The sequence below is a fragment of the Salmo salar genome, unplaced genomic scaffold (assembly GCF_965601325.2).
Source record: "Salmo salar unplaced genomic scaffold, fSalSal1 ptg000519l, whole genome shotgun sequence".
Classification (NCBI taxonomy): domain Eukaryota; kingdom Metazoa; phylum Chordata; class Actinopteri; order Salmoniformes; family Salmonidae; genus Salmo; species Salmo salar.
The window spans coordinates 205599-261869 of NW_027675407.1; the positions used below are offsets into that span (position 1 = coordinate 205599).

General features: G+C 40.2%; 3 protein-coding genes across 3 annotated transcripts; 2 read left to right on the forward strand and 1 right to left on the reverse strand.

Annotated features, from left to right (window-relative positions):
* Nucleotides 1-8400: 8400 nt before the first annotated feature.
* Nucleotides 8401-14032, reverse strand: LOC145876228 (uncharacterized). The gene is made up of 2 exons (XM_082972016.1): nt 14017-14032; nt 8401-9191 (listed from the first exon to the last, which is right to left on the reverse strand). The coding sequence occupies exons 1-2, from the start codon at nt 14030-14032 to the stop codon at nt 8401-8403; spliced, it is 807 nt and encodes a 268-aa protein (XP_082828142.1).
* Nucleotides 14033-20722: 6690 nt separating this feature from the next.
* On the forward strand, nt 20723-26773 carry LOC145876229 (uncharacterized). The gene is made up of 2 exons (XM_082972017.1): nt 20723-20729; nt 25887-26773. The coding sequence occupies exons 1-2, from the start codon at nt 20723-20725 to the stop codon at nt 26771-26773; spliced, it is 894 nt and encodes a 297-aa protein (XP_082828143.1).
* A 13118-nt stretch (nt 26774-39891) lies between these two features.
* Nucleotides 39892-41110, forward strand: LOC145876230 (uncharacterized). The gene has a single exon (XM_082972018.1). The coding sequence runs from the start codon at nt 39892-39894 to the stop codon at nt 41002-41004; it is 1113 nt and encodes a 370-aa protein (XP_082828144.1). The 3' UTR covers nt 41005-41110.
* The last annotated feature ends 15161 nt before the right edge of the window (nt 41111-56271 follow it).

Sequence of the window (56271 nt, forward strand, 5' to 3'; positions counted from 1 at the left end):
AGTTAAAGGGTAGGAATAAGGGACATCGCTGGTCATAAAATATTCATTACTTTCTTCAGCAATACTAGGAGAGAGGGGTACCCCTACACAGAACTGAACTGGATCTAAGATGGCGGACAGAAATACTAGGAGAGAGGCGTACCCCTACACAGAACTGAACTGGATCAAAGATGGCGGACAGAAATACTAGGAGAGAGGGATACCCCTACACAGAACTGAACTGGATCAAAGATGGAGGACAGAAATACTAGGAGAGAGGCGTAACCCTACACAGAACTGAACTGGACCAAAGATGGCGGACAGAAACACTAGGAGAGAGGGGTACCCCTACACAGAACTGAACTGGATCAAAGATGGCGGACAGAAATACTAGGATGGAAGCAAATGTAAGGGATTATAACGTCATAACGAATCATGCAGAAACATGTACAGTTGACAGAAATGTTAGTTAATGTAGAGACAAACGATTATGCTTTTTCTTATCATAAAGTTTATTTACGAAAATCGCGATTTAGCCAGCTAGCTGAATAGCTAACATTAGCCAGCTAACGGACTAGCTAACATTAAACAGCTAGCTGACTAGCTAACATTAACCAGCTAGCTGACTAGCTAACATTAACCAGCTAGCTGACTAGCTAACATTAGCCAGCTAGCTGACTAGCTAACATTAACCAGCTAGCTGACTAGCTAACAATAACCAGCTAGCTGACTAGCTAACATTAACCAACTAGCTGACTAGCTAACATTAGCCAGCTAGCTGACTAGCATTATGGGTGTTGTGACATGAGTATGAAATTGTCTTTCTGGCTGTTTTAGGGACTCCTGAAACAACCAGCAAACCAGGCTGTCGTTTTGTGAAACAGTGGATGTATAGAATCTAGCCAGCTGAAGAATTTACTGTAAATTGAATGTACAATTTCGTAAGCTTGCCTTGCTGATATTTGCCATGCAGATAGATGAAATAACGTAGCTAGCTATGTTCTTGCTTATTGTGCAGTGGATGATTAAAATACCTGTATGCCTATGGATGTGTAGCTAGCTATCTAGCCGATCTGTGTATGGACCCAAACGTTTGGTATACATATTAGTTCAGAACCTATGAACCTCAGCTATCATAGCCAGTTGTATCAACTTCAAAACAGCCTGAATGACATTAATGAAGCCTATGGATTGAGTAGAATATAATATCATGTTGTGCCAAGGATGCAAGTCGTATATACATGTAGTTATTACCATGCATGAGATCCCCACATTGTAGCCTGTACATTTAATATATTCACTGATCATGTACTCTACCTTGGCAAATAAAGGTGCAGTTTAGGTATGAATGTCTTTGAGATTATTTTTCAGTCATATCCAATACCAGGAGTATCAAATTCCAGTCTTTGAATGACGCTGTGTCTGCATGCATGTATTACAATTATACTCTTCAACAGTGTTTACCAATCTTGGTCCTGGGACATCAATGGTTACGCATTGTAACTAATAGACTAGAAACAGGATTTAACTAGTTAATTCATATATACAGAAATATAATGTTAAAAAACAGTACACTACACTTCCTATGCATCATGTAAATACTCTAACACTGGTTCATCTCAACATCTAATGTCCTTCATCTGCATTGATCTGATAAACACAGGATAGGTGGAGTATTTCATCACATTACACTTCATTTCAACCAGTAGAGAATGTGAAACGCTTTATTGAAAAGCTCATTATCCAAGTGTTATAAATACAAGTTTAATCTGTACTTCAATGCACATCTGTTGTGCATTATAAAAACAGAGGAAGAAAGAGGAGGTGGTGAGAGAGGTGTAAAAGACAGAAAGGGAAAGAGGTAAGCACATAGGAGCAGGGAAGGCAGCACATGATTAATGAATCACAGTGCTACATAAATATTCTCTCAGTTCATCACAATTACATAATAGTGTCTCTCGTCGGTCCAAAGGTTCTTAAAAGCAGGTGAGGTGGCGATGATGGGACTGGGGGTTGGCATCCTCTCACATCAAAACATACCTGCAGACAAGAGACAGATGGAGAGAGAGCATGTTTAAACCTTGTGTTATTATTTTTTATTCTAACATTGTTAGTCATCAATCAGGAGGTGAAATGCAAAACTGACCTTGGATCATTAACTCTGGGACTACTGCATCTATATCTGTATTTCAATGTAAAGCATCTCTTTAATAATACTTCCTGTATAATATAAACTGACCTGGGATCATTAACTCTGGGACTACTGCATCTCTGTCTGTATTTCAATGTAAAGCATCTCTTTAATAATACTTCCTGTTGACCTGACCAAGTGACCTCTCACCTCTGTTCATGCTGTGCCCTCTATGTAGCCAGTTCAGATGCAGGAGGAGTTCACCGACACAGCTGATATAACCTAGAGGATTTAGGGAGAAGAGGAGAGAGGGATGAAGTGAAGGAGAGAGACTGTTATTGAGAAAATAAGGTAGTTAAAGCGACAGTGTTCAACAGGAATCTCTGTGTGTGGCCTCACCTGGTGTCCACACCAAACTAAGTGACTGCAGAGTACTTTATGCTGAAAAACATGAACGGACACACGAGGACAAACAATACAGCGTAGTTATAGAAATAATTAAGTGTCTTACTATTCTCCATGGTTGGCCCTCTTGCCTATTCTTTGAAGGTGGAAGGAGCCACAGTTATATACGCCTGAACCTGCTTACTGCACAACACAATCCATCAATCCGATTGATACATGAGTGTGTAGGTGTGGGTTATAGGGTGTCTAATTGTTCTACATTTTTTCAATATGGGTGATTTAAAATAGCCTGTTTTGTTTTTGCACAGACATCACACCCTTACCTAAACAGCACCCTCACCTGAGAAGTAGAAATCAAAGGGAGAGAAACTGTGAATTGAATAACTGCAGTTGACATAGCTCAGTAAATGGAAGAATACTCTTATTGCAATGTGAATGGCTCTTAAAAGAGCCTTTGGTTGTGCATAGTGACATCTATGGTGTTGCCAGGGAACAGCACCCTCTTTGAAGAAGTAGGAGGTGAAGATCTCCTGCACACGGATTGCCTCTCTTGCTGCGTTGTTGGACCCCATCCTTGAAACATCCTGCAGAGCAGCAGACTCCTCCTCTGGCACACGGCGGCGAGCTGCAGATCCCCTCCTGGTCCTCGTGTCCATCCTCATGAAGTTACGCAGGACACAGGTAGCCTTCACACACCTGAATTCCTCCAGGAGGCAGTCCCAGATGACCCTGGTCACCCAACCTTGCAGTGCCCTACACGGTAACTGTAGGCAACCGTTATGAAGGAATCTCCAGTTACAAGGTATCTGTAGGAATATGGGAGACAATGTAATTATTAGACTGTTACATCACCAGGTCTTTGTGGATTACTAAAGTATAATATCCCTGATAACAAATCATGATAACATTGGATTGATAGATGCATGGGCACACATATGTACATGTGTAGCATGTGACAATAACAGAATCATATCAAGGATGGCATCACAAATGAATACATAAATACCACTTGAAGCTTGATGATGAGTTTGAATCATTTGAATCAGCTGTGCAGTGTGAAGGCAAAAACCAAAATGTGCCCCTCTTTGAGTCCCCAGGACTGAGAACCACTGCTCTTCATTGGGACCTCTTCATATGTAGACTGGCTTTCATAGAGCTCTTTATCTGAGGACAGAAAACCTCACAAGAAACAGATTTCATTATAGTCAAATTACACCACACTGAATATTATGTTACTATTATCTCCATCCTCACTTCTAGGGACAGGAACTACACAAAAGTACCTGCCCTATCCAGAATAGCCTCCTCTCTCACTGACAGTTGGGGCTGCTATCCTTTCACCCTCTTCCATGGCTGTTAGCTAGCTACCTACAAATGCATGTGGAGTTTGTTTTTTACAGTGATAAATACATCAAGATAGCTAGCTAAAATGAAGTTAGGTAGCTGGCGATATTTAATTATATCTATACAGAATGTGATATTTAATTCTATCTACCTATCTATCTATACAGAATGTGTAGTTGGCTAGATAGCTAGCTCATTTAGCAGCTCATTTGAGTTAGCCTGCACTGTAGCTAGTTAGCTAATAATACATCGTTTTTTTTTCATTTTCAAAATCTATTTACTTACTTACTTGAATAGGTTCTTCCAGCCATGTGGACAACTGGAAACAGGGCAGTAAAGTTTGTCACCAGAGCGTTTTAGAGGATATTACTATTGAACTATGTACCCATTTAATAACCAGACCTTCATACAAACTTGCTCTGCTGAATTCTTGACGGAGTCACAATGGGCGGCCTAAGAGGCATCTAGTCCATCTGCTGACTGGACGCAGTTCAGTAAAATGTACATTTTATCTTCAGACAACAAGTTAAAGGGGTCAAATACTTATTTCACTCATTAAAATGCAAATCAATTATTAACATTTTTGACATGCGTTTTTCAGGATTTTTTGTTGTTGTTATTCTGTCTCTCACTGTTCAAATAAACCATTAAAATGATAGACTGATCATTTCTTTGTCAGTGGGCAAACGTACAAAATCAGCAGGGGATCAAATACTTTTTTCCTCCACTGTATCTCAGTCTATGCTGCTCTGACATTGTTTATCCATATATTTATATATTCCTAATTCCATTCCTTTACTTAGATTTGTGTGTATTAGGTATTTGTTCTGAAATTGTTAGATATTAATTGTTAGATATTAATTGTTAGATATTGCTGCACTGTGGGAACTAGAAGGACAAGCATTTCACTACACCTGCAATAACATCTGCTGAACACCTGTATGTGACCAACAACATTTGATTTATTACGAAGGTAATTTGTGTCAAATTTACTTTTCCCCTCATTCACCCCACCTCTTTACATTGCTGATGCATATTCAGCGGCCTGACTGTGTGAAAGGCCCATCCTGGTAGATCTGAACCTAATGCAGCTTGGAGTGATCAGATGACAGAAGTCACATTTAGGTGCCAGGTGTAAATGAGGCCATAGATGCTCCATATACATTACTTTGAGTGTTTTATATAATATGACTAAATGTGTTTCTGTGTTGCAGGGACAGTCAAGAAATGGAACAGCAAGGCCACAGAACATGACATAAGCAGAGCTGTGGGAGACCACCTCAAGCCCCTGGTAGAGCCGGGGGTGGTGTTTACCACTCCACCACGCCTTCAGCAGGCTGGAAAAGTGGGATTGATACAGTTTTTCATACTAAGGTGGACCAATAGTTTGTTGATTGGTCAGTCATTGGGTTAATTTGTTTTACAATGTGTTCAAATCAAGCTTTATTTATACAGCACATGTCAGACATGGATGCAACACAATGGCTTCACAGGAAAAAACTATGAAAATAATCAGAAATATTTAGTACACAAATATGAGGATAAAAAACAATAATAACAACTGAAAGACTAATGAGCATTGTAAGGAAACGCCATTGATTAAAATAACAATATGATGCAATATCCAACCCAAAATATAACTTGTTTTTTAGGAGGGGCTCTGAAAGACACTATGGGGGTGTCCACTGGAAGTTGACTAGTAACAACAACTGGGACCTAAAAGACACCCACCATGAGACCCACTAAATCTGCCCAAGAAGAGGCAAACAAAAGAAAATCCCCCACCAAACTTAAAGACAGGAAGTAAACCAAAAAGGTGGAGCAACTAAAGGTGTTGACTCTCCACATGTATCAAGACAACTGGAGCACTGGGCCAGACACTCTTAAATAGAACCTGGACCAGCTCAGGTGAAACACCTTCCCACTAACGAGATGGACAAGCCAGCACAGGTGTAACACATACTGACTAACGAGGTGACACCAATCAGTGCGTCCTACGTGCTAACGAGCTAGACGTGCTAACGGGCTGGACCTGCTAACGAGCTAGACGAGCTAGACGGGCTAGACGGGCTAACGAGCTAGACGTGCTAACGAGCTAGACGTGCTAACGAGCTAGACGGGCTAACGAGCTAGACGTGCTAACGGGCTAGACGTGCTAACGAGCTAGACGGGCTAACGAGCTAAAGTCCAACCTCAAAACATAAATGGAAAAACCAAAGCCTGTAACACCTTCCCCCTTAAGACAACAAATATATCCTACATTTCTTTTGGACAAGTTTGCTCACCACCAACAGAAAAAAACTTATATTTCACATTATAATCAACTACAATGCTTCACCTTCACCAATATAAACATGGTGTCTACTGGCTGTCAACATTTAAAAACAAGAAAAAAACACGTATTTCTAAATAATAATATACTATCTTATTAGTTCTCCTTTTTCTTTCTAGAATCAAAAAACTAATTTTGAAATTATAATCAACAACAATGCTTCACCTTCACTAATATGAACATGGTGTCTACTGGCTGTCAACAATTAAAAACAAGAAAAAAAATGTTTTCCCCCACTAGCTTCTAGAACTCTCGTCTTCCTAAAACTCACTAGCTTCTAGAACTCTCGTCTTCCTAAAACTCACTAGCTTCTAGAACTCTCGTCTTCCTAAAACTCACTAGCTTCTAGAACTCTCGTCTTCCTAAAACTCACTAGCTTCTAGAACTCTCGTCTTCCTAAAACTCACTAGCTTCTAGAACTCTCGTCTTCCTAAAACTCACTAGCTTCTAGAACTCTCGTCCCCTTGGAACCCAAACAAAACTCATCTCCAATACGGAAAAACGTGCAGTCAAAATAAATTGTAATGCACTGACAAAACACAAATCTTTTTGACTGCCCACCTTTGAGACAATCAGAAACCAAGTTGTCCTTACCACGGACATGTCTGATTTCAAGAGGAAACTCCGGCAATATCCGTAGTAACTTTCCACCTCACTGCAGAGCTTCTCTCTCTTCTCAGGGTTCACTAGATAGGCATGTTGTTGGAACGGGGCCCAGTCCCCAATGTCATGCTCTAGTACATTTGGGTTGGCACATCTGAGAATGAACCCTGATATTATAAAAGCAGGGCAACAATGTCAATATAATTGTACCAAAAAATGGTCAGTTGGTTACATTAATAATAATCATTACTAAATGTTACATGAAATGTAAATATGAAATATTTGGTTGCATAGTCTACTTTCAACAGCTTTTCAATGTCATGTTGCTAGGTGGGATATCCCCAATGTCAAAACAAAGTTTTAACGTGTCCAAATCAATAACCAATATGCTGAAACAGTTTGTGATAAATTGAAAACCTAAACATAAAATGTGCTATATACACAAACATCTGCCACAATAATCATATTACTTGTATTATTTAAAACAAGCACCTTATAAACTGCACAAGCACCAAAAACGCTGTTGTTTTGACAAGTAGCAATAAATCACTGATATCCATTAGGGGGGAAATCAGGTTGTTTGTGCTGTTGAAACTAGCACAACTAAAAAAACACATGGAAATGGGAGATATATTTTACCTCACTGGTTAGAGGACAACCTGCAGAAGACAGTCAGCTACATTTTGGAGTGATGCATTTAAATGTAGGGGTCGCTAAACAAAGGAACACAACACTTATTTGTCATCACTCATCGATATCATGTGGATTTTTTTTCTACCGTTGTTTTACCAGTTAAGTTGACTGAGAACACATTCTCATTTACAGCAACAACCTGGGGAATAGTTACAGGGGAGAGGAGGGGGATGAATGAGCCAATTGTAAGCTGGGGATGATTAGATATCCGTGATGGTATGAGGGCCAGATTGGGAATTTAGCCAGGACACCGGGGTTAACACTCCTACTCTTACGATAAGTGCAATGGGATCTTTAATGACCTCAGAGAGTTTAACGTCCCATCCGAAAAACGGCACCCTACACTGGGGCATTGGGATATTGTTTAGACCAGAGGAAAGAGTGCCTCCAACGCCACTTCCAGCAGCATCTGGTCTCCCATCTAGGGACTGACCAGGACCAACCCTGCTTAGCTTCAGAAGCAAGCAAGCAGTGGGATGCAGGGTGGTATGCTGCTGGCAATCAATTGTGCGAAAGGAGGAAGATGAGATTACACATCCTGTTAAAACGAACAGCTCAAAAACCACACGGAATCTGGGAATAATGTGTACATCCCTGGTTAGAGGACAATTTGTAGAAAACAGCTCGCTACATTTTGAAGTGTTGCATTTTGATTCAAGTGGGTCACCAACATGGTAAGTGTAACAACTCTTTTTGTGTTAGTCACTTTTTGTTAAATCACATAAATAGTAACTCTTCCATTTCAGAGCCTGGATTTTCCCCCTGAGGCTAATATCCATATCATGTTGAAATCAATAGAACAGGGGACAAACGTTTAGGGTTCTACATTGTGACATCATTAAAATACTCCTTCTACAATGTTAAAACATTCTACATTGTGACATCATTTCATTGATATCATGAAACAATTCCTTCATGTATGTATTTTCTGATGTTTGATCAGAGATCTTTTATCAGAGTATCTCTTGTCACACTGACCACAGCTATAAGGTTTCTCTCCTGTGTGTGTTCTCTGGTGTAGAGTCAGAGAGCCAGATCCTGTAAAACTCTTCCCACATTGATCACACCTATAAGGTTTCTCTCCTGTGTGTATTCTCTGGTGTAGAGTCAGACTGCGAGATGCAGCAAAACTCTTCCCACATTGACCACAGATATAAGATTTATCTCCTGTGTGTGTTCTCTGGTGCACTGTCAGCCCTCCAGATACACCAAAACTCTTCCCACATTGATCACAGCTATAAGGTTTCTCTCCTGTGTGTATTCTCTGGTGCACTGTCAGCCCTCCAGATACACCAAAACTCTTCCCACATTGATCACAGCTATAAGATTTCTCTCCTGTGTGTATTCTCTGGTGTGATACCAGATGGCCAGATTGACCAAAACACTTCCCACATTGATCACAGCTATAAGGTTTCTCTCCTGTGTGTATTCTCTGGTGTGATATCAGGCTGCATGGCTGAGTAAAACTCCTCCCACATTGACCACAGTTATAAGGTCTCTCTCCTGTGTGTGTTCTCTGATGAATTTTAATGCCTGATGAGGTGAATCTCTTCCCACAGTCAGAGCAGCAGTGAGTTCTCTTCCCTGTGGATGTCTGCAGGTGTTTATTGAGGTGTTCTGATGTGGAGAGACTCTTCTCTGCCTCTTCAGCATCATGATGTTGTTGAGGCTCCCCAGAGGATCCACGATAGTTAAGTATCTCTCCTGTGTGAACAACAAAGTCAGACAGATGGTTAAAGGCCCACAACAGCGGAAATCCACTGTATAAGGTGATGCCAACAGCGTAGCCATGATGTTGGACAACAATTGACGTCTGTAATGAATGTTACAATTATTTGATATTTGCCTTAAAATGAGCAAGAATAGTCATATTTTGTCTTGTTTTCACATTCGTAGTAACATCAATGATTGTAGGCTAGAAATAAGTTATTCATGTTGTTGAACCTCTAAGCAGTGTGCCAGACGACTTTTGGTCTCCAATATAGGCCCCTTTCTGTATTTGCTAAAATTGCGGCACGAGGGCAATTTGATTGCAGAAACTCCTCCCTGCTAATGAGGAAACCACTAGTTATGGATGTAGTATATCTGGTAATGAGGAAACCACTAGTTATGGATGTAGTATATCTGGTAATGAGGAGACCACTAGTTATGGATGTAGTATATCTGCTAATGAGGAAACCGATAGTTATGGATGTACTATATCTGCCTGGAGCAAAAATGGTGAGCAAAGATTTTAGTTTTTCACAATGTATTCTGAATGTGAATGGGGAAAACTCAGGGGAGTAACCTCCATTTCCAGGTTGATGATGAGTTCATTTCACACTACTTTGGATTATAATTGTAAGGCTCATTTGAATGTCCTGTTTAATAAAATGTTTGCTAAAGCATTAATAATTATGTGTAATTATTGAAGAACTGCGTTAATGACAGTATCCATTTGGGTGTTGTCAATAAAGTTCAGATTTTATTGATTTATTTAACCAGGTAGGCCAGTTGAGAACAAGTTCTCATTTACAACTGTGACCTGGCCAAGATAAAGCAAAGCAGTGCGACACAAACAACACAGAGTTACACATGGGATAAACAAGCATACAGTCAATAACACAATAGAAAAATCTATATACAGTTGTGCAAATGGAGTAAGGAGGTAAGGCAATAAATAGGCCATAGTAGCAGAGTAATTACAATTTAGCAAATTAACACTGGAGTGACAGATGTGCAGATGATGATGTGCAAGTAGAAATACTGGGGTGCAAAAGAGCAAAAAAGTAAATAAAAACATGGGGATGAGGTAGGCAGTTGGATGGGCTATTTACAGATGGGCTGTGTACAGCTGCAGCGATCGGTAAGCTGCTCAGATAGCTGATGCTTAAAGTTAGTGAGGAAGATATATGTCTCCAACTTCAGCGATTTTTGCAATTCGTTCAAGTCATTGGCAGCAGAGAACTGGAAAGAAATGTGTCCAAAGTAGGTGTTGGCTTTGGTGATGACCAGTGAGATATACCTCTTTGAGTGCGTGCTATGGGTGGGTGTTGCTATGGTGACCTGTGAGCTGAGTGAAGGCGGCCTAGCAAAGACCTATAGATGACCTGGAGCCAGTGGGTTTGGCGACGAATATGTAGAGAAGGCCAGCCAACGAGAGCATACAGGTCGCAGTGGTGGGTGGTATATGGGGATTTGGTGACAAAACGGATGGCACTGTGATAGACTGCATCCAGTTTGCTGAGTAGAGTGTTGGAGGCTATTTTGAAAATGACATCGCCGAAGTCAAGGATCGGCAGGAAAGTCAGTTTAACAAGGGTATGTTTGGCAGCGTGAGTGAAGGAGGCTTTGTTGCGAAATATGAAGCTGATTCTAGATTTCATTTTGGATTGGAAATGCTTAACCTGTTGGGGCTAGGGGGCAGTATTTGCACGGCTGGATAAAAAAATTTACCCGATTTAATCTGGTTACTAATCCTACCCAGTAACTAGAATATGCATATACTTATTATATATGGACAGACAACACCCTAAAGTTTCTAAAACTGTTTGAATGGTGTCTGAGTATAACAGAACTCATTTGGCAGGCAAAACCCTGAGACATTTTCTGACAGGAAGTGGATACCTGATGTGTTGTATTACCTTTAAACCTATGCCATTGAAAAACACAGGGGCTGAGGAATATTTTGGCACTTCCTATTGCTTCCACTAGATGTCACCAGCCTTTACAAAGTGTTTTGAGTCTTCTGGAGGGAGATCTGACCGAACAAGAGCCATGGAACGATGATGGCCCATTAGACACCTGGCGCGCGAGTTCATGTTGGGTACCCTCGTTCCAATACGTTATAAAAGAGAATGCATTCGTCCACCTTGAATATTATTCATGTTCTGGTTAAAAAAGGCCCTAATGATTTATGCTATACAACGTTTGACATGTTTGAACGAACGTAAATATATTTTTTCCCCTCGTTCATGAAGTGAAGTCCGGCGGGCTTAGATCATGTGCTAACAAGACGGAGATTTTTGGACATAAATGATGAGCTTTTTTGAACAAAAATACATTCGTTATGGACGTGTGATACCTGGAAGTGACATCTGATGAAGAGAATCAAAGGTAATGGATTATTTACATAGTATTTTTGATTTTAGATCTCCCCAACATGACGGCTAGTCTGTATCGCAACGCGTATTTTTCTGGGCGCAGTGCTCAGATTATTGCAAAGTGTGATTTCCCAGTAAGGTTATTTTTAAATCTGGCAAGTTGATTGCGTTCAACAGATGTAAATCTATAATTCTTTAAATGACAATATAATATTTTACCAATGTTTTCTAATTTTAATTATTTAATTTGTGGTGCTGACTTGACTGCCGGTTATTGGAGGGAAACGATTTCCTCAACATCAATGCCATAGTAAAACGCTGTTTTTGGATATAAATATGAACTTGATAGAACTAAAAATGCATGCATTGTCTAACATAATGTCCTAGGAGTGTCATCTGATGGAGATTGTAAAAGGTTAGTGCATCATTTTAGCTGGTTTTATGGTTTTGGTGACCCTGTCTTTGAATTGACAAAACATTACACACAACTCTTGTAAATGTACTGTCCTAACATACTCTAAATTTATGCTTTCGCCGTAAAACCTTTTTGAAATCGTAAAACGTGGTTAGATTAAGGAGATGTTTATCTTTCAAAGGGTGTAAAATAGTTGTATGTTTGAAAAATTTGAATTTTGACATTTATTTGGATTCAAATTTGCCGCTCTTGAAATACACCTGCAGTTGATGGAGTGCACCACGGGTGGGACGCTTGCGTCCCACCTAGCCCATAGAGGTTAACTTCATCGGGGTAGGGGGCAGTATTTTCACGTCCGGATGAAAAGCGTGCCCAGAGTAAACTGCCTGCTACTCAGGCCCAAAAGCTAGAATATGCATATAATTAGTAGATTTGGATAGAAAACACTGAAGTGTCTAAAACGGTTTGAATAATGTCTGTGAGTATAACAGAACTCATATGGCAGGCAAACCTTAGAAAAATCCAACCAGGAAGTGTGGAAATCTGAGGTTTGTAGTTTTTCAAGTGATTGCCTATCTAACACCCAATATACAGTGTCTATGGGGTCATATTGCACTTCCTAAGGCTTCCACTAGATGTCAACAGTCTTTAGAATGTTGTTTCAGGCTTCTACTGTGAATGGGGAAAGAATAAGAGCTGATTGAGTCAGGTGTCTGGCCGTCAGCCATTATTTTAGTTACGCACGCAGCCATGAGCACAAGCTCAGTTCTCTTTCCTTTATGAAGACAAAGGAATTATCCGGTTGGAATATTTTTGAAGATTTATGATAAAAACATCCTAAAGATTGATTCTACACATCGTTTGACGTGTTTCTACAAACTGTAATATAACTTTTTTGACTTTTCGTCTGGACTTTAGTGCGCGCGCCTTCTGCATTTGGAATAGTGAACCTAACGCGCGAACAAAATGGAGGTATTTGGACATAAACATGAACTTTATCGAACAAAACGTACATGTATTGTGGAACTGGGATTCCTGGGAGTGCATTCCGATGAAAATCATCAAAGGTAAGTGAATATTTATAATGGTATTTCTGACTTCTGTTGACTCCACAACATGGCGGGTATCTGTATGGCTTGTTTTGGTGTCTGAGCGCTGTACTCAGATTATTGCAAAGTGTGCTTTCGCCGTAAAGCTTTTTTGAAATCTGACACAGCGGTTGCATTAAGGAGAAGTATATCTTTAATTCTATGCATAACAGTTGTATATTTTATCAACGTTTATGATGAGTATTTCTGTAAATTGATGTGCTCATTCATCGGGGGTTTTGGAGGCAAAACATTTCTGAACATTACATGCCAATGTAAAATGGGTTTTTTGGATATAAATATGAACTTTATCGAGCAAAACATACATATATTGTGTAACATGAAGTCCTATGAGTGCCATCTGATGAAGATCATCAAAGGTTAGTGATTAATTTTAGCTGTATTTCTGGTTTTTGTGACGCCTCTCCTTGCTTGGAAAATGGCTGTGTGGTTTTTCTTGTCTAGTTGGTGTCCTAACATAATCTTTCGCCGTAAAGTGTTTTTGAAATCGGACACTGTGGTTGGATTAATGAGAAGTGTACCTTTACAATGGTGTATAATACTTGTATGTGTGAGAAATTTGAATTATGAGATTTTTGTTGTTTTGAATTTGGCGCCCTGCTATTTCAATGGCTGTTGGCGAGGTGTGACGGTAGCGTCCCACCTACCCCAGAGAGGTTTTAACATGCCGGTACATACTGCTGTAATAACATGCAAGCAAATTGTCAGCCAAAATATCGTGTACGGTAACTTACTTGAAAAGAAATGTCTTTATTACATTGCTTAACATGTTCTTAACATTTGTCATAATTAGTTAAAGCAATGAATTTGTTTCGGCTCTCGTTGGACTTCGGCTGCATATTTTCCGCCATTTTCTTCAAATCTGAAAATGATGTGAAGCTACGTCCATTTCCTGAAGAATTGCATTATGGGCCCTAAAGTACTGCGTGTATACGTCATATTTTGGCGAATTTAGTACGACATCCGGGAACTTTTGGCATACTAACTACATCAACGACATCATAACCGCCATCGATAAGAGACATTACTGTGCAGCCATATTCATCGACCTGGCCAAGGCTTTCGACTCTGTCAATCACCACATTCTTATTGGCAAACTCGACAACCTTGGTTTCTCAAATGATTGCCTCGCCTGGTTTACCTACTACTTCTCTGATAGAGTTCAGTGTGTCAAATCGGAGGGCCTGTTGTCCGGGCCTCTGGCAGTCTATGGGGGTGCCACAGGGTTCAATTCTCAGGCCGACTCTCTTCTCTGTATACATCAATGATGTCGCTCTTGCTGCTGGTGAGTCTCTGATCCACCTCTACGCAGATGACACCATTCTGTATACTTCTGGCCCCTCTTTGGACACTGTGTTAACCTGTTAGTGCTAGGGGGCAGTATTTACACGGCCGGATAAAAAACGTACCCGATTTAATCTGGTTATTACTACTGCCCAGAAACTAGAATATGCATATAATTATTGGCTTTGGATAGAAAACACCCTACAGTTTCTAAAACTGTTTGAATGGTGTCTGTGAGTATAACAGAACTCATATGGCAGGCAAAAACCTGAGAAGATTGGAAACAGGAAGTACCCTCTCTGACCATTCCTTGGGCTTCTTGGCTCTGTTTAAAGAAAATGTAGGATATTTGCTGTAACGTGACACTTCCTACGGCTCCCATAGGCTCTCAGAACCCGGGAAAAAGCTGAATGATGTAATTCCAGCCGCTGGCTGAAAAACTTTAGCGCGTTTGGATGGAAGTCGATCAGAGGGCCATCAGACTGAGGCTCGTGCACGAGGGGATCCCATGCTTTTACTTTCTCTCTCTTTGAACGTAAACACGCTTTCCCTGTCGGAATATTATCGCTTTTTTACGAGAAAAATTACATAAAAATTGATTTTAAACAGCGGTTGACATGCTTCGAAGTACGGTAATGGAATATTTAGAATTTTTTTGTCACAAAACGCGTCGGGCGCGTAACCCTTATTTACCCTTTCAGATAGTGTCTTGAACGCACGAACAAAACGCCGCTATTTGGATATAACTATGGATTATTTGGGACCAAACCAACATTTGTTATTGAAGTAGAAGTCCTGGGAGTGCATTCTGACGAAGAACAGCAAAGGTAATAACATTTTTCTTATAGTAAATCTGAGTTTGGTGAGTGCTAAACTTGCTGGGTGTCTAAATAGCTAGCCCTGTGATGCCGGGCTATCTACTTAGAATATTGCAAAATGTGCTTTCACCGAAAAGCTATTTTAAAATCGGACATATCGAGTGCATAGAGGAGTTCTGTATCTATAATTCTTAAAATAATTGTTATGCTTTTTGTGAACGTTTATCGTGAGTAATTTAGTACATTTTTAGTAAATTCACCGGAAGTTTGCGGGGGGTATGCTAGTTCTGAACGTCACATGCTAATGTAAAAAGCTGTTTTTTGATATAAATATGAACTTGATTGAACAAAACATGCATGTATTGTATAACATAATGTCCTAGGGTTGTCATCTGATGAAGATCATCAAAGGTTAGTGCTGCATTTAGCTGTCTTTTGGGTTTATGTGACATTATATGCTAGCTTGAAAAATGGGTGTCTGATTATTTCTGGCTGGGTACTCTGCTGACATAATCTAATGTTTTGCTTTCGTTGTAAAGCCTTTTTGAAATCGGACAGTGTGGTTAGATTAACGAGAGTCTTGTCTTTAAAATGGTGTAAAATAGTCATATGTTTGAGAAATTGAAGTAATAGCATTTCTAAGGTATTTGAATAACGCGCCACTGGCTGTTACGTAGGTGGGACGAAATCGTCCCACTGGCCCTAGAGAAGTTAACTAACCTCCAAACGAGCTTCAATGCCATACAACTCTCCTTCCGTGGCCTCCAACTGCTCTTAAACGCAGGTAAAACTAAATGCATGCTATTCAATCGATCACTGCCCGCACCTGCTCGCCCATCCAGTATCACTACTCTGGACGGCTCTGACTTAGAATATGTGGACAACTACAAATACCTGGGTGTCTGGTTAGACTGTAAACTCTCCTTCCAGACTCACATTAAGCATCTCCAATCCAAAATTAAATCTAGAATCGGCTTCCTATATCTCAACAAAGCATCCTTCATACCCTCGTAAAACTGACCATCCTACCGATCCTCGACTTCGGTGATGTCATCTATAAAATAGCCTCCAAAACTCTACTCAACAAACTGGATGCAGTCTATCACAGTGCCATCCGTTTTGTCACCAAAGTCCCATATACCACCCACCATTGCGACCTGTACGCTCTCGTTGGTTGGCCCTCGTTTCATACTCGTCGCCAAACCCACTGGCTACAGGTTATCTACAAGTCTCTGCTAGGTAAAGCCCCGTCTTATCTCAACTCACTGGTCACCATAGCACCACCCACTCGTAGCATGCGCTCCAGCAGGTATATCTCACTGGTCACCCCCAAAGCCAACACCTCCTTTGGTCGTCTTTCCTTACAGTTCTCTGCTGCCAATGACTGGAACGAACTGCAAAAATCTCTGAAGCTGGAGACTCATATCTCCCTCACTAGCTTTAAGCACCAGCTGTCAGAGCAGCTCACAGATCACTGCACCTGTACATAGCCCATCTGTAAACACCCATTTACTATATAACCATTGATTCTTGAAGAATATAACTTATAAATGCCTCAAACTGTATTACCCCACCAGAAACCAAAACATAAGCTTGTATAACGCCACTGTTTGTAAACAAGCCTTATATCTTCTGTATAGCTGTGAAATCTGGTTAAAACTATAATTTTGACCTTATGGATGGCCAGTGCTTGTATTTATAGTGTAGTCAATTCAGGGGGTTGTCCTGAGCTAGACTCAAACCTGGGTCCAGCAACTGTCAAGACAACACCTTATAACTGTTATGTCAAGATGTCTGAACTTCTTGAACAGGTCGCTAGGTGTTGGGTTACGGTTGCTACAATAGCTTTCTCTATGAATTTGAGAGTGGTTACATTTCTCCTTCCCCCATCCCTCAGCTGTTTACCAAACCAAGACTCAGGGCGGATAATTTTTTGCTATTTAAATCCTAGGTTATCCCTATAAAATAGCCACACATCTATCAACCAATCTGCAGTTGAAACAATAACAAAGCTGTCATTCCACCACTAGTTTGGTTATAAGATGATGATGGGGCTGGAGAAATGTAACTAATCTCAAATTCATAGACAGACCTGTGGATGCAAGGACTGACCATCCATGATATCAACATTATAGTTTTAACCATGTTGAGGCTATACAGTGTTGGTTTACATTGTTTCTAAACATTGGAGTAAAAAAAGCTTATTTGGGGTTCTGATGGGGTACAACAGTTGAACTAAGCTCATGAGACGTGTGTTATATTCTTCAAGAATACATGGCTATAAAAAAATCATTAAAAAGTCTAAATATGGATGTAGCTATTGCATATTTCCCCTTTAACACCAAACATCAGTTCAACAACTGCAGAGTTTGTGCCTCTGTTTTTAAGACAGTACTTACTAGTGTTAATCAGGGAACGGTTTCTCAAAACCATCTTATGGCTAAGTTCACCGTTAGAACCATTGGACGCCTTAAGATGCGTTTGGGAAACCGGGCCCAGATGTCCAGTTTCCTCCTCTTCATCTTCTTCCAATGTGACAGTCATCTCCCCCTCCTCCTCCTCTTTCACCCCATAAACTGCATCCTCCTCTTCCTCTTCCTCCTCTTCTTTTACTGTAACATCCTCCTCCTCTTTCACTCTGAACGGGTCTTCCTCTTCTTTCACTGAAACGTCTTTCTCTTCTTCTTTCACAGTTACAGCCTCACCCTCTACTTGTTTTTGTATTGAAACAGCCTCCTCTTCCTTCTCCACTTTCACGAAAACGTTCAGCCAAAGTCCCTCTTTCTCCGTCCAGCAGACCTCTTCTTTAGCAGGAGGAGAGTAGCTTGGTGAGCTCATGGTCGGGGATGTTAGCTAGCTAAGCTAATGCTAACTTAACCAGCCCGCTAGCTGATCAATAACAAAAACACCGTAAATATGAAATTAAAACGGATAACTAACTAGACGACAGAAGTGGGTTTAAAACACAGTGGCTAATATACACTAAAGCATCTAAAGAGCTTTATTGTTCGGCTATTTTGTCTAGCAAGCTACTGAGGTGGCTGAATAACTGTTGTTGCTGTTGAAAAAAGCGTTCCGTCCACTAGATTATACGTCACACCAACAGCATTACCTTAAATTCCCAGACCGCCATCTGCTGACTGGAGTGGGTAACGCAGTTGAGTAAAATGTCTATTTTATTTTCAGACAAGTTTGATTGTAGGAAGATTTTTTTACTCACCAGTGTAACAACACAGTGTGGTTAAAGACTTAGTAAGCTAGTTGTAGTCACGATCTGGTTCCCTATAAGGACAAACAGTTATGTTTTTTGCGTTATTACAAATGTATTGTAATGAAACAGCAGGGAGCAGGTCTCGAACCCTCGACCTTCAAGCCCGAAGTCCAGCGCGCTATCGACTGTGCCGCAAAAGCTCGAACGGCAGAGTCAATATCCGTGCTTATAAACCCAGGGTCGTTACAGTATTAACTTATTTAGGGAAATCTTCTAAACTACCCACAATGCACTATTTTCCAACGTCATATGTATTATCAACTCTATGCTACCGGGTTTGTATGCCAGTGTAACGGTGTAATGAAGTTACATTTAAAACATTTATTTAACCTTTATTTAACAAGGCAAACCAGCTAAGGACAAATTCTTATTTACAATAACGGACCCGTGTCTGTAGTTTTGATCCCGGGTCTGTAGTGATGCCTCTACCACTGAGATGCAGGACCTTAGACTGCTGCTCGTGTGTTTACATTACTTTCAGTGATAAAGGTATGGGATTCTGGGTAATCCACAGCAGATTTATGGAGAATTTGAAAATTGGGTGGTCCTGGGATAGAAATGTATAAAGTTGACATTAGATCATAAAATCCACCTTTTAAATCATAAATTAGCAATTTATGTTTTAGTAACTTCTGTTGTTGGTTTGGCCTCTCTTTATATGTTATTTGCCGAATCTCAGTTTTCCATGTGGGTTTTATGCTAAAGTTCCCTCTATCAAGTTGGTAGCAAACTGGAAAATGCATCTTCTTTAGGAGTGCTATTTATATCCTGTCACTACTGATCATTCATCCACACTGCATCTTCTTTAGGAGTGCTATTTATATCCTGATCATTCATCCACACTGCATCTTCTTTAGGAGTGCTATATATATCCTGATCATTCATCCACACTGCATCTTCTTTAGGAGTGCTATTTATATCCTGATCATTCATCCACACTGCATCTTCTTTAGGAGTGCTATTTATATCCTGATCATTCATCCACACTGCATCTTCTTTAGGAGTGCTATTTATATCCTGATCATTCATCCACACTGCATCTTCTTTAGGAGTGCTATTTATATCCTGATCATTCATCCACACTGCATCTTCTTTAGGAGTGCTATTTATATCCTGATCATTCATCCACACTGTGTGTCTCATCAATGCAGGTAATTTATGACATGTATAAAGTATGTGTTTTATAAACTCATGAACACCAGCCAGTTTATCAGCCCGGTTCTGTTAGTTTAGGTGGATTATACTTCTTCACCACCAGAGGGGGACGTTGAGTAATATTTCAGGTTAATTTGATATATTTTGATACTAAATTGGATGAGTTTATTCTGATGTTGTATTTATTTTATTAGAGTACATTAGGAATTAGTAGGAATTGTTAAATCCACCATGCGATCACAAAAACTTTGATAGACATTTCAACAACAACAAAGTTAGTATATTATACGGCAGATTTGTGGAGAATTACTATCGGAGTGCTATTTATATCCCGTCACTACTGATCATTCATCCATACTGTGTGTGTCCCATCATTGCAGCTTTGGAAATAAATGAACTGTCCATCCATTGCTCCTTCCTGTGTTGACTCACTGACTTGAGGGATGGGAACAGGAAGGTCACACTAGGTTGATATCTAGCTCAAGCTTGCAAACGTTAACCACACCTTTCCATGTACTGTGTGATTGGGTTATCTAGAGGGAACCCGTTAGCACGGTAGGCTCTGGTGCCTTCTTGCTGTGGGCTCAAATCGACAGAGGAAATCAACCTGCTTGCTACTTTTTGTTTTGTCAACTTTTCATTAGGGATGTTATGTTTGATACCGGAGCTACGAGGCCTGCGTCCAAATCGCTAAGCAGTAAACTTCAAAGCAGTGTACCGATGCCTGTATCACTTTATCAGCAGCACGTCATCAATGGCGTCTGAAGCTTCATTTGATCAAACAACCACCTGATTGGTTTGGTATTGGGCTTGTTCGACACTGCAGGCGACTGCCAACTGACTGATCTAGAAATCACCTTACATCATAAATAACTACTCATTATTATTTATAAATCAGTCAGCCAGTCACCATTTACCCACAATGCAGCATGGATTTGATGCTCTCGAACACGGCCAGTGGTTTAGTAGATGACAAAAAGGCCACACTGCGCATGCGATTCGGTGCTCAAACCTGTTGAACCTACATTGCCGTTCAAAAGTTTGGAGTCAATTAGAAATGTCCTTGTTTTCCATGAAAACATTCATGAAATGAGTTGCATAATGAATAGTAAATATAGTCAAGACCTTGACAAGGTTTTAAATAATGATTTTTAATTGGAATAATAATTGTGTCCTTCAGACTTTGAATCCTCCATTTGTAGCGATTACAGCCTTGCAGATCTTTGGCATTCTAGTTGTCAATTTGTTGAGGTAATCTAAAGAGATTTCACCCCATGTTTCCTGAAGCACCTCCCACAAATTGGATTGGATTGATGGGCACTTCTTACGTATCATACGGTCAAGCTGCTCCCACAACAGCTCAATAGGGTTGAGATCCAGTGACTGTGCTGACCACTCCATTATAGACAGAATACCAGCTGAATGCTTCTTCCCTAAATGGAGCTGTGCTTTGGGTCATTGTCCTGGTGTAGGAGGAAGTTGGCTCCAATTAAGCGCCGTCCACAGGGTATGGCATGGCTTTGCAAAATGGAGTGATAGCCTTCCTTCTTCAAGATCCCTTTTACCCTGTATAAATCTCCCACTTTACCACCACCAAAGCACCCCAGACCATCACATTGCCTCCACCATGCTTGACAGAAGGAGTCAAGCACTCCTCCAGCATCTTTTCATTTTTTCTGGAACTCACGAATGTTCTTGTTTGTGATCCGAACACCTCAAACTTAGATTCGTCTGTCCATAATACTTTTTTCCAATCTTCCTCTGCCCAATGTCTGTGTTAGTTTGCCCATCTTAATCTTTTGCTTTTTTTAAACGGTCTGAGATATGGATTTTTCTTTGCAACTCTGCCTAGAAGGCCAGCATCCCAGAGTCGCCTCTTCACTGTTGACGTTTAGACTGGTGTTTTGTGGGTACAATTTGAATAAGCACCTAGTTGAAAACTTGTGAGGCGTCTGTTTCTCAAATTAGACACTAATGTACTTGTCCTCTTGCTCAGTTGTGCACTGGGGCCTCCTTCCATTCTGGTTAGGCCAGTTTGCGCTGTTCTGTGTAGGGAGTAGTACACAGCATTGTACGAGATCTTCAGTTTCTTTGCAATTTCTCGCATGGAATAGCCTTCATTTCTCAGAAAAAGAATAGACTAACGTTTTTCAAAAGAAAGTTATTTGTTTCTGGCCATTTTGAGCCTGTAACCGAACCCACAAATGCTGATGCTCCAGATACTCAACTAGTTTAAAGAAGGACAGTTGTATTGCTTCTTTAATCAGAACAACAGTTTTCAGCTGTGCTAACATAATTGCAAAAGGGTTTTCTAATGATCAATTAGCCTTTTAAAATGATAAACTTGGAGAATATAAAATATAGAATATAATTTGATTTGTTTAACACTTTTTTTTGGTTACTACATGATTCCATATGAGTTATTTCATAGTTTTGATGTCTTCACTATTATTCTACAATGTAGACAACAGTTAAAATAAAGAAAAAACATTGAATTTGGAGGTGTGTCCAAACAATTGAATGGTACTGAATATGCATTGTGGAGGAGAACTGATCCTAGATCTGTACAAAGGCATAACATCTACAGCAGGAACAACTGTCTGTGTTAAAAAGGCCCAGCTGGATTGAATTGAGCTATTTAAAATGACATATTTGAATGTGAAATGATTTTCGGCTAAAATATCCTGGTAGTGGGTAAAGTTTATTTATTTTATACAGTCATTTTTTCTCATCTTTATCAAGGGTATCAATAACTAGGTGCTTATTTTGATATCTAGTTATTTGACTGAATCAGAAATACAGATGTGGAGTAGATGTAGAGTTTGTTTAAAATTCTCATAAAAAAATCTGAACTAATCAAACAACACTTGTTGCTCTTTGTACGTGTTGATATAATATTAATATTTAATGGAGAGGAAAAACGTTTCCCTAAACTGCTTTATAATATTATAATTCAATGAAGAATAAAAATAGTTTTACCTCCTCAACTGCGTTTCCTCCCTCCAGACAGCAGATGGCGATATGTGTCTTTCAGGCGATGTTTCTAGTGTGACGTATAATCTAGTGGACGGAACGCTTCTTCAACAACTGCAGCCACCTCGGTAGCTCGCTAGCCGACAAAGTCGGAACATTCAAGTTCTTTGGACAATTTCGTGGTTTAATTGCCACTGTGATTTAAACATGCTTATGTGGAAACAACTAGCTACCCCATTAAATTTAATATTTACGTTGTAAGTCAACTAGCTGGCTGGTTAAATTAGCACTATGCTAATGCTAACTAGCTATTATCTCCGACCATGAGTTCACTAAGCTACTCTCCTCCTGTTAAAGAAGAGGTCTGCTGGACGGAGAAAGAAGCTCTGGTGAAAGAGGAGGCTGTTACAATACAAAAACAAGTAGAGGGTGAGGCTGTTACCGTGAAAGAAGAAGAGAAAGACGTTACAGAGAAAGAAGAGGAAGACGCCTTCAGAGTGAAAGAGGAGGAGGATGTTACTGTGAAAGAAGAGGAGGAAGATGCCGTTTTTGGAGTGGAGGATGAAGTGAAAGAAGATGAAGACGTTTTTGGAATTAAGGCTGAAGAGGGGTCAATTACTGTCAATGATGAAGAGAAGACTGGAGAACTGATTAACACCAGTAAATACAGTGAGTACTATCTAATAAAACAGGGACATTGATCTGATTAACACCAGTAAATACAGTGAGTACTATCTAATAAAACAGGAACATTGATCTGGTTAACACCAGTAAATACAGTGAGTACTATCTAATAAAACAGGGACATTGATCTGATTAACACCAGTAAATACAGTGAGTACTATCTAATAAAACAGGGACATTGATCTGATTAACACCAGTAAATACAGTGAGTACTATCTAATAAAACAGGGACATTGATCTGATTAACACCAGTAAATACAGTGAGTACTATCTAATAAAACAGGGACATTGATCTGATTAACACCAGTAAATACAGTGAGTACTATCTAATAAAACAGGGACATTGATCTGATTAACACCAGTAAATACATTGAGTACTATCTTATAAAACAGGGACATTGATCTGATTAACACCAGTAAATACAGTGAGTACTATCTAATAAAACAGGGACACAAACTCTGCAGTTGTTGAACTAATGTGTGATTTTTAAAAGGGCATTCTACACTCAAATATGTTTTTGTACGGTATGAATTGTTCATGACGTCCTCCAGGGATTTTTAAACTTTTCCTGTTGAAAAGTGATATATAAATACAGTAAATTATAAACACACTAAAGGGAAACAAATAAATGTTTTGAGCAAAATAGTGTTTTTTTAACAACTGCAAACTAGAAGGAGTGAGTGATGTCATAGTAAGGCCTTCAAGGAGTTGGCTTGATGGGAAGTCATGATGTCATCCAATAGGAGACTGATCTTCATGTGAATATTCATTATTCTTTTTAAAATCCTTCATGTTCTGTCAAGTTGGTTGTTGATCATTGCTAGAAAGCCGTTTTCAAGTCTTGCCATAGACTTTCAAGATGATTTAAGTCCAAACTGTAACTAGGCCACTCAGGAACATTCAATGTCATCTTGGTAAGCTCCTCCAGTGTAGATTTGGCCTTGTGGTTTAGGTTATTGTCCTGTTAGGACAGTCTTTTGTATTCAGATTTCTGAAATGCTCTCTAACTACGTAACACTTAGTGTCTCCTTATATGACACTGGGAAAATAGTTTTCATGGGCACAGAAATCCTAAATCATTTCAGAGTTTGCTAAATCCAATGGTTCTAACCAAGAGTCACCTTAACTTTATTGACAACACCCAAATGGTTACTGTCATTAACGCGGTTCTTCAATAATTACACATAATACTGTAGCTGTTTAGTTACAGTCACATGTTCAACTATCATCAGCTGATCCAGGAAATCATTTTCTGAATGACAGTCACATGACAAACATCACGACATGCAACAACAACCAAAGTGCTTCTTCATTCATTACTCTGGTAAAGACAGTTTTGCTGTGCTCCATGTTGGATCCAACATCCCTAACAAATTCATGTTTATAATGTGTTATTGTCTACTTGATTTACTGTAGGGTCTCGTTAGTCTGTTTGGAAACAGAGATACTTAGCTCATCATGTGTAGAGAACTGTTCCTTGATGGATAGGCTATTGTACAACACACAGAGATATTTTCCTATATTTGTTGTTATGGGTCCTACAGTAGGTCTATGTTGTTGTTAGGTGACATTATGGGTCCTACAGTAGGTCTATGTTGTTATTAGGTGAAGTTATGGGTCCTACAGTAGGTCTATGTTATTGTTAGGTGAAGTTATGGGTCCTACAGTAGGTCTATGTTGTTGTTAGGTGAAGTTATGGGTCCTACAGTAGGTCTATGTTGTTGTTAGGTGAAGTTATGGGTCCTACAGTAGGTCTATGTTATTGTTAGGTGAAGTTATGGGTCCTACAGTAGGTCTATGTTGTTGTTATGGGTCCTACAGTAGGTCTATGTTGTTGTTATGGGTCCTAGAGGACACTATGTATGTCATGCAACAACAACCAAAGTGCTTCGTTCATTACATAGGTATGTTTGTTGTTAGGTGAAGTTATGGGCCAATTTGGCAAACAGTGTACAAACCCTCATTGTCAGGCTGATGGAAAAGCCAAAGAGCATTTTACTGGTTGAAGTGTTTTTTTACGTACAAAGTGGTTGATTTGCGATGACGACACAAACATTATATTAAGCAGGACATTCAAACAAGCCTTACAATTATAATCCAAAGTAGTGTGAAATGAACTCATAAGCAACCTGGAAATGGAGGTTACTCCCCTGAATTTCCCCCATTCACATTCAGAATACATTGTGAAAAACTAAAATCTTTGCTCACCATTTTTGCTCCAGGCAGATATACTACATCCATAACTATCGGTTTCCTCATTAGCAGGGAGGAGTTTCTGCAATCAAATTGCCCTCGTGCCACAATTTTAGCAAACACAGAAAGGGGCCTATATTGGAGACCAAAAGTCATCTGGCACACTGCTTAGAGGTTCAACAACATGAATAACTTATTTCTAGCCTACAATCATCGATGTTACTACTAATGTGAAAACAAGACAAAATATGACTATTCTTGCTCATTTTAAGGCAAATATCAAATAATTCTAACATTCATTACAGACGTCAATTGTTGTCCAACATCATGGCTCCGCTGTTGGCATCACCTTTTACAGTGGATTACCGCTGTTGTGGGCCTTTAATCATCTGTCTGACTTTGTTGTTCACACAGGAGAGAGGCGGGACTATCGTGGATCCTCTGGGGAGCCTCAACAACATCATGATGCTGACAAGGCAGAGAAGAGTCTCTCCACATCAGAACACCTCAAGAAACGCCAGCGGAGAACCACAGGGAAAAGATCTCACCGCTGCTTTGACTGTGGCAAAAGATGCACCTCATCAGGCATTATATCACACCGGAGAATTCACACAAGGGATCATTCTCACTGCTGCTCTGATTGTGGGAAATTTTTTAAATCTTCATCAGAACTCAAAATACACCTGAGAAATCACACAAAAGAGAAACCTTACTTCTGCTCTGACTGTGGGAAGAGTTTTCCTCTGTCAACCAGCCTGATATCACACCAGAGAACACACACAGGAGAGAAACCTTATAGCTGTGATCAATGTGGGAAGAGTTTTTATAAATCTAGTTATGTTATTATACACCAGAGAACACACACAAGAGAGAGAACTTACAGTTGTGATCAATGTGGGAGGAGTTTTCCTATTTTAATCGCTCTGATATCACACCAGAGAACACACACAGGAAAGAAACCATGTAGCTGTGATGAATGTGGGAAGAGTTTTGCTTCACCTGGCGGCCTGACAGCACACCAGAGAACACACACAGGAGAGAAACCTTTTGGCTGTAATCAATGTGGGAAGAGTTTTACTCTGCTAAGCAGCCTGATATACCACCAGAAAACACACACAGGAGAGAAACCTTATAGCTGTGCTCAATGTGGGAAGAGTTTTACTTGTTCTAGCATGCTGACTAGACACCATAGAACACACACAGGAGAGAAACCTTATAGCTGTAATCAATGTGAGAAGAGATACTCTAGTAAAAGATCTCTGATTAAACATCAGAAAATACATGAAGGAGTTGTTTCATGATATCAATGAATTAATGTCTCAATGTAGAATGTTTTAACATTGTAGTAGGTGTATATTAATGATGTCACAATGTAGAACCCTAAACGTTTGTCCCCTGTTCTATTGATTTCAACATGATATGGATATTAGCCTCAGGGGGGAAATCCAGGCTCTGAATTGGAAGAGTTACTATTTATGTGATTTAACAAAAAGTGACGAACAAAAAGAGTTGTGTTACACTTACCATGTTGGTGACGCACTTCAATCAAAATGTATCTGGCTGTTTTCTACAAATTGTCCTCTAACCAGGGATGTACACATTATTCCCAGATTCTGTGTGGTTTTTGAGCTGTTAGTTTTAACAGGACGTGCAACCTCATCTCCCTCCTCTCGCACAAATGATTTCAACATGATATCGATGAGTTATGACAAATAAGTGTTGTGTTCCTTTGTTTAGCGACCCCTAAATTTAAATGCATCACTCCAAAATGTAGCTGACTGTCTTCTGCAGGTTGTCCTCTAACCAGTGAGGTAAAATATATCTCCATTTCCATGTGTTTTTTGTTTTGTTGTGTTAGTTTCAAGAGCAGATTCAACCTGATTTCCCCCCAAATGGATATAAGATTTGTGTTTTGCGTTTAGCCAGTGCGTTGCTATGGATCTTTATTTATTTTGACTGCACGTTTTTCCGTATTGGAGATGAGTTTTGTTTGGGCTCGTTCCAAGGGGACAAGAGTTCTAGAAGCTAGTGAGTTTTAGGAAGACGAGAGTTCTAGAAGCTAGTGAGTTTTAGGAAGACGAGTGTTCTAGAAGCTAGTGAGTTTTAGGAAGACGAGAGTTCTAGAAGCTAGTGGGATTTAGGAAGACGAGAGTTCTAGAAGCTAGTGAGTTTTAGGAAGACGAGAGTTCTAGAAGCTAGTGGGATTTAGGAAGATGAGAGTTCTAGAAGCTAGTGAGTTTTAGGAAGACGAGAGTTCTAGAAGCTAGTGAGTTTTAGGATTCTATAGAAAGAAAAAGGAGAAATAACTAATCCTATTGTATATTATTATTTAGAAATACGTGTTTTTTTCTTGTTTTTAATTGTTGACAGCCAGTAGACACCATGTTTATATTGTAGAAGGGAATCATTTTAGTTGATTATAATGTGAAATGGAAGTTGTTTTCTGTTGGTGGTGAGCAAACTTTTCCAACAAAAATATAGGATATATTTGTTGTCTTAAGGTGTTATAGGCTTTGATTTTTCCATTTATGTTTTAAGGTTGGACTTTAGCACGTCTTGCTCGTTAGCCCGTCTAGCTCGTTAGCCCGTCTAGCTCCGTTAGCCCGTCTAGCTCGTTAGCACGTCTAGCTCGTTAGCCCGTCTAGCTCGTTAGCCCGTCTAGCTCGTTAGCCCGTCTAGCTCGTTAGCCCGTCTAGCTCGTTAGCACGTAGGACGCACTGATTGGTGTCACCTCGTTAGTCAGTATGTGTTACACCTGTGCTGGCTTGTCCATCTCGTTAGTGGGAAGGTGTTTCACCTGAGCTGGTCCAGGTTCTATTTAAGAGTGTCTGGCCCAGTGCTCCAGTTGTCTTGATACATGTGGAGAGTCAACACCTTTAGTTGCTCCACCTTTTTGGTTTGCTTCCTGTCTTTAAGTTTGGTGTGGGTTTGTCTTTTGTTTGCCTCTTCTTGGGCAGATTTAGTGGGTCTCATGGTGGGTGTCTTTTAGGTCCCAGTTGTTGTTACTAGTCAACTTCCAGTGGACACCCCCATAGTGTCTTTCAGAGCCCCTCCTAAAAACAAGTTCTATTTTGGGTTGGATATTGCATCATATTGTTATTTTAATCAATGGCATTTCCTTACAATGCTCATTAGTCTTTCAGTTGTTATTATTGTTTTTTATCCTCATATTTGTGTACTAAATATTTCTGATTATTTTCATAGTTTTTTCCTGTGAAGCCATTGTGTTGCATCCATGTCTGACATGTGCTGTATAAATAAAGCTTGATTTGATTTGAACATATTGTAAAACAAATGAACCCAATGACTGACCAATCAACAGACTCTTGGTCCCTCTTAGTATCCCCCTTGTCCCTTTCCCAATGTCATGAACTAGACCAGGTACTGTTACAGCTGCTCTCTCCTCCTCAATGTCATGAACTAGACCAGGTACTGTGTTACAGCTGCTCTCTCCTCCTCAATGTCATGAACTAGACCAGGTACTGTGTTACAGCTGCTCTCTCCTCCTCAATGTCATGAACTAGACCAGGTACTGTTACAGCTGCTCTCTCCTCCTCAATGTCATGAACTAGACCAGGTACTGTGTTACAGCTGCTCTCTCTCCTCAATGCCATGAACTAGACCAGGTACTATGTTACAGCTGCTCTCTCCTCCTCAATGTCATGAACTAGACCAGGTACTGTTACAGCTGCTCTCTCCTCCTCAATGTCATGAACTAGACCAGGTACTGTGTTACAGCTGCTCTCTCCTCCTCAATGTCATGAACTAGACCAGGTACTGTGTTACAGCTGCTCTCTCCTCCTCAATGTCATGAACTAGACCAGGTACTGTTACAGCTGCTCTCTCCTCCTCAATGTCATGAACTAGACCAGGTACTGTGTTACAGCTGCTCTCTCCTCCTCAATGTCATGAACTAGACCAGGTACTGTGTTACAGCTGCTCTCTCCTCCTCAACGTCATGAACTAGACCAGGTACTGTGTTACAGCTGCTCTCTCCTCCTCATCGTCATGAACTAGACCAGGTACTGTGTTACAGCTGCTCTCTCCTCCTCAATGTCATGAACTAGACCAGGTACTGTGTTACAGCTGCTCTCCTCCTCAATGTCATGAACTAGACCAGGTACTGTGTTACAGCTGCTCTCTCCTCCTCATCGTCATGAACTAGACCAGGTACTGTGTTACAGCTGCTCTCTCCTCCTCAATGTCATGAACTAGACCAGGTACTGTGTTACAGCTGCTCTCCTCCTCATCGTCATGAACTAGACCAGGTACTGTGTTACAGCTGCTCTCTCCTCCTCAATGTCATGAACTAGACCAGGTACTGTGTTACAGCTGCTCTCTCTCCTCAATGCCATGAACTAGACTAGGTACTGTGTTACAGCTGCTCTCTCCTCCTCAATGTCATGAACTAGACCAGGTACTGTGTTACAGCTGCTCTCCTCCTCAATGTCATGAACTAGACTAGGTACTGTGTTACAGCTGCTCTCTCCTCCTCAATGTCATGAACTAGACCAGGTACTGTGTTACAGCTGCTCTCCTCCTCAATGTCATGAACTAGACCAGGTACTGTGTTACAGCTGCTCTCTCTCCTCAATGTCATGAACTAGACCAGGTACCGTGTTACAGCTGCTCTCTCCTCCAAAGTGAAGGGGTCTGAATACTTAACGAATGCATTGTAAACCGCTGGCAGAGTTTTCTACCATTGGCAGTTTTGTACACAGTCATGTGATACGTGGTATAGAAAAGTCCAATCTTAGGAGAGTACATGGGAGGCACTATATCTGCAGGTGTCTATCTGGTCAAAACCACTGTTACAGGTGCCCCTCTACCCTCTGGTGGGATGGATCATGTCTACAGAGAAACCTAGATTCAAATACTTAGATTTGTGTGTATTGGGTCTATGTTGTGAAATTGTTAGATATTACTTGTTAGATATTACTGCACCGTCTGAGATAGAAACACAAGCATTTCACTACACCTGCAATAACATCTGCTAAACACGTGTATGTGACCAATAAAATGTGATTTTGATTTGAAATAAACGTCCTATTTATCAAAGGTGCTTTTGTCTGGGGTCAAAATGACTCCAAAGGATTTGAATTTGTTAAAAGTCCATATTGATACAGAAACACTAAACCATGATTTAGATTTATTAAGAACAAGTTGATTGACAAAGTCGTGAAAAATTGGAAGAATTGAATAAACTACATTTTGGCTATGATACAAGATATGCCTCTGGGGTAAAAATGATCCATGTCAGAAGTATGGTTCAATGCAAATATGTAGTGGGTGTAAAGTTTGTATTAAATTCTAACTCATTAAACACGAATCAATCAACACATGCTTCTCTTTGAACGACTTAATATAATATTAAACTTTTCGGAAATAAATGAAAAATAAACGTTTGGTTCCTCAACTGCGTTGCCCACTCCAGTCAGCAGATGGCGATGTGCGTCTTTTAGGTTCAGGCGATGCTGCCAGTGTGACGTATAATCTAGTGGACGGGACGCTCTTTCAACAACAACAGCTAGTCAGACACCTCGGTAGCTTTCTAGCAAACATAGCTACAACATTCACGCTCTTTACACTGGTTTGGTGTATATTAGTCGCTGTATATTAAACACACTTCTGTCGTATGTACTTGTTGGCCCATTTAATTATATATTTACGTTGTTTGTCAGCTAGCTGGTTTGCTAAGTTAGCTTAGAACTAGGCTAGTCGCTAATGCTAGCTAGCTAACATCTCCGACCATGAGTTCACTAAGCTACTCTCCTCCTGCTAAAGAAGAGGAGGTCTGCTGGACGGAGAAAGAAACTCTAGTGAAAGAGGAGGAGGAAGAGAAAGATGTTACAATACAAAAACAAGTAGAGGGTGAGGCTGTTACCGTGAAAGAAGAAGAGAAAGACGTTACAGTGAAAGAAGAGGAAGCCGCATTCAGAGTGAAAGAGGAGGAGGATGTTACAGTAAAAGAAGAGGCGGAAGAGAAAGAGGTGGATGTCGTTTTTGGAGTAAAAGAGGAGGAGCGGGAGATGACTGTCACATTGGAGGAAGAAGAGGAGGTTGGAGATCTGTTTAACACCAGTAAGTACCGTCTCTGCAGTCGTTGAACCAATATGCAGTAAAGGGGTTCTACACTTTAATGTTGTTCTGTAGGAATGGCTGAAGCTACACTGTAACGTGTAGAACATCAAGAGTGGACCATCAACAAAACGTTAACAATTGATCAAATGCATCCAATGACAATGCCTGAAATACTGTAGTCCTCAATATCTCCTATTAGATTAGCCCAAGATGTTCTCTTAAAGGGGCAATCAGCAGTTGTTACATCCATTTTGGGACTTATACATTAATGATATGTACCCATTGTTTCTTGAAGAAATCACTTATAAATGCCTCATGAGCTTAGTTCAACTGTCATACCCCATCAGAACCCAAAATATAAGCTTTTATTCACTCCAATGTTTGTCAGTAAATATAAACAAACACTGTATATCCTCAAAACATGGTTAAAACTATAATGTTGATATCATGGATGGTTACATTTCTCCAGCCCCATCCCTCAGCTTTTTACTGAAACGGGCAGGGAGTACGCTTTGTTATTGTTTCTACTGCTGATTGCTGCCCCCGTTACTCCTCAAGGTCCAAGGACTGTATGTTATTTTCAGAGGTAGACTGGCTCTGGTAGCTAAAATAGTCAACTATTCCATCTAAATGTGAATCGATTCTCAATTAAGATACATTTCTAGAAGCATAAATTGATGTACTTTCATATCAATTCAGAATAATTTCACACAATATTTAAATATCACATCAAAATAATTTCACATAATACTTTCCGGACTAGTCTCCCAGTCCCTGCTGCTGAAAAACATCCCCACAGCATGATGCTGCCACCACCATGCTTCACCATAAGGATAGTGCCAGGTTTCCTCTAGACGTGACTCTTGGCAGTCAGGCCAATGAGTTCAATCTTGGTTTCATCAAGCCAGAGACTCTTGTTTCTCATGGTCTTAGAGTCTTAACCTCTCTAGTGTAGGGGGCAGTATTTGCATGGCCGGATAAAAAAAACGTACCTGATTTAATCTGGTTATTACTACTGCCCAGAAACTAGAATATGCATATAATTGTTTGATTTGGATAGAAAACACCCTAAAGTTTCTAAAACTGTTTGAATGGTGTCTGTGAGTATAACACAACTCATATGGCAGGCAAAAACCTGAGAAGATTCCAAACAGGAAGTACCCTCTCTGACCATTCCTTGGACTTCTTGGCTCTGTTTATTGAACATTTAGGATCTTTGCTGTAACGTGACACTTCCTACGGCTCCCATAGGCTCTCGGAAGGTGGCAGAACATTGAATGATGACTTTGCAGGCCATGGCTGAAAAACACTAGCGCATTTGGATAGTGGTCGATCTGAGAACAATGAGACTGTGCACGAGCCGACACCATGTTTTTATTTTTTCGTCTTTAGGTGCCTTTTGTCAAACTCCAAGCAGGCTGTCATATGCTTTATACTGAGGAGTGGCTTCTGTCTGGCCACTGTACCATAAAGGTCTGATTGGTGGAGTGCTGCAGAGATGGTTGTCCTTCTGGAAGGTTCTCCCATCTCCACAGAGGAACTCTGGAGCTCTGTCAGAGTGACCATCAGGTTTTTGGTCACCTCCCTGACCAAGGCCCTTCTCCCCCAATTGCTCAGTTTGGCCGGGTGACCAGCTCTAGGAAGAGTATTCCATTTAAGAATGATGGAGGCCACTGTGTTCTTGGGGACCCATCCCCAGATCTGTGCCTCGACACAATCCTGTCTCGGAGCTCTACAGACAATTCCTTCGACCTCATGGCTTGGTTTTTGCTCTGACATGCACTGTCAACTCTGGGACCTTATATAGACAGGTGTGTGCCTTTCCAAATCATATCCAATCAATTGAATTTCCCACAGGTGGACTCCGAACAAGTTGTAGATACATCTCAAGGATGATTCATGGAAACAAGATGCAGCTGAAAGCAATTTTGAGTCTCATAGCAAAGGGTTTGAATACTTAAGTAAATAAGGTCTTTTGGTTTTTTACCTGTTTTCACTTTGTCATTATGGGCTATTGATGACACCCCTCTGAAATAAGAGCCTAACCATCAGAAAAAAACCTCTTCCTTAGCCTACTCCTCCCGCTGCTGCTTGCCTTCGTAAATTTTGATGTTATGCTCCTAACGTTTCTGGTGATGGTGATGCGTTGTGCAGACCTCACTACCCTCTGGAGAGCCTTTCGGTTATGGGCGGAGCAGCTGCCATACCAGGCGGTGATACAGCCCGACAGGATGCTCTCGATTGTGCATCTGTAAAAGTTTGTGAGTGTTTTTGGTGACAAGCCGACCATTACACTGGATAATCGCAGCTAGCTAGCTGCTACCTAGTGGCCCAGCCTCGAAGCTAGCCTTGAGCCAGGCCCATCTCCCGGCCTGCTCAGTGGACCCTATGATCACTCGGCTACACAGCTGATTCCTCCCAGACTCTTCACTAAGACGACTAGAAGCCAATACATCACCGGATTCCTGCCGTAAGCTCTGGAACTTTGCACCAGATTGGCTATAGTGGCTAACGCCCTTGTCCCGAAGCTAGCACCAGTTAGCCTCGAGCCAGGTGCTTCTCCCGGCTAGCAAACAAAATTACTCCAGCTACAATAGCTATTTTGCCACTTGGCCTGTACCCTTTGTCAACACGGAGCTCCACCGATCCATCACGACTGGTCTGCCGACGTAATTCCGTCCGATGTGCCCTCAACCGGCCTTTGCAGGACGTCGGTGACGCCCTTGTCCCGAAGTTAGCACCAGTTAGCCTCGAGCCAGGCGCATCTCCCGGCTAGCATAGTAACGACTACTTACCGGCTTCCCTGTTTCGTATATTCCCATCACTGGACCCTATGATCACTTGACTACATAGCTGATGCCTGCTGGACTGTTCATTAATCACGGTACTCCATTTTGTTTGTTTTGTTTATCTGTCGGCCCCAGCCTCGAACTCAGGCCCTGTGTGTAGTTAATCGACCCTCTCTGCCCATTCATCACCATTTTACCTGTTGTTGTTGTCTTAGCTGATTAACTGTTGTCTTACCCGTTGTTGTCTTAGCTAGCTCTCCCAATCAACACTTGTGATTGCTTTTTGCCTCTCTTTATGTCTCTCTAATGTCAATATGCCTTGTATACTGTTGTTTAGGGTAGTTATCATTGTTTTATTTTACTGCGGAGCCCCTCGTCCCACTCAACATGCCTCAGAGAGCTCTTTTGTCCCACCTCCCACACATGCGGTGACCTCTGTGGTGGTTAATTTCTTTACTATCAAATGAGGAGAGACAAACTTCACACAAGTTAGAGTTATACTTAAACTAAATCTTTAATAATAAGATCTTTACAATAGCAATGACTTATCAACGATTCACCATTTTCTAATGATCCGTTGAGAGTGGCAAAACAAAAGTACAAATATCTTTTATAGCCAAGATACACCCCTTTCAACCTACATGACGAACAACAGATACATAGAATGGTCACAAGGTTAACATTTGTATGAAAGATATCTATAATACATATAATACATAGCAGACAGCATCTGCTGTTTCAGCAGTTTTCATTGTAAAGACCAGTGTCTGGTCCTCCTACTCCAAACTGGAACCGTCTCTTCCTGGTACGGTATAGAATAGAACCATTAACTCATGTTCTCTGGAATGCTCTTTAGGTTTTATTACCCAAAGACATCGTAAATCTTCTGTCCGTGTTATCTCATAGAGGCCCATCCTCAGTAAAACACACACAATAGTTAACAAAATACTCTATTCTGTCAAATAAAACAACCATTATAATGCAATACAAGCATTATAACATAATCTTGCAATTTCCCTGACACCTCACCTAGCATAACTGGTGCCTCCAGAAATGCAACCTCTCTTATCGTCACTCAATGCCTAGGTTTACCTCCACTGTACTCGCACCCTACTATACCCGTCTGTACGTTATCCCTTGAATCTATCCTACCACGCCCAGAAATCTGCTCCTTTTATTCTCTGTTCAAAACGCACTAGATGACCAGTTCTGATAGCCTTTAGCCGTACCCTCATCCTACTTCTCTGTTCCTCGGGTGATGTAGAGGTTAACCCAGGCCCTGTGTGTCCCCAGGCGCTCTCATTTGTTGACTTCTGTAACCGTAAAAGCCTTGGTTTCATGCATGTTAACATCAGAAGCCTCCTCCCTAAGTTTGTTTTACTCACTGCTTTAGCACACTCCGCCAACCTTGATGTCCTTGCCGTGTCTGAATCCTGGCTTTGGAAGGCCACCAAAAATTCTGAAATTTCCATCCCCAACTACAACATTTTCCGTCAAGATAGAACTGCCAAAGGGGGAGGAATTGCAATCTACTGCAGAGATGGCCTGCAATGTTCTATCATACTTTCCAGGTCTAAGCCCAAACAGTTCGAGCTTCTAATTAAAAAAATGATTCTCTCCAGAAATAAGTCTCTCACTGTTGCCGCCTGTTACAGACCCCACTCAGCTCCCAGCTGTGTCCTGGACACCATATGTGAATTGATTGCCCCCCATCTATCTTCAGAGTTCATTCTGTTAGGTGACCTAAACTGGGATACCTGGTTGTTCTTTAAAAGTAATTTCCTCACCAGCTTAAATAAGCACGGCCCTTTCAAAAATGGTAAAACTAACAACAGATATAGCCCTTGGTTCACTCCAGACCTGACTGCCCTCGACCAGCACAAAAACATCCTGTTGCGTACTGCACTAGCATCGAATAGTCCCCGCGATATGCAACTTTTCAGAGAAGTCGGGAACCAATACACAGTCAGTTAGGAAAGCAAAAGCTAGCTTTTTCAAACAGAAATTTGCATCCTGTAGCTTTAACTCCAAAAATTTTGGGACACTGTAAAGTCCATGGAGAATAAGAGCACCTCATCCCAGCTGCCCACTGCACTGAGGCTAGGAAACACTGTCACCACCGATAAATCCACGATAATCGAGAATTTCAATAAGCATTTCTCTACGGCTGGCCATGCTTTCCTCCTGGCTACCCCAACCCCGGCCAACAGCTCCCCACCCCCCGAAGCTACTTGCCCAAGCCTCCCCAGCTTCTCCTTCACCCAAATCCAGATAGCAGATGTTCTGAAAGAGCTGCAAAACCTGGTCCCGTAAAAATCAGCTGAGATAGACAATCTGGACCCTCTCTTTCTAAAATGTTCCACTGCCATTGTGGCAACCCCTATTACTAGTCTGTTCAACCTCTCTTTCGTATCGTCCGAGATTCCTAAAGATTGTAACGCTTCCACGGTCATCCCCCTCTTCAAAGGGGGTGACACTCTAGACCCAAACTGTTACAGACCTATATCCATCCTGCCCTGCCTTTCTAAAGTCTTCAACATCCAAGTTAACAAACAGATCATTGACCATTTTGAATCTCACCGTACCTTCTCCGCTGTGCAATCCGGTTTCCGAGCTGGACACGGGTGCACCTCAGCCACACTCAAGGTACTAAACGATATCATAACCGCCATCGATAAAAGACAGTACTGTGCAGCCGTCTTCATCGACCTGGCCAAGGCTTTCGACTCTGTCAATCACTGTATTCTTATCGGCAGACTCAACAGCCTTGGTTTCTCAAATGACTGACTCGCCTGGTTCACCAACTACTTCTTAGATAGAGTTCAGTGTGTCAAATCAGAGGGCCTGTTGTCCAGACCTCTGGCAGTTTCTGTGGGGGTACCACAGGGTTCAATTCTCACACCGACTCTTTTCTCTGTATATACCAACGATGTTGCTCTTGCTGCGGGTGATTCCTTGATCCACCTCTACTCAGACGACACCATTCTGTATACATCTGGCCCTTCTTTGGACACTGTGTTAACCTCTTACATCTAGACGTTCCGCTAGCGGAACACCTGCTCCAATATCCAATGATAGGCGTGGCGCGAATTACAAATTCCTCAAAAATACAAAAACTTCAATTTTTCAAACATATGACTATTTTACACCATTTTAAAGACAAGACTCTCCTTTATCTAACCACACTGTCCGATTTCAAAAAGGCTTTACAGCGAAAGCAAAACATTAGATTATGTCAGCAGAGTACCCAGCCAGAAATAATCAGACACCCATTTTTCAAGCTAGCATATAAGGTCACAAAAAATAAAACCACAGCTAAATGCAGCACTAACCTTTGAAGATCTTCATCAGATGACACTCCTAGGACATTATGTTAAACAATACATGCATGTTTTGTTCAATCAAGTTCATATTTATATCAAAAACCAGCTTTTTACATTAGCATGTGACGTTCAGAACTAGCATTCCCACCGAAAACTTCCGGTGAATTTACTAAATTACTCACGATAAACGTTCACAAAAAACATAACAATTATTTTAAGAATTATATATACAGAACTCCTCTATGAACTCGCTATGTCCGATTTTAAAATAGCTTTTCGGTGAAAGCACATTTTGCAATATTCTAAGTTGATAGCCCGGCATCACAGGGCTAGCTATTTAGACACCCACCAAGTTTAGCCCTCACCAAAGTCAGATTTACTATAAGAAAAATGTTATTACCTTTGCTGTTCTTCGTCAGAATGCACTCCCAGGACTTCTACTTCAATAACAAATGTTGGTTTGGTTCAAAATAATCCATAGTTATATCCAAATAGCAGCGTTTTGTTTGTGCGTTCAAGACACTATCCAAGGGTGACGAAGGGTTACGCGCCCGACGCGTTTCGTGACAAAAAAAATGTAATATTCCATTACCGTACTTCGAAGCATGTCAACCGCTGTTTAAAATCAATTTTTATGCCATTTTTCTCGTAAAAAAGCGATAATATTCTGACCGGGAGTGGTTGTTTTCGTTCAAAGAGAGAGAAAGTAAACATGGAGTCGACTCGTGCATGCGCCTCAGTCTCATAGTATTCTGACCGACCACTATCCAAACGCGCTAATGTTTTTCAGCCATGGCCTGCAAAGCCACCATTCAGCTTTTTGCCGCCTTCTGAGAGCCCATGGGAGCCGTAGGAAGTGTCACGTAACAGCAGAGATCCCCTGTTTTGGATAGAGATGATCAAGAAGGCCAAGAAATGGTCAGACAGGGTACTTCCTGTACAGAATCTTCTCAGGTTTTGGCCTGCCAAATGAGTTCTGTTATACTCACAGACACCATTCAAACAGTTTTAGAAACTTTGGAGTGTTTTCTATCCAAAGCTAATAATTATATGCATATTCTAGTTTCTATAAATAAATAAAATCTTAACTTTATTGACAACACCCAAATGGATACTGTCATTAACGCAGTTCTTCAATAATTACACATAATTCTTAATGCTTTAGCAAACATTATATTAAACAGGACATTCAAATATCCTTACAATTTTTTATTTTTTTATTTATTTTTATTTCACCTTTATTTAACCAGGTAGGCAAGTTGAGAACAAGTTCTCATTTACAATTGCGACCTGGCCAAGATAAAGCAAAGCAGTTCGACAACATACAAAAACACAGAGTTACACTAGGAGTAAAACAACATACAATCAATGATACAGTACAAAAAAATAAGACTATATACAATGTGAGCAAATGATGTGAGATAAGGGAGGTAAAGGCAAAAAAGGCCATGGTGGCAAAGTAAATACAATATATCAAGTAAAACACTGGAATGGTAGATATGTTATTTGAAGAAAGTTCAAAGTTAAAATATAAATAATATGGTGCAAAGGAGCAAAATAAATAAATACAGTAGGGGAAGAGGTAGTAGTTTGGGCTAAATTATAGATGGGCTATGTACAGGTGCAGTGATCTGGGAGCTGCTCTGATAGCTGGTGCTTAAAGCTAGTGAGGGAGATAAGTGTTTCCAGTTTCAGAGATTTTTATAGTTCGTTCCAGTCATTGGCAGCAGAGAACTGGAAGGAGAGACGACCAAAGGAGGAGTTGGCTTTAGGGGTGACCAGAGAGATATACCTGCTTATAATCCAAGGTAGTGTGAAATGTACTCATAAGCAACCTAGAAATGGATGTTACTCCCCTGAGTCTCCCCCATTCACATTCAGAATACATTGTGAAAAACTAAAATCTTTGCTCACCATTTTTGCTCCAGGCAGATATAGTACATCCATAACTATCGGTTTCTTCATTAGCAGGGAGGAGTTTCTGCAATCAAATTGCCCTCGTGCTGCAATTTTAGCAAATACAGAAAGGGGCCTATATTGGAGACCAAAAGTCGCCTGGCACACTGCTTAGAGTTTCAACAACATGAATAACTTATTTCTAGCCTACAATCATCGATGTTACTACTAATGTGAAAACAAGACAAAATATGACTATTCTTGCTCAATTTAAGGCAAATATCAAATAATTTTAACATTCATTACAGATGTCAATTGTTGTCCAACATCATGGCTCCGCTGTTGGCATCACCTTTATATCATCTGTCTGACTTTGTTGTTCACACAGGGGAGATATGGGACTATCGTGGATCCTCTGGGGAGCCTCAACAACCTCATGATGCTGAAGAGGCAGAGAAGAGTCTCTCCAGATTAGAACACCTCAATAAACACCTGCAGACATCCACAGGGAAGAGAACTCACTGCTGCTCTGACTGTGGGAAGAGATTCACCTCATCAGGCATTAAAATTCATCAGAGAACACACACAGGAGAGAAATCTTATTGCTGTGGTGAATGTGGGAAGAGTTTTACTACATCTGGCCATCTGACTTCACACCAGAGAATACACACAGGAGAGAAACCTTATAGCTGTGGTCAATGTGGGAAGAGGTTTGCTGCATCTAGCAGTCTGACTCTACACCAGAGAACACACACAGGAGAGAAACCTTATAGCTGTGATCAATGTGGGAAGAGTTTTGCTCGATCTGGAGAGCTGACAGCTCACCAGAGAATACACACAGGAGAGAAATCTTATAGCTGTGATCAATGTGGGAAGAGTTTTGCTCGATCTGGAGAGCTAACAGCTCACCAGAGAATACACACAGGAGATAAACCTTATAGCTGTGGTCAATGTGGGAAGAATTTTGCTGCATCTAGAACTTTGACACTACACCAGAGAACACACACAGGAGAGAAATCTTATAGCTGTGATCAATGTGGGAAGAGTTTTTGTCGATCTGGAGTGCTGACAGTGCACCAGAGAAGACACACAGGAGAGAAATCTTATAGCTGTGATCAATGTGGGAAGAGTTTTACTACATCTTTCTATCTGACTTTACACCAGAGAATACACACAGGAGAGAAACCTTATAGCTGTAATCAATGTGGGAAGACTTTTACTCAGTCAACCAACCTGGTATCACATCAGAGAACACACACAGGAGAGAAACCTTATAGCTGTGGTGAATGTGGGAAGAGTTTTACTCAGTCAAACAGCCTGGTATCACATCAGAGAACACACACAGGAGAGAAATCTCATAGCTGTAATCAATGTGGGAAGAGATACTCTGATAAAAGATCTCTGATTAAACATCAGAAAATTCATGAAGGAGTTGTTTCATGATATCAATGAATTAATGTCACAATGTATAATGTTTAAACATTGTAGAAGGAGTATTTAAATGATGTCACAATGTAGAACCTAAACGTTTGTCCCCTGTTCTATTGATTTCAACATGATATGGATATTAGCCTCAGGGGGAAAATCCAGGCTCTGAAATGGAAGAGTTACTATTTATGAGATTTAACAAAAAGTGACTAACAAAAAAAGAGTTGTGTTACACTTACCACGTTGGTGACCCACTTGAATCAAAATCCATCACTTCAAAATGTAGCTAGCTGTTTTCTATAAATTGTCCTCTAACCAGGGATGTACACATTATTCCCAGATTCCGTGTGATTTTTGAGCTGTTAGTTTTAACAGGATGTGCAACCTCATCTCCCTCCTGTCGTACAAATGATTTCAACATGATATTGATGAGTGATGACAAATAAGTGTTGTGTTCCTTTGTTTAGTGACCCCTACATTTAAATGCATCACTCCAAAATGTAGCTGACTGTCTTCTTCAGGTTGTCCTCTAGTGAGGTAAAATACATCTCCATTTCCATATGTTTATTTTTTAGTTGTGTTAGTTTCAACAGCACGTACAACCTGATTTCCCCCCTAATCGATATTAGTGATTTATTGCTACTTGTCAAAACAACAGCGTTTTTGGTGCTTGTACAGTTTTATAAGGTGCTTGTTTTAAATAATACAAGTAATATGATTATTGTGACAGATGTTTGTGTATGTATTACATTTTATGTTTAGGTTTTCAATTTATCACAAACTGTTTCTGCATTTGTACTACTGATTTGGACACGTTTAAACTGTGACATTGGGGATATCTCACCTAGCAAAATGTCGTTGAAAATAAGACTATGCCCGACATTCAATATAAGTTTGGTTTTAGTTGAAAGTTGAAAAGAAAACAATTTAATTTCAACATACTTACAGCCTAAACACATAGTCACAGTACAATAATCAAATATATGAGCAATCCTACATCACTCCAGTATTTATTTACAACATTCCACTACTGAAGAAGCATGACTCAAATCACCTCATATTTCAAACATTAAGCCTGACAAAGATACATTTTATGCCTCGCCATTAAGTGAATTATTGCTAATACATATTAACAAAGGGGTGTACATTTGGTTTTTATATTTCATGTGTAATATTCATGTAAGATTTAGTAATCATAATTATTTATGCAACCAACTGACAATTTCTGGGTACAATTATATTGACATTGTTATCCTGCTTTTAGAATATCAGGGTTCATTCTCAGATGTGCCAAACCAAATGTACTAGAGCATGACATTGGGGACTGGGCCCCGATCCAACAACATGCCTATCTAGTGAACCCTGAGAAGAGAGAGAAGCTCTGCAGTGAGGTGGAAAGTTACTATGGATATTGCAGGAGTTTCCTCTTGAAATCAGACATGTCTGTGGTAAGGACAACTTGGTTGCTGATTGTCTCAAGGTGGGCAGTTAAAAAGATTTGTGTTTTGTGTTTAGGCAGTGTGTTGCCATGGATCTTTATTTATTATAACTGCACGTTTTTCCGTATTGGAGATGAGTTTTGTTTGGGCTCGTTCCAAGAGGACGAGAGTTCTAGAAGCTAGTGGGATTTAGGAAGAGGAGAGTTCTAGAAGCTAGTGAGTTTTAGGAAGACGAGAGTTCTAGAAGCTAGTGAGTTTTAGGAAGACGAGTGTTCTAGAAGCTAGTGAGTTTTAGGAAGACGAGAGTTCTAGAAGCTAGTGAGTTTTAGGAAGACGAGAGTTCTAGAATCTAGTGAGTTTTAGGAAGACGAGAGTTCTAGAAGCTAGTGAGTTTTAGGAAGACGAGAGTTCTAGAAGCTAGTGAGTTTTAGGATTCTATAGTAAGAAAAAGGATAAGGATCAAAAATATTTCGATTGTATATATATATTATTTAGAAATGTGTTTTTCTTGTTTTTAAATGCTGACACGTCTAGCTCGTTAGCCCGTCTAGCTCGTTAGCACGTCTAGCTCGTTAGCCCGTCTAGCTCGTCAGCCCGTCTAGCTCGTTAGCACGTCTAGCTCGTTAGCACGTCTAGCTGGTTAGCACGTCTAGCTCGTTAGCACGTAGGACGCACTGATTGGTGTCACCTCGTTAGTCAGTATGTGTTACACCTGTGCTGGCTTGTCCATCTCGTTAGTGGGAAGGTGTTTCACCTGAGCTGGTCCAGGTTCTATTTAAGAGTGTCTGGCCCAGTGCTCCAGTTGTCTTGATACATGTGGAGAGTCAACACCTTTAGTTGCTCCACCTTTTTGGTTTACTTCCTGTCTTTAAGTTTGGTGTGGGTTTTCCTTTTGTTTTCCTCTTCTTGGGCAGATTTAGTGGGTCTCATGGTGGGTGTCTTTTAGCTCCCAAATAAATTGTGATCCATGGTAACGCACTGGCTAAACACAAAACACATATTTTTGACTGCCCACCCTTGAGACAATCAGCAACCAAGTTGTCCTTAACACGGACATGTCTGATTTCAAGAGGAAACTCCTGCAATATCCGTAGTAACTTTCCACCTCACTGTGGAGCTTCTCTCTCTTTTCAGGGTTCACTCAATAGGCATGTTGTTGGATCGGGGCCCAGTCCCCAATGTCATGCTCTAGTACATTTGGTTTGGCACATCTGAGAATGAACCCTGATATTCTAAAAGCAGGTCAACAATGTCAATATAATTGTACCCAAAGATTGTCAGTTGGTTGCATAAATAATTATGATTACTAAATCTTACATGAATATTAAACATGAAATATAAAAACCAAATGTACACCCCTTTGTTAATATGTATTGGCAAAAATTCACTAAATGGTGAGGCATAAAATGTATATTTTGTCAGGCTGGATGTTTGAAAAATGAGGTGATTTCAGACCTGCTACTTCAGTAGTGGAATAAAGACATTTAGCACATGAATGTTGTAAATAAATAGTGGAGTGATGTAGGATTGTTCATATAATTGATTATTGTACTGCGACTATGTGTTTAGGCTGTAAGTATGTTGAAATTAAATTGTTTTCTTTTCAACTTTCACTTTCAACTAAAACCAAACTTATATTGTATGTCGGGCAAAGTCTTATTTTCAACGACATTTTGCTAGGTGAGATATCCCCCAATGTCACAGTTTAAACGTGTCCAAATCAATAGTCCAAATGCAGAAACAGTTTAGCAATAAATCACTGATATCGATTAGGGGGGAAATCAGGTTGTACGTGATGTTGAAACTAACACAACTAAAAAATAAACATATGGAAATGGGAGATATATTTTACCTCACTGGTTAGAGGACAACCTGCAGAAGACAGTCAACTACATTTTGGAGTGATGCATTTCAATTTAGGGGTCGCTAAACAAAGGAACGCAACACTTATTTGTCATCACTCATCGATATCATGTTGAAATCAATTGTGCGAGAGGAGGGAGATGAGGTTGCACGTCCTGTTAAAACTAACAGCTCAAAAACCACACGGAATCTGGGAATAATGTGTATATCACTGGTTAGAGGACAACTTGTAGAAAACAGCCAGATACATTTTGAAGTGTTGCATTTTGATTCAAGTGGGTCACCAACATGGTAAGTATAACACAACTCTTTTTTTGTTAGTCACTTTTTGTTAAATCTCATAAATAGTAACTCTTCCATTTCAGAGCCTGGATTTCCCCCCTGAGGCTAATATCCATATCATGCTGAAATCAATAGAACAGGGGACAAACGTTTAGGGTTCTACATTGTGACATCATTAAAATACTCCTACTACAATGTTATCATGGAACAACTCCTTCATGAATTTTCTGATGTTTAATCAGAGATCTTTTATCAGAGTATCTCTTCCAACATTGATCACAGTTATACGATTTCTCTCCAGTGTGTGTTGTCTGGTGTTGAGTCAGATGGCAAGATTGACCAAAACTCTTCCCACATTGATCACACCTTTAAGGTTTCTCTCCTGTGTGTGTTCTCTGGTGTAGAGTCAGACTGCAAGATGCAGCAAAAGTCTTCCCACATTGACCACAGATATAAGGTTTCTCTCCTGTGTGTGTTCTCTGGTGCACTGTCAGCCCTCCAGATTGACCAAAACACTTCCAACATTGAGTACAGCTATAAGATTTCTCTCCTGTGTGTATTCTCTGGTGCACTGTCAGCTCTCCAGATAGACCAAAACTCTTCCCACATTGACCACAGCTATAAGATTTCTCTCCTGTGTGTGTTCTGTGATGAATTTTAATGCCTGATGGGGAGGTGAATCTCTTCCCACAGTCAGAGCAGCAGTGAGTTCTCTTCCCTGTGGATCTCTGCAGGTGTTTCTTGAGGTGTTCTAATGTGGAGAGACTCTTCTCTGCCTCTTCAGCATCATGAGGTTGTTGAGGCTCCCCAGAGGATCCACGATAGTCCCATATCTCTCCTGTGTGAACAACAAAGTCAGACAGATGATATAAAGGCCCACAACAGCGGTAATCCACTGTAAAAGGTGATGCCAACAGCGGAGCCATGATGTTGGACAACAATTGTCGTCTGTAATGAATGTTAAAATTATTTGAAATTTGCCTTAAAATGAGCAAGAATAGTCATATTTTGTCTTGTTTTCACATTAGTAGTAACATCGATGATTGTAGGCTAGAAATAAGTTATTCATGTTGTTGAAACACTAAGCAGTGTGCCAGACGACTTTTGGTCTCCAATATAGGCCCCTTTCTGTATTTGCTAAAATTGTGGCACGAGGGCAATTTGATTGCAGAAACTCCTCCCTGCTAATGAGGAAAGCGATAGTTATGGATGTAGTATATCTGCCTGGAGCAAAAATGGTGAGCAAAGATTTTAGATTTTCACAATGTATTCTGAATGTGAATGGGGGAAAACTCAGGGGAGTAACCTCCATTTCCAGGTTGCTTATGAGTACATTTCACACTACTTTGGATTATAATTGTAAGGATATTTGAATGTCCTGTTTAATATAATGTTTGCTAAAGCATTAAGAATTATGTGTAATTATTGAAGAACTGCGTTAATGACAGTATCCATTTGGGTGTTGTCAATAAAGTTAAGATTTTATTTATTTATTTAACCAGGTAGGCCAGTTGAGAACAAGTTCTCATTTACAACTGCGACCTGGCCAAGATAAAGCAAAGCAGTGTGACACAAACAACACAGAGTTACAAGTGGGATAAACAAACGTACAGTCAATAACACAACAGAAAAATCTATATACAGTTGTGCAAATGGAGTAAGGAGGTAAGGAAATAAATAGGCCATAGTAGCAAAGTAATTACAATTTAGCAAATTAACACTGGAGTGATAGATGTGCAGATGATGATGTGCAAGTAGAGATACTGGGGTACAAAAGAGCAAAAAAAGTATATAAAAACATGGGGATGAGGTAGGCAGTTGGATGGGCTATTTACAGATGGGCAATTTACAGATGGGCTGTGTACAGCTGCAGCAATCGGTAAGCTGCTCAGATAGCTGATGCTTAAAGGTAATGAGGTAGATAGATATAAGTCTCCAACTTCAGACATTTTTGCAATTCGTTCCAGTCATTGGCAGCAGAGAACTGGAAGGAAATGCGGCCAAAGTAGGTGTTGGCTTTGGGGATGACCAGTGAGATATACCTCCTGGAGCGTGTGCTATGGGTGGCTGTTGCTATGGTGACCAGTGAGCTGAGTTAAGGCGGAGCTTTACCTAGCAAAGACTTATAGATGACCTGGAGCCAGTGGATTTGGTGACGAATATGTAGCGAGGGCCAGCCGACGAGAGCATACAGGTCGCAGTGGTGGGTGGTATATGGGGCTTTGGTGACAAAACGGATGGCAATGTGATAGACTGCATCCAGTTTGCTGAGTAGAGTGTTGGAGGCTATTTTGAAAATGACATCGCCGAAGTCAAGGATCGGTAGGATAGTCAGCTTTACGAGGGTATGTTTGGCAGCGTGAGTGAAGGAGGCTTTGTTGTGAAATAGGAAGCCGATTATAGATTACATTTTGGATTGGAAATGCTTAATATTAGCCTGGAAGGAGAGTTTACAGTCTAGCCAGACACCTAGGTATTTATAGTTGTCCACATATTCTAAGTCAGAACCGTCCAGAGTAGTTATGCTGGACGGGCGGGTGCGGGCAGCGATCGGTTGAAGAGCATACATTTAGTTCTACTAGCGTTTAAAGAGCAGTTGGAGGCCACGGGTGGAGTGTTGTATGGCATTGAAGCTTGTTTGGAGGAGAGTTAACTTCTTTGGGATAGGGGGCAGTTTTTTGACGTCCGGATGAAAAGCGTGCCCGTAGTAAACTGCCTGCTACTCAGGCCCAGAATGTAGGATATGCATATTATTAGTAGATTTGGATAGAAAACACTCTGAAGTTTCCAGAACTGTTTGAATGATGTCTGTGAGTATAACAGAACTCATATGGCAGGCAAAAACCTGAGAAAAATCCAACCAGGAAGTGTGGAAATCTGAGGTTTGTAGTTTTTCAAGTGATTGCCTATCCAGTATACAGTGTCTTTGGGGTCATTTTGCACTTCCTAAGGCTTCCACTAGATGTCAACAGTCTTTAGAACGTTGTTTCGTGCTTCTACTGTGAATGGGGAGAGAATAAAAGATCTTGGAATAAGATGACTGAAAAAATGACATGAGCTCAGTGGTGTGCGCACCCATGAGACTTAGCTCTGTACCCGTGAGAATTACAGTATCTTTGGGGTCATTTTGCACTTCCTAAGGCTTCCACTAGATGTCAACAGTCTTTAGAATGTTGTTTCAGGCTTCTACTGTGAATGGGGAGAGAATAAGAGCTGATTGAGTGAGGTGTCTGGCCGTTGGCCATTATTTTAGTTACGTGCGCAGCCATGAGCACGAGCTCAGTTCTCTTTCCTTTATGAAGACAGGACTTGTCCGGTTGGAATATTATGGAAGATTTATGATAAAAACATCCGAAAGATTGATTCTATACATCGTTTGACATGTTTCTACGAACTGTAATATAACTTTTTTGACTTTTCGTCTGAACTTACTGCGCGAGCACAGTGCATTTGGATTACTCGACCGAACGCGCAAACAAAAAGGAGGTTGGACATATATATGGACTTTATCGAAACAGATGAACATTTATTGTGGAACTGGGATTCCTGGGAGTGCATTCCGATGAAGAACATCAAAGGTAAGTGAATATTTATAATGCTTTTTCTGAGTTTTGTTGACTCCACAAAAGGGCGGGTTTGGTTTCCTGACTGAGCGCCGTACTCAGATTATTGCAAAGTGTGTTTTCTTGTAAAGTTTTTTTGAAATCTGACACAGCGGTTGCATTAAGGAGAAGTGTATCTATAATTCTTTGAATAACAGTTTAATATTTTATCAACGTCACGCCTATCATTGGATATTGGAGCAGGTGTTCCGCTAGCGGAACGTCTAGATGTAAGAGGTTAAAGTCAAATCATGATAGAGCACAACAGATGCCGAGTCCTCAACTGCCTGAGCTGCTGCCACCACAGACTGCAAACATAGTGGCATGGCTTGGGCTACTTCATCTAACCTCTTATGGCTAGGGGGCAGTATTTTCACGGCTGGATAAAAAACGTACCCGATTTAATCTGGTTACTAATCCTACCCAGTAACTAGAATATGCATATACTTATTATATATGGAGAGAAAACACCCTAAAGTTTCTAAAATGGTTTGAATGGTGTCTGTGAGTATAACAGAACTCAAATGGCAGGTCAAAACCTGAGAGATTCCTTTACAGGAAGTGGCCTGTCTGACCATTTCTGGAACTTCTTTGCCATCTCTATCTTTTACAAAGGATCTCTGCTCTAACGTGACACTTCCTACGTCTTCCATGGGCGCTCAGAGCCCGGGAAAAAACAGAATGTCGTCATCCCAGCCCCAGGCTGAAACACTTTATCGCCTTTCTCAAGTAGCCGATCAAGGGACTGTGGGCTTAGGCGCGTGACCTGGCCGCCCCCGTCTTTGTGATTTTTTCCTCTGTTTGCCGAAAAGGAGATTCCCGGTCGGAATATTATCGCTTTTCTACGAGAAAAATGGCATAAAAATTGATTTTAAACAGCGGTTGACATGCTTCGAAGTACGGTAAAGGAATATTTAGAATTTCTTTGTCACGAAATGCGCCATGCGCACGACCGTTATTTACCATTTCGGATAGTTTCTGGAACGCACGGACAAAACGACGCTATTCGGATATAACGATGGATTATTTGGGACCAAACCAACATTTGTTATTGAAGTAGAAGTCCTGGGAGTGCATTCTGACGAAGAACAGGAAAGGTAAGACCATTTTTCTTATAGTAAATGTGATTATGGTGAATGCTAAACTTGCTGGGTGTCTAAATAGCTAGCCCTGTGATGCCGGGCTATGTACTTAGAATATTGCAAAATGTGCTTCATCCGAAAAGCTATTTTCAAATCGGACATATCGAGTGCATAGAGGAGTTCTGTATCTATAATTCTTAAAATAATCGTAATGCTTTTTGTGAACGTTTATCGTGAGTAATTTAGTAAATTGTTAGTAAATTCCCCGGAAGTTTGCGGGGGGTATGCTAGTTCTGAACGTCACATGCTAATGTAAAAAGCTGTTTTTTGATATAAATATGAACTTGATTGAACAAAACATGCATGCATTGTATAACATAATGTCCTAGGGTTGTCATCTGATGAAGATCATCAAAGCTTAGTGCTGCATTTAGCTGTCTTCTGGGTTTTTGTGACATTATATGCTAGCTTGAAAAATGGGTAGTCTGATTATTTCTGGCTGGGTAGTCTGCTGACATAATCTAATGTTTTGCTTTCGCTGTAAAGCCTTTTTGAAATCGGACAGTGTGGTTAGATTAACGAGAGTCTTGTCTTTAAAATGCTGTAAAATAGTCATATGTTTGAAAAAAGGAAGTTTTCGGATTTTAGAGGAGTTTGTATTTGGCGCCATCATTGGATATTGGAGCAGGTTAGCTAGCGGAACGTCTAGATGTAAGTTAAGTGTTTGAGGTTAAGGAGAAGTGTATCTATAATTCTTTGAATAACAGTTGTATATTTTGTCAACGTTTATGATGAGTATTTCTGTAAATTGATGTGCTCATTCACCGGAAGTTTTGGGAGGCAAAACATTTCTGAACATTACACGCCAATGTAAAATGGGGTTTTTGGATATAAATATGAACTTTATCGAGCAAAACACACATGTATTGTGTAACATAAAGTCCTATGAGTGCCATCTGATGAAGATCATCAAAGGTTAGTGATTCATTTTAGCTGTATTTCTGGTTTTTGTGACGCCTCTCCTTGCTTGGAAGATGGCTGTGTGGTTTTTCTTGTCTAGGTGCTGTCCTAACAATCTAATGCTATGCTTTCGCCGTAAAGCCTTTTTTGAAATCGGACAATGTGGTTCGATTAACGAGAAGTTTATCTTTAAAATGGTGTAAAATAGTTGTAAGTTTGAATTATGAGATTTTTTTTGTTTTGAACTTGGCACCCTGCTATTTCACTGGCTGTTGGCGAGTGGGACGGTAGTGTCCTACCTGCCCAAGAGAGTTTAATTAATTTAACTGTAACTACATAATTAATGAGTATATACTACATACAATTAGTTAATTGTAGTATACTGTAACTACATACTTAATGAGTATATACTACATACTATTAGTTCATTGTAGTAAACTGTAACTACATACTTAATGAGTATATACTACATACTATTAGTTAATTGTAGTATACTGTATACTACATACTTAATGAGTGTATACTACATACTATTAGTTAATTGTAGTATACTGTAACTACATACTTAATGAGTATATACTACATACTATTAGTTAATTGTAGTAAACTGTATACTACATACTTAATGAGTATATACTACATACAGTATACTACAATTAACTAATAGTATGTAGTATATACTCATTAAGTATGTAGTTACAGTATACTACAATTAACTAATAGTAACTACATACTTAATGAGTATATACTATATACTATTAGTTAATTGTAGTAAACTGTATACTACATACTTAATGAGTATATACTACATACTATTAGTTAATTGTAGTAAACTGTAACTACATACTTAATGAGTATATACTACATACTATTAGTTAATTGTAGTATACTGTATACTACATACTTAATGAGTATATACTACATACTATTAGTTAATTGTAGTATACTGTAACTACATACTTAATGAGTATATACTACATACTATTAGTTAATTGTAGTATACTGTAACTACATACTTAATGAGTATATACTACATACTATTAGTTAATTGTAGTAAACTGTAACCGAACCGTTTCCTTTCAGTTGAGCGCTCTTCTCCTGTCTACCGGATGTTTATGCTGTTGCTATGCAACCTCTTGCTAGCTAGTTAGCATAACACATTACAAGTTAGACATTTTACGACTTCGGGTGTGTTTTTAAATTCAACTTGAATACCAGAGTACTTCATAAATTCAGAGCGTTGTCAGATTGTCCGTTTGTAAATTCATACCGTTTCGCTCTCGGAGCCACTGGCCGCTCCGGCCGAGGAGTTGGGTTGATTTGACCGTTCTGACCTTAGCTTGCAAGCTACTTCCAGACACAAATGAAACTCTGACCATTTTACTCGCCCTAGCAGAGCTGGTTAGGCAGTTTTCATGTTATCCAGAGTGACTGTAACTGTGCTGCTGGAAAACATTTAAATTACGGTTTTTGTTGCCTACGTTTACTGACACCTGGACATATTCAACGGGTGTTGAGCGCTAGTAAATTCATTATTCTGCTCTCTGGTACTCAGACGAGAGTGCTCTGAAATCAGAGTAGATAGTCAGAGTGAATTTATGAAAGCATCCGAATGTCCATTGAGAAAGCACTACGACTATACCATTTAGCTAAGCTAAGAATGACGGGAATAATCAAGTCAATAAACGTTGGGTAGTTAGTTAGATAGAATATAGTTCATATACTGGCAAGTTTGATGTATAAGAAGCCAACTAACGTCAGGGAGCTAGATAACATACCGATACATACTGCTGTAATAACATGCTAGCAAATAGTCAGCCAAAATAACGTGTAAGGTAAATTATTTGAATATACATTACTTTATTACATTGCTCAACATTTTCTTAACATTTGTCATAATTAGTTAAAACAATGAATTTGTATCGGCTCTCGTTGGACTTCAGCTGAATATTTTCCGCCATTTTCTACAAATCTGAAAACAATGTGAAGCCACGCCCATTTCCTGAAGAATTGCATTATGGGCCCTAACGTACTGCGTGTTTACGTCATATTATGGTAAATTTAGTACGACATCCGGGAACTTTAGCATACTAACCATATCATACTATGACCAATAAGCACACTATATACTCAATTAACATCACAAATAGTACGGTTAGTATGAGTATTCTAACACAGCTAATGACTTATCAACAACTCTAACAATTTGACCTCCACAGGAAATCTACACTGGCAGTTATAGAAAGACCCATTTACTATATAACCATTGATTCATGAAGAATATAACTTATAAATGCCTCAAATGTTTCAACTGTATTACCCCACCAGAAGCCAAAACATAAGCTCGTATAATGCCACTGTTTGTAAACAAGCACTATATAGCCTTGAAATCTGGTTAAAACAATAATTTTGACCTCATGGATGAATTCTAGAATATACTATATAGCCTAGAAACCTGGTTAAACTATCATTATGACACCATGGATGAATTCTAGAATATACTATATAGCCTAGAAACCTGGTTAAACTATCATTATGACATCCTGGATGAATTCTAGAATATACTATATAGCCTAGAAACCTGGTTAAACTATCATTATGACATCCTGGATGAATTCTAGAATATACTATATAGCCTAGAAACCTGGTTAAACTATCATTATGACATCATGGATGGCCAGTCCTTGTATTCATAGTGTAGTCAATTCAGTGGGTAGCCCTGAGCTGAACTCAAACCTGGGTCCAGCGACTGTCAAGCCAACACCTTATAACTGTTACGCCAAGATGTCTGAACTTCTTGACGAGGTCGCTAGGTGTTGGGTTACGGTTGCTACAATAGCTTTCTCTATGAATTTGAGAGTGGTTACACTTCTCCTTCCCCCATCCATCAACTGTTTACCAAACCAAGCCTCTGGGCAGCCATTTTGTTGCTGTTTAAATCCTAGGTTGCCCCTTTAAAAAGCCACAAAACAATCAACCAACCAATCTGCAGTCCAAACAATAACAAAGCTGTAATTCCACCACTGATTTGGTAATAAGATGATGGGTCTGGAGAAATGTAACTACTCTCAAATTCATAGACAGACCTACGGATGCAAGGACTGACCATCCATGATATCAACATAGTTGTAACCATGTTTTGAGTGTTTACAGTGTTTGTATATCATTTAAATTGTTTCTAAACATTGGAGTAAAAAAAAGCTTATTTGGGGTTCTGATGGGGAACAACAGTTGAACTAAGCTCATGAGGCATGTGTTATATTCTTCAAGAATCAATGGCTATAATGGCTATAAATAATTTAAAAGTCCAAATATGGATGTAACAATTGCAGATTTCCCCTTTAACACCAACCATCAGTTCAACAACTGCAGAGTTTGTGCCTCTGTATTTAAGACAGTACTTACGAGTGTTAATCAGGGCCCGTTCATCGTTAGAACCATTGGATGCCTTAACATGCCTTTGGGAAACCGGGCCCAGATATCCAGATTCTTCCTCTTCTTCCTTCTTCGATGTGACAGTCATCTCCCCCTCCTCCTCTTTCACTCCAAAAACTGCATCCTCCTCTTCTTTTACTGTAACATCCTCCTCCTCTTTCACTCTGAACACGTCTTCCTCTTCTTTCACTGTAACGTCTTTCTCTTCTTCTTTTACTGTAATAGCTTCCCCCTCTACTTGTTTTTGTATTGTAACATCTTTCTCTTCCTCCTCTTTCACGACAACGTTCAGCCACAGACCCTCTTTCTCCGTCCAGCAGACCTCTTCTTCTTTAACAGGAGGAGAGTAGCTTAGTGAACTCATGGTCGGGGATGTTCACTAGCTAGCATTAGCGACTAGCCTAGTTCTAAGCTAACTTAGCAAACCAGCTAGCTGATAAACAACGTAAATATATAATTAAACGGGCCAACAAGTACATACGACATAAGTGTGTTTAATACACAGCGACTAATATACATCAAAACAGTGTAAAGAGCGTGAATGTTGTAGCTATGTTTGCTAGAAAGCTACCGAGGTGTCTGACTAGCTGTTGTTGTTGAAGGAGCGTCCCGTCCACTAGATTCTACGTCACACTGGCAGCATCGCCTGAACCTAAAAGACGCACATCGCCATCTGCTGACTGGACTGGGCAACGCAGTTGAGGAACCAAACGTTTATTTTTCATTTATTTCAGAAAAGTTTAATATTATATTAAGTCGTTCAATGAGAAGCATGTGTTGATTGATTCGTTTTTAATGAGTGAGAATTTAATACAAACTTTACACCCACTACATATTTGCATTGAACCATACTTCTGACATGGATCATTTTGACCCCAGAGGCATATCTTTTATCATAGCAAAAATGTAGTTTATTCAATTCTTCATGACTTTGTCAATCAACTTGTTCTTAATAAATCTAAATCATGGTTTAGTGTTTCTGTATCAATATGGACTTTTAACAAATTCAAATCCTTTGGAGTCATTTTGACCCCAGACAAAAGCACCTTTGATAAATAGGACGTTTATTTCAAATCAAAATCACATTTTATTGGTCACATACACATGTTGAGCAGATATTATTGCAGGTGTAGTGAAATGCTTGTGTTTCTAGCTCCGACAGTGCAGTAATATCTAACAAGTAATATCGAACAATTTCACAACATAGACCCAATACACACACATCTAAGTATTTGAATCTAGGTTTCTCTGTAGACATGATCCATCCCACCAGAGGGTAGAGGGGCACTTGTATCAGTGGTTTTGACCAGATAGAAACCTGCAGACACACAGTATAGTGCCTCCCATGTACTCTCCTAAGATTGGACTTTTCTATACCACGTATCACATGACTGTGTACAAAACTGCCAATGATAGAAAACTCTGCCAGCGGTTTACAATGCATTCGTTAAGTATTCAGACCCCTTCACTTTGGAGGAGAGAGCAGCTGTAACACAGTACCTGGTCTAGTTCATGACATTGAGGAGGAGAGAGCAGCTGTAACAGTACCTGGTCTAGTTCATGGCATTGAGGAGGAGAGAGCAGCTGTAACACAGTACCTGGTCTAGTTCATGGCATTGAGGAGAGAGCAGCTGTAACACAGTACCTGGTCTAGTTCATGGCATTGAGGAGGAGAGAGCAGCTGTAACACAGTACCTGGTCAAGTTCATGGCATTGAGGAGAGAGCAGCTGTAACACAGTACCTGGTCTAGTTCATGACATTGAGGAGGAGAGAGCAGCTGTAACACAGTACCTGGTCTAGTTCATGACATTGAGGAGTAGAGAGCAGCTGTAACACAGTACCTGGTCTAGTTCATGACATTGAGGAGGAGAGAGCAGCTGTAACACAGTACCTGGTCTAGTTCATGACATTGAGGAGGAGAGAGCAGCTGTAACAGTACCTGGTCTAGTTCATGACATTGAGGAGGAGAGAGCAGCTGTAACTCAGTACCTGGTCTAGTTCATGACATTGAGGAGGAGAGAGCAGCTGTAACACAGTACCTGGTCTAGTTCATGGCATTGAGGAGGAGAGAGCAGCTGTAACACAGTACCTGGTCTAGTTCATGGCATTGAGGAGAGAGCAGCTGTAACACAGTACCTGGTCTAGTTCATGACATTGAGGAGGAGAGAGCAGCTGTAACACAGTACCTGGTCTAGTTCATGACATTGAGGAGTAGAGAGCAGCTGTAACACAGTACCTGGTCTAGTTCATGACATTGAGGAGGAGAGAGCAGCTGTAACACAGTACCTGGTCTAGTTCATGGCATTGAGGAGGAGAGAGCAGCTGTAACACAGTACCTGGTCTAGTTCATGACATTGAGGAGGAGAGAGCAGCTGTAACAGTACCTGGTCTAGTTCATGACATTGGGAAAGGGACAAGGGGGATACTAAGGTGGACCAAGAGTCTGTTGATTGGTCAGTCATTGGGTTAATTTGTTTTACAATATGTTCAAATCAAATCAAGCTTTATTTATACAGCACGTCAGACATGGATGCAACACAATGGCTTCACAGGAAAAAACTATGAAAATAATCAGAAATATTTAGTACACAAATATGAGGATAAAAAACAATAATAAC

What these genes read in the sequence shown, in the direction of transcription:
- LOC145876230 (XM_082972018.1), top strand. Translation starts at nt 39,892, where the DNA reads ATGGCTCCGCTGTTGGCATCACCTTTATATCATCTGTCTGACTTTGTT.